We start from the raw sequence: 59,289 nt of genomic DNA, 5'->3' as shown, positions 1-59,289 counted from the left end.
TGCAGGAGCTGCCCCCCTTGTGCTGAGTTTCAGTCTTGGGGAAAGTCAAAAGCAGAACCTCTTGGTTAAAAATAGAGTAACTTTACGGGAATTCATGGGACAGTTTGTTTTCAATCTGCAAAAGCAGTTTCTGCTCTGTCCTTTATGCATAGCAGACAGGTAAGTATATAAACGTACATAAGTGTAAAGAAAACCAAATGCAGTGTTGGAGCATAACTGAACTGAGACTGTTCCCCCATGTCTACCTCAATCATAATACAAAGATGGAAAAACAGAAGTCTCTGGGCTTGGGGAAATCTCTGATAGTTTGGTAGAAGAAAGACTTGAGAAGCAAGAGAAGCCAAATACTTAGAACTAGATAAGTGGAGGTGTTTCTCCCCATTTAACAAATGACAAAAATGTCTTGACAGAACAAACAGCAGGAAATACTGCTGCAGAAGCTGGTCCAGGAGTAACCTGGCTTTGCAAGACAGAAGGATTGTAACTCTCAGGGAGCTGTGATGTACCTCTTCTCAGGAAAGCTGCAGCCTTCTGAAATTTTCAGATTCTGAGAGAGAAGCTTGTTAATGAGCCATTTATGAAAATCTGGCCATTCTGAACAGTCTACATTTCCTCAGGAGTGTTTGGCCACTGCTCTGAGTACTGAGCTCCAGAAAAATGCTCTCTTGCTCCAGAACCTGCTGCTGGGTCACACTGAGAAATTGTGCTCTGTTCATGATACAACATTTAAAAATAATGGTGCCAGAGAACAAAAATGAGGCTGCTGTGGGAAGGAGCTCCACTTCAGGTGGATTTTTTTTGCTGATTTCAGCAAAATCAAAGTAATCACATTCTGGTTATGTATTCCTAATAATTAACTTATCAAAGTATTTTTGTAAATATTTGGCTAAATGCAAATTAGCAACTTATTAAATCTAAGTGGGTTTCTTTGCTATTTTTTCTTTTGTATTCAGATCTTTCTCTTTGACTAAACAGTTTTTTACTATCCTCAATCTATTTTGTTCTGACCAAACTGGTAAATCCTTTGTAGTGCAGTTATACTGACCTGGCCATTTACAGCTGAGCTATACCTACTTATTTACAATAATAAGACATCTTGGCTGGCATAGTGGCTTGTAGAACCAACATGGTAGGCAACATTTTCTGAAGTAAACTTGATGGCAGTTTATAATACCTTGCACATTAAGTGGCATAACTTTCCAAATTTTTTTTTTTTTTTTGAAGCGGGGGGGGGGCACGGGGGATTGCTTGTTTGAGGCTTTACCTGTCTTCCTTCAAGGTATTTGCTGTAGTAATTTGGAACCTTTATTTTATTTTCTGTCTGGAACCCACTTTCCATATATATTTTTTCTTAATTTCTCTGTTAATGACCTGTTCTCTTTCTTTTTGTGTATACTTGTACCCATGTACACATATATATATATATATATGCATATACACATATGCACTTGTTTGAACTGATCTGCCTTTGCTATTTAGGTACTCTACACAAACATTCAATTCCTTTCCCTCTCTTTTCTTAGACTTCACCTTCTGTGTGAGATCTGTAGAGAGATATGAATCCAGTGCATGTTCATTACCTGCATCCACAAATAAAAGCTGTCATTAAATTCACACTAATTCAATTTGCTTACAAACCCATTGTTTTTGCAAGGCACACACACGGATCCAGTGTATGATGTGCTCAGCACCTCCTTACACAGTAACTTCTGTTCATAATCTGGAGTCTGAAGACGGGTCTCATTTTTTTCCCCAACCAGCCAGAATGGGAATACCAAACCAGAGAACACCTGGGAGGAAAAAGCAGGCCCAAAATTCCTTGCATTAGCAGTGCCCAGAAAGCAATAATCCCATATTTTTTGGAGGCACTGTCCTACATGTTGTTTGGCTTTGAAAAATCCAGGCATTACAAATCAACTCCCCAGTTTGCATTCACCTTCCCTTTCACTTAAAAGTTTTTCTCTTTACTCCAGAGACAGAACTACTCTCATTTATCAGCTCTGCCAGTCATGTTACATCTGGTTATGGTCACTACAGGCACTGCTACCACCTTCCCTACCTCCTCTGACATACCCCAACCATGACCAGTGACTCCCTTTTTCCTTTTGGCAGCCCCACCTGTGTGCTTCTGTCACACCCCTCCAGTCTCCCATGCTCCCAGGTAATTGCTGCAGCCACCAGGCTCTGCAGTTTCTGTCCCCGTCAGCTCACATTGAGTAACATGACGTTACAGAACAGCCTGTACCAGCCAGTTTCAGGTTAAGTCAAGTCCCCAGCTGTGAATTGCCAGTTATATGTTCATTAGTCAGAATGTGGGGGGTTTTTTCTAGATGTGACTTCTTAGTTTTCTTTGTTAGCTGTAGGGTAGAAACTTCTTTTTCAACGTGAAAAACTCCTTTAAAGGGTGACAAGAGCATTACTATGAGTTTATGCTTCTAAACTCTGCTAAATAGCAGCTGTTCTTTCACAGGCATGAGATGGAGAGAGTTACTACCTGTGTGGCTGTTACTGTGCCACATGAGCCATCCCCAGGTGAATCCTTTCCAAGAGGATTCACCAGCTAACCTTTCCAAGCTCTCCATCCCTCATCCCCCAGTAAATGCTCACTTGACACAAGTCTAGAATAGTTTGTAATAGTATATGATTTAATAATGGGTAGAAATTTTACTGTTACTATAAATCTAGCATGTCAGTCTGGCTGTTGATTGGCACTTATATCAAATTCAATAGCAGGCAGATGTTCATGTAGTTCATTTGATGAAGGCATTAAGGGAAAAAATCCAGTGTTGAAATACTTGCAATAAAACATAAATGGATAGTGGGGCCAGAGCTGCCTCTGGTCCAACCCTGTTTGTTTCTCAAAGCCTTTCTTCACCTTATCCTTTCCATTTGAGATCCTTGGCAAAACCTTACCTTCTGTATCATTATCCTTCGATGTAACACTGACATTTTTTTGCCACTCTTTTTAGTGAATGTTGCTGTGTTTTGCTGTGAAATCAATAGAAGAGAGCAGTTTTTGCAAAGACTTGCCACCAAAAGAATGCTTAATGTGTTATCAAAAAAAAGCTATTAATATTTAATACACTGTCGATTTGGTTGCTAAACAAACATATGACTCACTGTGCTCAATACCAGAAATTACACATACTGTGATCAACAAATATTATTGTTTTTAAACAAACTAATAAAGTCATCCTGTAAGTTTAGTAAAAATTTTAGAATAGATATAAGTCCCATAAAACTTTCACACCCTTTGTTTCCTGGTTTAAATGCATCTGAGAGACTGATAGCTTTTTTCCTGTTTTTTAAGTATATGCAGACAGGTTTGTATGCAAGACCATTCCTGATTTGTTAGGCCAGAGGTGTCCTCTACCCTGTGCTAAACAATTCCTTAAGCACAAACACTCTTTATTTTATGAGAACAAAGCTTCATAAATCAGGGTAATAGAAAATACACAGGCTCCACTATAAAAAATGGGAGTGAACATTGATTCTGACATTGAAGCATGAAGGAAACTTTTTATCAGCTCCAGGAAAAATGATGCTTTCAAGAGGCACAAGGCCCTCAGCCAGTGTGTTCCCTCCAGGGTGGAATGCCCACACTGCCCCACCAGCCAGCCCACCACCAAAACCCCTCTTGCTCGGTCCCATTGCCTCTCTGCACATCCTGCTGATTCAACAGTGCATGAAACAGGAGGGTCGGTGAGCTGGGCCTGGCTTTGGTATAAACTGGAGTGGCCAGAAATGAGGGTTAGGAAAATTTAAGCTTTGTAATTTACTACAAGATTATGAACAACTCAGGAAGAACAGAAAACCACAAATAAAGTACTATCAGTCTAGTCTGAAAAAAACTTGACTGGGTGTAACACTTGGAACAAATATACGTGCTTCAGAAATTCTAGGACATAATGTTGGCTCAGTGCTGACATGATTTCACAGGTTGGGAGAGGGTGTGCCTTTGCACCTTGTACACTCCTTCCCACAAGAGATGATCATGTTTTCTCAGTCATGCTTACACACTCCAAAATTAGACTCCAAAATCCCACAGCTAATATAAAAACACTTACTGTGCTCATTAGAAAATATGTATGTGGAGAAACCCAAAGGCATTTTACTTTGCCTCTTTCTTTAACCAATTTCTTCTCAGGCAAAATAATTCTCCTATTAGATACCTTACTTTGCGTTCAATAAAAATGAGTACATGTAGATTTTTTTGTTCTCTTAGGTATTTTGCTTTCTGGTAAATCACATATATAGTCAGTCTCATATTTGAAGATTTATGAACCAGCATTTAAGAAAGGACTAAAGAGAAAATATGCACTTTGCTGTATATTTCCAAAAAGATATTGCTGCTGTTACCCTGATGGATCTTTAGCTTTAAGAAACTTGTGCAATTTGGAGATCTGTACAAAAGAATCATGGAATGGTTTGGGTTGGAAAGGAACTTAAAGACCATCTAGTTCCAAAGAAAGAAAGAATGCCATATGTCATCGATCAGTGTTCCAGAAATAGGCTGCTTGCAACATTCGTCCATTAACTCATTTCCTTGAAAAGTAAAGGATCACAAATGAAAAAATCTAGACATTAAATTTCATGTGCTGTCTTTAAAAAGTGGGGAGGAAAATAATTTCTAGCGTATGCCAAAGCTTGAGAAATGTGCTAAGATTTGTAAAATCATGTAAAAACAGTGATAAAGACACATGCCAAAATAGAAAATGAAGAATGAACAACAAGAAAACATATTATAAAATTATTCAATTTTTCACTCTTTATTCAAGGTCAAATAACTCCTTTTTTTACATAAACAAGTTGAAGGATTTGCCGGTTTCTTTCAAATAGATGAAGCTAAAAATTGTCTGTTCTTTTTATTTTCAGACTGTGTGTGATAAGTTTCGGGGGACAATAACTCCCTTATACACACTGCAAAACAAACTTGAACTTCTACAAAAAGGCAGATGAGACATGGAGAGTATTGCACTTGACACCCAAATCTTGTAACCCAGACTCATTACCCCCACTAGTTACATTACAAAACAAAGCTGAATGCAGTCTGGACATTTATAATACCAATTAACATGCACCTTTTATAAATCAAATGAAAAATTATCCATTTAACAGACATTAGTGAAATTACTATTCTATAGGGTGTGTAAGATATACAAACACCATTAAAATTGTTAATGATTATTCTTTTATTCAGTTTAACTCTTTAGTGAATAAAAGTATTACTATTAAAAAATGTTTTGGCCACTCTCAAGGTCCAGCCTCAGGTCAAAACAGTGTTTGTGAAAACAGAAGAAAGACTTTTTCATCCCACGCACCGCACACAAACTCACTTACAGCTTGGTGGAGAAAAAAATATAAAAAAGAGAAAAATATGAACTTTGACACAAATTCTACAGATGAAAATTATATAGTTAACAGAAAAGGATGAATACCACTCTTGTTTCTAGGGTGACTGCCAAGTTAAGATCTTCAAAGTTTTTGAAATCTGGGAGTTTAGTCAAAATTTATGATCTAAATTAATGCTGTTAAAAGGATGGCTCATATGAATGAGTCAAGTTAGTTGATATCCCTCAATAATAGAAATCTTCCTCAGCAAGTCCTTCTCTTTTCTCTCTTCTGATGAATTCTTAATTTTTGAGTGATTTCCATCCTGACAACTTGGAAGGTGTGCAGAAAATTTGTAGTATAGTCACAGCAGGGAAATTGCAAATCATCCTGCCTGATTCCTGTACATCTGATAATTTGGAGAGAGATTTTTAGGAGGAGGAATGGGCTTGGAAACATACCAAACTGGATCTCTGCTGATGATCAGAAGACACAAGTGATGGGAAGAGAGCGAGGTTTGTGAAATGAGATCTCCTGTAGGAACAGGGAATGTAGAGCACCAAGTGTTTGACATGAAATGCAAATAACACTTTGTTGTTAACATTTGAAGGCTAGGATATGTTGGAATATTGAAATGGCTGACCTACAGGAGAAAGGCTTTCAAACCTAATATTGAGCAGCAAAATCAGATCTCAGAAGCAGAACTTAAAAGGTATTTAATAAACAGTATAGATTTTTATTACTTAAAAAGTAATAAAAATATTTTAATTTCTTTCAGAGAAAGTTTATAATTTGATGACTTCTACATGAGAAACAGAAGAGTAACAGATAACCTACATGGGCTAAATCCAGATTTCCCTAGTCCCTTAGACAATCCTGACCCAAGTGGAATCTGAGCAGAATCAGGGGCCAGCTTTTCATCCCATGAGTTTATCCATGTGCCAGAGAAACAGGATTTGGTCCCACATGTAACTTGCACTGACATCTGTGGGAGTCTAGTGGTTGGAAGGGCCACAGATGTGAGCCTTTATGTGTGCAGTTTCCACTATGAGATAGGCAGGAATACCAGAGCACAGATGTGAATCTGTTCCAGCTTAATCACAGCCATCATTTCCATCACACAGCTATAATTTTGTACTTAATACGTGGTTATAGCATCACCTTCTTTCTGAAGGCATCTGATACTATTTCTCTTTGCACAGAAATATGTACTATAGGGTCTAATTTACTAATAGACAGTATTAACCAGTTTGTTTAAACAAAACAATCTTTGTAAATCAAAACTAATAGTTTCACTGAAACTAGATCCACATCTGTAGCCATTGACTCCAGTAGGCTTTGGATCAGGCCCTAAAACAGGCATGGTCAGAGCTAGCTAATATACCAGTCTCAATTCCAGAAATTGTGGAGCATATGGAGACTGAAGTTGCACAGACTTGGTAAATATTTATTACAAAATGGACATCAACTTTTTCAGATCCAATACATTCAGATCAATACCTTCTCAGATCAAATTCCCTATTTACCTTAAGGAATGTCTGTGATTGTTTGTAACAGTGTCAAAGTACTTTTGATTTCTTAGTCTTCTTTTCTAAGTACCTTCATATGTACATTTTGACCATCTGTTTCAGAGTAGCAAAAAATGCAACTGGAAAGATATTAAGAAGTAAAGTTCATTATTGTTAACTTAAAATAGCCCAGTGCTGTAATTTTTCTATTGCCAGCATGTTAGCTACTTTTTGGGGCTTTCTGTGCCCAGTGCTATGCATGCAAACAGATTACAATTTAAACATTTATGGCAAGTCATTTGTAACTAGCTAAACCTGGGATTTAAAAATCCTCATTAATGGAAATGAATATGAAGTGATATCTGTAGATCTTTTTGTTGTTTAGTTTGGGGGAAAAAACCCAACCCAAACCAAACCAAACCAAATCAAACAACCCAGCCCAAAAGAGCTGAATATGTTATTCCATACGTGAATAAACAGTTTGGCTGCTGGGCATTGAAAGAGCCTCACAATTTTGGACCTATCAACAAAAGAGTACTGCCTTTGTGTGTGATAGTAAGTCTTTTGAGTGAACATTTCTGCATGTAAAGGGCTCCTGAGCCACTTTGTGTGATGCTCCAGCATGTGAGGGGTATTGCGAGCGCCCAAATAATTTACAGGACGTAAAGGGTGAAATGGAGTTCTGCTAATCCTCTGGTTTAATAGTGTGTCTACTGGGGTCTCTAATTTACAAATATTTATCTTTTTCTCTGTATCCTTTTTACTAGAGTTTAAAAGAGGGAAAAAAAAAAAAAAAAAGAGCAGTCTGTGCCTGGAGTAGAAAACAACTGCAAGTGAATAAGGCTTGATTGGACTGATGTAACTTTCCCTGAGATAATCCCAGAGACTAGGTCCTTAAAGAACATCAAACAGCAACAAGGAAAAGGAAAGAGGGAAACAGGACAAGAAAGAATAACTAGAGAAGAAATGTTCCTGTATAACTTGTATTTACAGAAGACAGGCAATACCACTACTTTTTTTCTGGTGACAAACTATTCAGTTACACAGGTGATATGAGAAAGCTCAATCCTCAGTAGTTTAAACTGCATTCATGAAAAAACAAATTGTCTTTTCTAAATTTAAACCGTCCCACCAAATAGACTGGTACAAATACATTCCTAAACACTAATTTATAGGATTGTGTGTATGAAAAAAGTAGTATAAAGCTCACTGTATATACCTAATTGAATAAAAAATAAGCTTACATGTTAATTTATAATCCTCAGTAATAAAGAAAAAATTAGAATTATTTGTAATGCCATTTTTTAAGATGGGGGCATTAAGAATAAAGGGTCATTTAAAAAAAATATTTCTACTAACCTTTACTACTAATATGTTATCTTTATTTGTCCCAACACAAGACATATATTCTCTAACAGAATGGTTATACCACTGCAACTTGCAAACAAATATCACATAATCAGCTGATAAGAAACAAGTGTTTTAGATTTCCTGCCAGTAAAACTAAGGTTGTAGTGTCCCAGGTGCTAATAGAAATCTGGAGCCATAGCCCTTTTATGTTTATCTTGGTTCTTGTAAGTCACATTTTTAAAAGTGGTTGTTGAGCCTCTGTACAGTGGATTTGTTTCCTAAAAAAACAAAAAACACAAACAAAAAAAATCAAAACCAAACAAAAACAGGTTAAATGGGTGTCACACAACGTTTGTATAGAAGTAATGTTGTATTTTTGAAGACTTTAGAATAGCTTTTGGTAGCTCATTTATGTTCCAAGCCAATGAAATTCAGACTGATCTGAATTCAGGCAGCACAAACAAGCCCGGGGTCAGGAACAGGCTTTCCTTCACATCAGCCTCCCAGATTAAGTAATGCACATCATCAAACAATACCTCATCAAATGGGTCTGATACAATTCAAATCAAATCTGGTGGTTGGACCATTATAAAAGCACAGAGAGTGTCTCAGCACTGAGGTGTGACTTGTCACGGTTCTCTTGTCACATACACTAACTTCTGTGTGCTGGGAGAAGGTGAAGTCCCACCTGAGCTTTTCAACCTGGTCTCTCATCAATCATTTCCTATCCTTTACTCTTGTGGCAGAAAAGAAAATTAAAATGCTTCTATCAACTGTATCCATCCCTTCCCTCTTACCATACATAGCTCTCCTGAAGGATCAAGAAAACATTCTCAGGTGGCCTCGCCTGTAAGTTAGTGATTTTTCCCAGCTCAAAAGCTGAAAGGCTGACAGTGCCCATTCTTGGAAAAAGTGCAATCACAGGACTTTGGAGGAGAAGGGAGCTGCATGAACACATTGCCTGTCCTCCCGACACCCACCAGAAACGCTTACTCAACATGCTTTTTTAAAAAAAAGATTCTCAGAAGTCCTAAAGCTTTTGCAAAAGGGCAAAAAATCAAGGGCAGAAAAAAAAGAAGAAAAGGGAACATGTGGTGTAAGCTTGCACTAGATGCCCAGAGCTATAGATAGAAAACAAGGCCTGGATTTCTCTGTCCTTTCACCTACATTTGGGACAATTCCATTCGCTTCTGCTCTGTGTGAGTGGGCTTTGGTCATGACAGAGGCCAGGAACAGCCTCCCTTTCCTAAACAGCTCTGTTTCTGGGTAAAGGGGTACACCTCTGATAATCATAGAGGCAGACAACATCTTCGTTAGGATTAATCAAAGACAGGGTACTAATTAAAAGCAACTAATAAAAAAAAGTTATTTACACATTTTCTTACATGTGGAAGAAATTATGCCAGGAGATAAAACACTAGATAATTTTGATCCATAGAAGTATCATAATTTTACTTTATAGAATACTAAATGTGGTGAAAATCTGCTAGCAAAATCTATCCATTTAAAAGAACAAAATCAAGACTGAGAATTTTAAAGGCAGTTGTGCATCATGTAACCAAATTAAAAAAACCTCATATAAAATCAATACATTTCACATACCGTTTGCCATTTAACTTTTGATTTTTCTGCTTCAAACTTGGCCACCTCTTTTCGGTCTTGAACTGACACCAGTAATTTCCATATACAAAGTAAAACAATGCCAATGAGAAGGATAGCAAGGGTGACACCCACCACTATCATTGGGATATTTGGAAGCTGCGCACAATCTGTGGAAACAAAACCAGTTATGACGGCGGATAACCAATCAATAAATTTTAGGCAATCAAAAACAGCCTAGAGGTGTGCTGAGATTCTCATTTGCCATGAGCTGACCATGCCTTTTTCTTCAAGTTCATGTTATTTTTCTCCTGCTAGCTTGCTAAAGGGTTTGTGAAACCAGCTGAAAAATATTGCACTAAAATGTTTAAAAAATGAATTGCTAACTTATTCCACTGCTCTTTTACCACAAGAATTATCAGCTGCTGGATACAGACACAGGTTCTGAAGAGAAAAGTCAGAAAGTTGATTTCAGATCTGTGTCAATATAATTATAAAAAACAGGGCTGAGTTGACAAAATTACAAATTTTACAATGTTATGGCTGGAGCTCTGGTTCAATTAACTGATATTCAGTGTGTTGCAGAAGAAAAGATTCTAATGAGATCTATATCAGGGTAAAGTCATCAATGATATTGATAAAATAGAGGAAACTACGCTTCTGTCATGAAAACAATGATGAAAAATTTCCTTCAGACTTTTTGAAAATGTTGGACTGGGCAATTGCAAGGAATTTTGCATTTCAAGTTCTGCAATAAATTTTATGATAAAATATTTCAGAGATTCAAAATTAAAACTGAAGTTTTTGCTTCACCAAAGCCCAAAGAATTTTGATTCTTTTAATATTAGAAAGCATTCTCTATGAAAGTTGGTGGGCACTACTATTTTACAAAATTTTCTGCTGAACTGTGGTTTCATAACATTAAAAAATTCACTCCAGTCTGGCTTGTCTTACATGATTGCATTTCACATTCTGTTTTTGCTTGATGTCCTCTGCTAACTAATTCTGAGGGGGTCTGGTTTGAGCAGTGGGGTGGTGTTCTGGCTACTGGTGCCATATTGACTTCAGTTCCATAAATGAAGTCATATTTCTAGAGAATTTCTTGAAGTCCCATCCCAGTTCACATTTTGAGGCCCAGGAGCAGAACAGCAGATGACAGTGAAATTGGTTATTGTAGTGTTGTGGGAGGGCCATTACATAGAGGTCAGTGAACTCTCCCTTCCATAAGACTTTTTTTTTTTTTTTTGGTCAAATCTACTTAAAGTGCATAATAAAGTATTTAATAAAGATAAAATCCTACATTTAAATTCTTGAATCTTAGGGATGTAGGGGTGTAGTTTAAGAGATGTGCTTCTTTAGTACTACCTTTATTACAAGCACCTTTTCTGTACTAGTAACCTATACAAAACCAGACTAATGTTCTAATGGCAGGAGCTGGTTTTTTTTGTGCAGTGAAATCAATTTAATTCTCACATGTTTGCTAGAGAAGGGTTACACAAAGGCTTAACGAAATAAACCCTATTTGTGAAAACAGAAGGAAGTTACAAACTGCATGGCTTTGCCTAAAACATGACTAACATTTGGTATGAAGACATCTTTATTCCCTAGAAGAGAAACTATTTGGCTGCAGAAAAGTGGTGTCTGTGTTCTCTCCTGTCCTACCTGATTGGGAGATTTAATGAAAAATCAGTAATGAAACAGCTGTAAATGAAGAACTAATGTTAAATGGAAGGACATAAAGAGATCTGTTCTATATCTGTTAGTTTTGCAAAATATGCAAAACTTAATGAGGGTTGGAACAACTCTCCCATGACGGTGGGCTGAGTGAGTTGGGGTTGTTCACCTGGAGAAAAGAAGGCTGTAGGGAGACCTTGGGGCACCTTCTAGTACCTAAACAGGTTACAAGAGAGCTGGAGAGAGACTTTTTGCAAGGGCATGTAGTGACAAGGGGCAATGGCTTTAAGCTGAAAGAGGGTAGGTTTGGATCCTTTACTGTGGGGATGCTGACTGGAACAGGTTGCCCAGAGAAGCTGTGAATGCCTCAACCCTGGCAATGTTCAAGGCCAGGTTGGATGGGGCTCTGAGAGTGGCATCCCTGCCCGTGCCAGAGGGCTTGGAGCCAGATGAACTTTAATGTCCCTTCCAACCCAAACCATTCTATGATTCTATGATACTGCAACATTAAACAGATTTATAAATATATTTTAGAATTCCATCAGGTGCACCCAATTAGACAGTCTTTTGAATATTTGTCCATCTATGAAGCATGTATCATTTCAAAGTGAATTATAGTTTTATCATATAATGCAAATGATGTTTGGTATCATCTTCTTAGAACTGCACAAGGCTTTGAAAAAATTAACTTATTCTTACAGCCTAAGGATTATTCTGCCCATTTTTCATGAAAGGCAAAGTATTTATGTTACCACTGCATTAAATAAGTACTTGAGGAGCTTCTCTTTGGCTGGGCAGAGAAGAGCAACAAACACAAGGAGGTGCTGTGCTGCTTCAAAGAGCTCTGCTTCGAGATCGCTAACCTTGTCCGGTTTTAAATCAGATTTCACCCAGAAAAAGCAATATTCACTGCATACCTTTCCGTTCTATGCTGTGAATGACTGTCCTTCCCTGTTCATCCACAGCCAGTAGAAATGTGGTTATACATTCATTTTCCCCCTGCAAAGAGCAGGAAATGGATTTATCCTCTAAGTAATCTGCAGAGGGAAGGAAAAAAGTAATTCATCAGATCAAATTAAATTTAACCTTTAATAACTAGAGAGACTGCTGGCATTGTGTTTGTCACAGGCTCGTCTGCAGATGCTAAAGAGTGAAAGACAAAAGCAGAAATACTCTCAGAATTTTTACTAAATTTAATGGCTCTTTTTCCAATCCCAATTTTGTTTAGTTTCTGATTTTTCACTTTTATTTCTGAAGAAATTATCCAGGTATTGTCAATCTGCACTGACCATCTAGTGCACTTTGCTACTTTAGTGAACTGTGAATTTCAATGAATTGGAAGTGCTCCAAGGGTCTGGCAGCTGTCTAGGAAATGTAATGCCCCAAATTATGGGACAAAGTAAACAGTAGAACAAACTATGTTCCTTTGGTTTGCAGATACTCCAGCCACCTCTAGATCATGTTTCAGAAGTAGATATACATACATCAAGCAGCTGTGGATGCTGTTAAAAGGGCTGCCTTTCATTTCTTCCACAGTAGCCCCTCAAAGGTCACTGCCTGTCCAGTACTGTCACAAGAGTAAATAAAGATTAATAACAGAAAACTGCGATTCTGGGATTTTTGTAATGGGATTCCAGATGAAGCAAAGAGAGTGACCTGAGATGACAGTCTGACCCCATTTATTTGTCCCTCCACTTACTGTTGATTGCACAAAAATATAATCCATTTTGTTTCCTCCCAGGTTATTCCTAATCTGAGGAGTCAAGAAAAATTCATTCAAAGGGAACAGAGAGACAGAAGGAAGCTGAATTTGAGGGAGAATATAAAGCAAATAAGGCAATCAAAATTGAGAGTACAAGTCCAGAGCCAGAAATGTCATAATTTGGAGTGTAACTATAATATAATATTTTACAGAGAAAAAATACTTTATACCTGTGTGCAGTAATACCTCTGGGGCTGAATGCTTATGTTTCCATATAGGCCATGATTTGAGCAGCACTGGAAATCTAGGTATGCTTTTCAATATATTTTAGTCAAACTTCTTAGGATTTCTCTTTTAGAAAAAAGAAAAACAGTAGGCTTCTCAAACATTTCTTTAAAAATAATTGTCACTCACCATTATTTCTTACCCATTCAAAACTCTTACTGAAATTTCATAAGCAATTGTGCTAAAAATCTTGAAGCCCTCAGACTTTAATATGAAGAGTAATTGAATAGGAATCAGACAAGAATATGTATTTTAAAAAAATCCTACACTACATTAATAAAAAAGGTGCTTGCTCTATTTTTTCTTCCCTGTATAGCTTTTTATCACAAGATTTGGTCTTATAGAAAATACTATTAAACACCATAGGAAATATGAAAGTATTGACTACCCTCCAGTCCTTTTCTCTGCTTGTTATGAAAAGAGAACCCTAGCTGGCTGGATTTTAATGGAAACCTGTTCTTGATTTGAGCCTTGTATTTAACCTGTTGGCAGTCCTTTGTGGCAGAGCAATGTTTTATCCACCAAGGGGACAGGCAGCCTAGACTTGCTGATTTAACAAGATTTGGCTTTGTTAGAAGGGCCACGAACTGCAGACTCATGGCTCTCGTTGACACGTCACAGTTCCAGTAACACTGTCAAAAGTTTTGCAATATTTGTACTTTCCCAACTCTTTTAAGCAAGCAGATTCAAAATATTAATTTGCTTACAAAGAGGAAAAAAAAAGGAAAAGGATAGTTGCTAGCTATCCTGAAAATGGAGAAAAACTTGCAAGCATATATCAAATATCATCCAGAAGGCAGTAACTGCACATAGATTAGCTATTTTTACATTGTAATTTTTAATTTAATGTCATAATTTGAAACCAAGAGGAGCAGAATTCTGATTATGTGCAATGATGTAGAAATGAAAGCAAAAATGCCAGTTCAGGCTATTCAGAATCCAGCTTATGGTTAGTATTTTTATTTCTCTGATGTTATTTTTAGAATGAGGGATCACTAAAGAGAGACCATTGCATATGTTATTTGCAGTTCATCAGCACAAAAATTTGCTTAGGTAGGTAAATTCCTGTAATTTACATCTGTGTAATTTTCTGCATTCTGCAGTGAATCATCACACTCTTCTGCAGCCTAATTCTGGTAATTTGAATTATATTTGAAATAACTGAAGTCACACTGGAGAAGGATCCAGGTAAGCGTGGCAAGCAGGAGACTCAAAGCATGAAAGCCTGTTTCCTAACACACATTTATAAAAGATTCAACAACAAAAAAGATGACTTTAAATTTAAATGTCATTATGCCTTTTCTTGTTTGCCTTTTGCTCAACAAAATGCTTTTTTTGAGCAGACTTTACCTGACTTTGACTCGTAACAGAGCAGCGCTGATAATAGGCGTTTATTCAGGCTCCAGTGCCCACTTTGCTGCTGCACTGGGAATTTGTGAGGTGTCAGTGCTATGGGGCAGGAAAAACTCCGTTTCTCCAAGGAAGTATAACTGTCCCTGTGGGGCTTGTGGCAGGAGCAGCCTGATGCACTGTGGCTGGGGTGGTGGGAGGAGATACCTTTCAGGAATTTTGTTTCCTCTTTCATGGTGAGTAGAGCAACTAGAGCTCCTCTTACACCCATGTGGCAAAGGGGGGACTAGCCTAATTTAAATGTTCAAGTATTAAAAGTGAATGAAAAGGAAAGTTCAAAAGGGATGCCTGTTGTGGAGATAAGCCCAGTAAATGTGAAGCCATCAGCACCTGCAGAGCTGCTGGACACCCCATGCCCTGGTGGATCCCCGGGGGGAGCAGCTGACCTGACCCACTGATGGGGAGCAGGAGGAGAAACCCCCAGCAAACCCAGAACCAAAGCAGGGGAGGGGAAAGCCACGACTCAGAGCCTAAAATGGGCACTCCCAGGAAACAGGAAAATGTAAAGCCTACGCTTTTTTTGTTGCTCCACCCTTCCAGTCACTGTATTGCAACATTCACGTGTGAAAGAGAAACAAAATTTTTGAAGTGCTAATGTTTTATTTAACCTAGAGCTTTTACTTTTTTTTCCCCAAAAGCCTTGAAGCACTAAAGAAATTAAAATATAAACCAGAAAGAAGTATACAACCCCATGAAGTTGTTCAATTATCTGTCTTAAATATTATGTGGTATGCTAGTTATACCAATTTCAGATTGGTGAGTTTTGTTCAGGTAATAGTTTTTATTCTATGATTATTTTTTAGCTACTATTTTAAAGGTTAATTTTTTCTTTCAGGACTTCTTAATGAGGCTACACAAGCATTTAAGATGAAACAGTTTGCAACAGCTGCTTCTTTTTTTTTTCTTTTTTTTTTGAGGCATCTGGATGGGAACATGAAGGTTGCAGTAACTGCTGTAAATAAATTTTAAATATAAAGAAATAGTTGACAGTCCCAATCAGGGAAGCACAGGACATGAAAAAAAGGAAATATGCAGGAATAGGAGATGATAATGTCATGTTCATATTCCTGTGACCTCTGTGTATTTGAGCAGAACCATATAAAAGGCTGTTTCTGCTCTTGATTAGGATTCATTCTATTTGAAAGTATAATGTTTTATATATTCCTAGCTACAAATATCTGCCACCTTACAAAAGCAATCTGTAAATTTTACTAACTAAAGAGATACAGCAAAAGTGCTTATATGTTTTTTAAGCCTGTAAAGATATTTTTATATTTATAAACAAATACTGAAAGGCAAAGCATGATAGCATATCTAGAGAGGAAAAGCATGATAATAATTTTACTAAAAATACGAAATTTGAATTAATTGTTCTTACAAGGGCAGTATTTGCAACATTTGATCTCTGTATTATGGAGTATTGCCATCAAAACCAAAAGGTGTAACTTTGCTGGAAGGATGTACACCAGTGACAATTCTGCACACACAGAGCTCTGGATAGGCTTCCAACAGCTTGCAGGTACAAGCCTTAGGCCTGTACACAGGATTCTGCATTGCCATCCTCATTCTTACCTTCATCTTGTTTAATGCTCACGGTACATCTGTGATGTGGATATTATCAACCTATGTCCTGCCTTACTTAACAATTTCTTGTGCCATAGGATTGGGACTAGAATTGCCACTAGGATAAATACAGGCACCTTCCTTTACAGAAAAAAAGCGCACTTTTTTGATTTAAAGGTTTGGTTTTGGTTTTTTGATTGTGGTGGGTTTTGTTGGATTTTTGTCTGATAGTACTATTTTACTCAAGATTAATTCGTTTTCCAGAAATTTCCATTGATGCAGGGCAGTTTTGCATTAAAGCAAACAACTGAAAGATGTGCTTTGTTGGGGTTCCTCCCCCCTGCCATGGGGTCCTGGGAGAGGGGACCCTGGGGTAGAGGCATGGCCTAGGCATGGGGTCTCCCTGCTCCCTGGTCACACGTACCCTAATCCTGTTCCCCATTGGTGATTTTGTGTTCCCCTGCCTGGGGAGGACCCTGGTTGTCTGGTGATTCCGGAGTCTTTGAGCAGTCCCCTGGCCATGTGGCTGGGAAATAAAGATCTCTGAAACTTCTATCAAGAATCACTCCCTATTTCTTTCCACAGACCTTGCTGTCTATGGATGTTGCAGGAGACCCCACTGCAACAGTGCTTAGCCTTTTAGAAGACAAGAACTGTCTTTGCCACTGGTTAAAGGGCTGTGTTTAGTCACCAGCTGTAATCAAGAATCTGCCTAAGGATTTAGAGTTAATACAAACCTGGAGTCAGGTTTGTATTTGTATGGCCGAAGAAGCCCCACTGAAACTCATGGTACAGGCATACCTTAAACTCAGGAACTTTCATCTATCACTGATTTTCAGGGGCTGGTATCTACTAAATTTCTAGAGTTTCCTGCATAAACTACTTAGAAAACAGGCATGATCCAATGAGTTCATTAACCTGGAAGGGTAATACCAGCCCTGGTCTGCATTTCCTACTTGCCTCAGAAGAACCATAGACAGACTCATAATTCCCTTATGACCTAGAATATAATTCCACAGCAGAAAAACAAGGCTACTTTCAAATATAAATTACTGAAAGTGGAACCTCCTGCTAACCACAAACACACACAAGAAAGGAAGACTGGGTATACCAACCCTTTTCCATGCTGACAGTTGCATCAACCAATTTGCATTTTTCACTGCAATCTCCCAGTGACTTGTCATCGGAAGCCAAGTGACATTCCACACAGCTCCTGTGGAAAATAATTCAGCAGCTCATCAATCTCTGCCTGTCACAAAGCAACAATACAAAAGCCAGTAGGTGTGCAACTGCATTTTAAAAAGCAGCTAAATAAAAGGTCGTCTGCTATGGATACAGCAGTTCTCAGGAATATGATAGGTACTGCCACCAAAAAAAAATCCTAACAAAACGAAACAAAAAAACCCCCACCTGAATAAAGGTATTGTGGATAAGCTCCATCTTGTCCTCTATTCTCTCCCAGTTTATTAGCTACCAGACAGAACCCCAGGCAACATTATTCATGTAGGTCTATCAAAGACATGTGGTTACTCACATGTAACTTTCATCTTCAAAAAATTAAAAAAATAAATATTCTGAACACTAAATATTCTCACACTAAATACCAGCTGAAGGAATTCCTATCAGATGAACAATATCTGAAATTGACTTCAAAGAGATCAAGCTGAGGCACCTACTATGAGCCTGCCTTCGTTGCAAGTCTATTGAATAATGCATTAAACCACTTTTCAGGTGTCTCAACAGTTGTCTCTTGAATATGATTACTTGTCTCAGGAATTACTTAGGTCCTAATTATAGTAATGAAACTTACAGGAAAATTATTTTTTATTCAGTGGTGGAATTATTGAAATATTATTTAAAAACACAGAGTCTAGACCAACTCCTTTAGAAACCTCTGAAAATCTTCCCATAAATTCAATGAGGATTTTAATAAATCCAGGGTTGATTAATGGAAAATAAAACAATAAACAATTAATATATGAACACTTCTGATGAAAAATGTGTTTGCTGATTCTTCACAAATAGCTTCAGCCAAATGGAGGGGCTGAGACTCTGAGAAGCAGTGGGAAGGGAAGGGAAGGGAAGGGAAGGGAAGGGAAGGGAAGGGAAGGGAAGGGAAGGGAAGGGAAGGGAAGGGAAGGGAAGGGAAGGGAAGGGAAGGGAAGGGAAGGGAAGGGAAGGGAAAAGGGGAGGGGAAGGGAAGGGAAAAGGGGAGGGGAAGGGAAGGGAAAAGGGGAGGGGAAGGGGAAGGAAGGAAAAAGGGGAGGGGAGGGAAGGAAAAAGGGGAGGGAAGGAAAAAGGGGAGGGAAGGAAAAAGGGGAGGGAAGGAAAAAGGGGAGGGAAGGAAAAAGGGGAGGGAAGGGAAGGAAAAAGGGGAGGGGAGGGAAGGGAAGGAAAAAGGGGAGGGGAGGAAAAAGGGGAGGGGAGGAAAAAGGGGAGGGGAGGGGAGGGGAGGGGAGGGGAGGAAAAAGGAAAGAAAGGAAAAGGAAAAAGGAAAAAGGGAAAAGGAAAAAGGAAAACTGCAACAAAACATCCCAAAAAACCCTGGCTATCTCCTGTTGCACTGAGCTACTACATATATCCATGGGAATATGCTGAGGCTGCTGAGTTTATCTTCAGGAGATGGAGGTGACCTTATCACTTGCTCTGGAAATGGTGAATAGTAAAAGCAAGTGGGTAATGGGATAGCCTCTATCTCATGGAGATAAATTCAGTGTTGGTGGTGGTTTTGTCATATTAACCATGTTTCTCATGCTACACTCTCTTTCTCAGCTGCCTTGCCATTGATCTCCATCCCCTCTGACCTGGTCTTTCAGCTCTTTCAGTTACCCTACCCAGGTATTCCCAGTGTTCTCTCTCTTTTGGCTTTTTGTGCCCTGCATTTCAGCAAGGGAAGACACTGAAACAGAAAGAAAAGATCCAACATTGCATAAAATATACATGTTTAAACTCGTTAATGCAATGCCTATCATGTAACTTTATATTTCTTATTCTTCGCCAAATTGGGCAGAGCAAAGCAGCAGCATTGTCCTTTTTGTTTAGAGCAGCTGATTGCAGAAATTCTCTTTGAACATACTGAGAGGCTCGGTTTTCTTAGGTCAAATTTATCACTAACAGAAAGAGATCGATGAATTAATCACGACAGAGTAGCTTTTCACTCAGGTACACTGTAGACTGCAATGACAGGTATGAAAATACAGTGTTGGAGAGAAATGGGTCTTAACTCTGAACAAGGAGACAGGACATCGTCATGAACCATGCAACCTAAACTGCTCAGCACTCAGAAAGCAAAGCCAGGGTCATTAATAACGTGTGTTCTGTGAAGCCTAACTCAACTTCTAGCTTAAATTTCTACTGAAGACTGCTCCATTTGGACTGTAGCCCTACAAGAGGTCATGTAATACAAGCATGAGCAATGGTGTGCTTAGGGTGGTCATCTTCACAACCTGCATATTTTTGGTTGCTTTTTCTGTCATGCACCATGGCAGACACCTTGCATCACAGCAGGAAAGCTCCATAAATTGAGTATGCTCAGTGGACAGAAGACATTTCACCATTTACAATCAATTTATCATCAACTTATTCACGACATACAGCTACCCATTTATTCATTCCCAGACTATTATCTAGTTTATTATACTTGCACCTCTTTAATTCAGCCAAGCTTAACTGAGTTTCGACTATGAATTTGCACATGTGTGAAGCTTGAGTGGACAGAATGACCTTACTTATTCATATGCATGAGAATGGTAATACAAATACCGAATTTTCCTGTGAGGCCATGTAAGTGTCAGATAAGGCCACCATTCTGATTAGTTGTACAGACAGGGACAGCAGTGGAAGTGTAAAGTTTTGCCTGTGCTGCTTGAAGTTGGCTTAATTGTTTCACATAAAGTCCTTTTGTACAAGAGTAATGCTCATGAATGGTTAATATATGAGTTGTGGCTACCCATCTCAAAGGACAAAGAAGCTCTTTGGTTCTGGTCTGTAAACCCAATTTACAGACATGGCAATAAACACACTGCTGAGGCAGTATAGGAAATAGATACCTGGATGATATAAACATCAGAGGTTTAAAGCCAGCACATTACCGTCTGGAACTGCAAGGGTCACCACAGAGAGGGCATTTTTCACACGTTTGGCCCGAAGCCCCTGGATGGGTGCAAGCACACGTCCCACAGATGCATTCGCCTCTCCCACTGCACAGTGTCCCATCCTCAGCAATGCAGGTGCTGGTATCAGTTGTGCAATTACAGTATTCACCAGTCCATCCACTGTGGCACCTGCATTCCCCACAGTCACAGTCACCATTACCTGAAAAAAGATTTATCATACTTCAAATCAGTCACTGATAATTAAAAAAGAATGATCAGTGATCATCTGAAGGATGATCTTTAAAATAATTCTCTTTAACAGAAAATATTTTGCTCTCTCCAACTCTTCTTCCAAACATCTTTCTTTCTCTCCCAGAATCTTCAGTTTTAAGTCAGAGGATCAGGTTTTTGCTTAGACTGGCTGTAAGCCAGCGCAGCTCCATTCTCTTTACTGGAGTCCTCCATGCAGATTGTCTCCTGGCAGTGCACAACCTAATGCGTAAATATTTCCAGTTTATAATGGTATAGCCAAAACTATTTAAAGTCTAAAGACCATTCCTAAACAGTAATTCTTTATACAGAATGGATTGCAGCTGGGTGCATGATGAAAATACAAATCCGCGAGCTCCCAGCTAAGGATGAGCCCGTAAAGCCCTGAGTGCAGACACTGCAAGCAGCACTGAGGCACCGTACCTGCGCACTGCAGCCCTCTGTGCCTGACACAGGAGAAGTCGTCGCACTCGCAGCGGGGCCCGTACACCTTTCCGTAGGGGGACGGGTGGCACAGGCACTGCCCGCAGTAGCAGTCGCCTCTGCCGCTGCAGGAGCGGTGCTCGGCCGGGCCCCGGCAGGAGCTGGCACCCAGGGAGCTCTCGTCGCACTCGCAGCGCGGCCCCACGTACCCGGGGCTGCACACGCACACCCCGCACTCCAGAGAGCCTTTCCCCTGGCTGCACTTTGGGCTCTTCATCTCGGCCTTTGCCTGACAGTTACAGCTGCAGAGGGGATGAATTTCCATTTCCAGCACGTCACTGAGACCAACAGGTTTTATCTTGATATGCCTTCTGGTTTTTTCACAAGAAGAGAGATTTACAGTCACATTGAAAGAGACCTGGAAGAGACAATGGCAGCTGCTGGGAGCTGGAGCACAGGGAACTCTGCAGGGTGCTCGGGAAGTGCATGCAGAGGACACAGCAAGACGGCCATAGATACTGCCTGTGTTTTGGTAAGTTGTTTGGAGGAAGATTGTTTAATAAAGAGCAAGCTCTACCTTGGTGTCCTAAATTATATGAACTTCATGTCTTTGGAGAATATGTTCTTCACTTACTGTATCTCCCACTTTCACACGAGAGCATTTCCTCTGATGTGGAAAAAAGGTCCCATTGTTACAGATGGCTGTGAAGGAGAGATTGAGCCCTTCCGTCTCTCCCAGGATCTCCAATTCAACCTCAGACCTCAGCTCCTTCAAGGAAAAAAGTGTGAGATGAATGGAGTGATAACATTGGCACATGCTGCCACTGCTCCATGTCCGTGTAATGTGGACTGTAATTTATCCTGACTTACACAGGAGCACACTCGTGCTTTGGCACTTTGTTTACAGAACTCTCCATTGCAAGAAAAATGCGGAACGAGCAAAATGATGCAAATGCCGACAGACCCAGCTTTCAGTGGAAAGCAATGGTGGCATCACTTTAATATCCGCTCACAGGGCTTATTTCCTGCCCTTCCAGGAGAACAAATTCAATGTTTTATTAAATCACCTTTCATCACTCTGCTGACTGATGCAAGTTTTCTTCTAGGTCTGGACTTACTGAGGAGTGGATTTGCTTCCCTGATTGCATTGCTAGTCCATTGCTTTTCCTGATTAGCCAAATTCTGTCAATATTGCTCCCTCCCTTCCTTTCTTCTCACAATGGAAATTCCTGCTTCATGAGCTGTTTGTGCTATTTTAACCTGTATTCAACAACTTCCCCATTATTTAAATCAATTTGTTCTATCAAACTTTCATTTTGAAAGTCACAAACTGTCTTCCTGAACTCACTCATACTAGGTATTTATATTTCAAGTCTTTAAAATGTTTTATAGCAACTTTGCTTACACAACCTTAATCCGAAGCCTATCACAGGCCACGGGGAAATTCCCTATGACTTCATGGGCCTGTGGATCCAGTAAATGGAAATTTTTCAAAAGTACCTCGGCAACTGCTAAGAAAACATCTCACTGACTTGACTTTGTGCTCATGGAAGTTTAATTGCTTGCAAAATACCCCCTGCCCTTCAATCAGAGCACAAGGAACTTGCTGACCTTACTTCAGTGAGTCATTCTACTAAAGGTAGCAGGATGACTCACTGGAGTAAAGGTCTGGTGGGGTAAATCAAAGTAAAAATAGAGTAGGTATAAACCTGCATAGACAACTCCCTGTCCTTTGTACATGTTCTGGATTCCTTGGAAATTTGTCTTATTATTGTAAAACTGTGCCCTGGGCATCAGGTTTATAATGTTGGTAGCTTTGGGTATGTCCAGATTTCCATTTACATTTGATTTGGAGGTAGGTGCTTGTGTTGCTATTGAAACAATGCAGAGTCATAGATAATAATTTGTTTGCAATAGCTGGGCTCTCCCAAAAGGACCCAATACAGGAAATCTCTAGGTAAGGCTGTGATTGTGGGCATGTGCTTACGTTACTGGAGGTATCACCAGTAGGCCCTTTTCCACCAGCTGCAAAACTGTAAGGTACAAACAAAGTGCAACTGTGAGAGAAAATTAAATGCTGCTGAGCACCAGATTGTAATACTTTGAATTCTGGAGTCTGTATTGGGTCATTTGAATGTGCCTTGCTGTTGTGAGAGATCAAATTATTCATCTTACACCACTGAAAATGAACACAAACTGTGATAAATTCAAGGGTTTTAAATCCTAATATCTGTGAGCACTTCTAATGATGTTTTAAAAACTACTAAGCTCTCTGGCCATAGTTTGAGGACAAATAGCAGCTTAGTGAGCTTTAAGCCGTTCAGACAGAAACATTTGTGGTTCAAAATACTTTCTGAATGGAACAACAGACAAAGCAGTGCTACATACTTGTGCCCTTGTGTTACCTGTCCTTTCTAATACATAATTTCTTTGATCTGATTTTTGTGTAAGTGCAAGGATCAAAAACGGGGGAAAAAAAAAAGTGGAATTTTTATGAAATTTTAAATTCTTGGAATGTCTTTAATCAAGCGGCCTGCTATCTGTCACAATGCACTTTAGCCTGCAGCTCTGCAACACAAACTTGTGCAGAATTCAATGCTAAACAAAGCAGGCAGAAATATGCTTACAAGAGAAAATGAACCATACTTGGAAGGAACATGAGAACTCCTTGCAACAAATATTTTGACAGCTCAGACTTTCTTAACTTACTTACTTCCTCTCTGAGGCTTCTAGATGGCAACACATGGTGAATGGCATTAGCAAACCTTGTGTTTGCACAGCAAGTAAACACTCAAAAACACTTCAAAAGTGTTAAAAGATTTAGCCTAACTCTACTCCCAGGGGGCAAAAAGTTATTTATTCCTTTTCTAGTGAGTAAAGAAGCAGAGACACAGGACATTGAATTGAATATCATGAAAAGTTTCTAACAAAAGTAGCATTAGATCTGTTTTGCATGTGATTTTCAGCTGTAGGTCTCCTGTCATTTCCTTCTTCACAGTCAAAAAAAATTCAGATACTTTTACTCCTGTCAAATAAAGTGGGTTTTAGTGCTTCCTGCTTGGAAGATTTTCAATCACGAAACAATAAAATTGTTAACCTTTAAGGTTAAGTGTAATAAAATGGACTTTGCGAAATTTTGAGTGTGACATGTAGATGCTTGTACACTTTTTACATCTTGAAAGAAATGCGGGATTTTAAGAACCTACGTGCAGCTCTGGTGCATGGTCCAGACATGCTGTGCCTGGATGAGGCGGTGACGAGTATGGCCCAAAGGCAGGACCACCCTTCCTGCAGTCACCTCCCTGCCACTCCTGCAGTGCAGCAAGCACAGAGCTCAGAGCTCCCTCCAAACCATGCCCGTGAACAGATGAAAACAGGATCAGATGAAACAGCTCAGGAGCTGCATCGTGGTCACCACTGCCAGCTCTGGGAGCTGCTCTGCTCAAAGCATGCAGCAGCTCAAAAGCAGGTAAAAAGCCAACAGAGCCAGGAGGCTGAGGACAAGAGACAGGACATCATTTCACCTTTGTATAAACCTCAGTGTGTCCTGTACTGTGTATTGCAAGCTCCTATGGGCTCCTCATCTCAGGAGGCACTCATGAGAGTCAGGGAGGGTAAAGAGATGGTCAGATAAGTTACCAAGGGAATGGAGCAGCCAAGGAGAGACTTAAAAGACTGGGACTGTCTTATTTGGAGAGAAGATTGGGGGTGTGGAAGGTGTCTCAGTGACACAATATTATGAAATCATGAAGACCCGAAGATAAGGTGAATGCAGAGCTGTTATTCACCAAACCCTACAACACAGGAATGGAGGTGCACTCAGTGAAACTTTAAAACATAAGAAGTAAGATAGGAATAAGAAAAATGTACCTTGACACAGTGCAACTGAACTCCTTCTCGTCATAGAAGTCAACAGAGGCCAAAAATATCAGGAGGTTCAAAAAGAAGAATAGGAAAAAATCATAGGCCATAGGAATATAAGCAGATGTTAAGGAGAAGAGGCAAGGATTCAGTTCATTCTTCACATTTTCAATATTCCAGTGGAGCATCATTCCTCACTTATGTTACGGCAAAGGCACCAGGACACAGCCCTGGGACAATTTTTGTGTGTTTTTCCATTACTTACTGACAGCAAAATGATATTTTAGCTGTTAAATGTAGGAACTTGTGTCTATACATTAGACTGCCATCTTGAAGAAATGTTGATAGGAACCAGATGTGACTAGCAGCAGGTTGGAATCCAGAAGTGAAATCCTGTTGCCACTCAAAAGTTTAGCAATAGCTTTGTTCATGAGAAGATTTCCTCGTCCGTATTTATTACAATTTGTACACTCCCGAGATTAACCCCGAAGTTCTCTCCTTATATAATTTTCCATAAAATGAAGAATCTTCTGGTATTTTCCATTTCATTTAAAAAAAAATCATAGTTCAGCAATTGTATTGCTTTCATTGCTTTTATAAGAGTTAGAAGAATTTGGTTTCCTTCTATCACCAAGACCAAAGTAATTTTGGGACAGTGATGATTGTCTTATTCAGGCGATAGAAGGAAGCGCAGAAAAAAAAGTAAGAGAAGAAACAGAAGTTATTTGCAAAATTATTTGTCATTGTAGACAACTGGTAGAGCAGGTTTTTCATAAATATGGGCTGAGACAGAAGAGAGAAATCTATGGTATATCAGCGTGTATGTAAATTAAGGTATCTGTGCAAAGACCTGTGCAGCTGCCTAAGAACATTCCTCTGACAGAGGAGGCGCCCAGCATGCGTTTTACAAACAAACCTCTGGAGAGCAGCGCTGTGTTTATGTTCCTGACATCCTTACAGTGTTTCTTTGTATCACCTAAACAAACCCATTCAGGTCCTGGCATTACCTAAACAAACCCGTGCTGGCTCCTGTGTTCCTCTTTTCAAAAACCTCAAAACAGCCTCACAGGGGCAGCACCAAATTGCTAAAGGAGAGAAGAGCACTGAGCACAGACTAGTGTTTTTTCCCCACAGATATTCTTGCAAAGCAATTGTTTGTCTGCTCTGGTTGTGGCTACCAACGCAGAGAGAGCTGAGTCTCTCTTGAACTGTGGAACTTAATATAAAGAAGGCTGAAGAGTAGGTGTAAAATACAGGAATATGAAGAAAGCAATGCAGATGAGACACTGACTTAAATTCAGCATTCCAGGTGAACTAAGGACTGAGAGAAGGTTGTAGGAATTTTGTTTCTGTGCTTACTTAATCCTCAGAGTGAACACTTTTCCTGTTAAGGTCAGCACCTAACATAAAAAATTATGTAACCAGTCCATAAAAGGAATCAAAGACACTTCTTTTTACCAAACTGCAAATCAATGTTGAACATGTAAACATGAGGGAAGAAACTGCATTGTAACCATCTTACCTCATATGCAGCAATGATCAGCTGGAGGATATTTCCAGAATCCTTCTGTAGTCGTCCAACAGTAGCTCCAGGAATAAGCTTTGCATAATTCTGGAAATATAAAAAATTAATTTAAAGCACAATGAAAGTCTAGGTGACAAGGAGCTACCATCTAAAAAAACCCCAAAGCTGAACAAAAAAGTAAAAACCAACCTCAAAACAAAAATGAAAGAGCCCACAACAAAACCAAGTACATTGAAGCCAACTGAAATAAATGACAGCAACATTTTCAAGAATTCTTGCAGTCTCCATTGCACATGTCTTAATGAAAAAGTCAGATGAAGAAGAGCTGGTTTCATTTAAAATTCTTTGAACATATATTGCTAAACCACCTCTATGTCTTTGGAAGTTTGATACTATTGTATTCTTCAAGCTCTAATTTTTCAAATTTAGAAGGAAGATACATTTTATCAACAGTTGTGTTTTTCTCTAATAAAAATATCCAGAAACAGATTCAGCTGCTCTACTGTTGCTGCACTGCTCAAGAGTCTTGGACCTTGACTGCACCTGCAGTCACTTTTTTGTCTTTGCACATGTATCTCAGTGCTCTGTGGTTATGATGGATTGTATGTTGAATTTCTGTTAATAATACAGTGCCAATTTAGCAATTTATTTCCATGATAAGCTTTCTTTTCTTTTTGCATCAAATTGCATTGTGACACTAATATGACATCTGACAGCTAGATTTTAAATATGGTGAATTAAAATTTGTCTTGCCTGATTGTTAACTACATGAAATTCCCTTGCTTTTACCCATGCCTTTGGTAAACAATGTGTTTATCAGTCAAAAAAACACATTGTAGCACTAGTTTTCTTTTACACATTATCATATCAATACTGTTTTTTTAAATAAAAGTATCCAGAGAACTATTAATAAACATGGGTAATTTGATACCCTTATATCCTTATTATACTTCATATCTCCCAAAGCCCTGTGATTACTTTATTATTATGTATGGAATAGTCATCATTCATTAGATTTCTCATGCTATTGTAAATCAGTGGGATTAACTGCATTTTAGGTTACAGCTGGCATCTTTGCATTCCTGACTCCTCCTGTGATTAGTGCAGTCTCAAGGATTCTTGGAATATTGAAACTCTGTGTTTCGTACATGTGGACCTTTTGTGAGAAAAGATGATAAACCTGGAATTTAAAATATAGTCCCCTTTAATCTGTGGTATGCAAAACAAACAGCAGGGATATGCTGCTCTGAACACTTCAGTTGATCTCGCCTCTTTGAACAAAAATTTTCTGCGTGGTGATACAAGGATGGTGTTTCAAGCCCAGGCTGAGTGTGTGTCTCTAGTCCCTTGGTTAAACCTCACCTCTTAGCAAATATTTCTGTTCAAGCACTGCCAAGGTGAGGTAGACAGATGCTTTTGGGGTGCTACCATTGCAAAACATCCAAAGGATATCACAGAATTTAGTCCTTTGGCAAATATTCATTAAAAGGTGAACTGCCATTTTATAGGGATACTCTGATTCAAGTAAAGGAAATTTGACAATTATATGTTTGAGCCCAGTGGGGTTATGTCTATATTTTAGCAGTGTAAATGATAGAAGAATTTTCATCATAAATAGTGTGCTACACCAAATACATAATTTGAGATTCTGTATGAGTGTGGAGACTAGAGTATTTTTAGTTCCATTTTCAGCAGTGCAATGCAGTTTGAAACCCTAATTTTCAAGCTATTTCTCCTATGATATAAAGAGAAATAATTCATCAAAAAGAGTAATTTTTGTTTCAAAAGAAATGCTGCTTATTCAGGACTAAAGATGGAGTCTTTCCCTTATCTAAGTTTGAATATGTTTTTAAAGAATTTCGCTGGAAAAGAAATAATATCAGCAATAGCAGCAACTACTTCATGAAAGCTTAAGGACTGGTGTTTTCTTTTATTCCAAAATATGATTTTTTAAACCATAATTATTATTGTCATATTCACAGATGCTTTTTGAGTGAATAGCTTTTATGGAATGAAAACATCCCCTGCTGTTTTGGCAGGACTCAGCTGAGACTAATGATGCTAAAAGTTAGACATACATTAATATATTATAAAAGACCTTTTTTTAAAAAAAAAAAAAAAACATTCCTTTTAAAAAATAATCTCAAATAATCACGGCTCAGTGTAAAGAACTTTCTCTCCTCTCATGCATTTACTTTTGAGTGGCTGTATAAATGTTTCCACATGACTGCTTCTGAAGTTCTTGTGGTCAGGGAGAGCATCAGATCTAAATGATCTTTTGAGGTTACTGTGCAGCAGCTTTTTAGCTGCGTGGAAGGTTCAAAAGCAACACCAGCTCTGTTACAAGCATAGGTGTTCTGTGCTTGTGCCACCCCTAACATTTGTGTGTTAGATAATAACACACATGTAAGTGGATAAACTGAAAATTCAGTTGAAAAGGATCAAGAATATTACATGTCTGAATTATTTTGGGCTAAATTGTTGGGGATTATACAGGACTAGAAATACAAAATGTATATTTGACAGTCTGAACACTGCACTTAAGACTAATGGAATCTATCAAGTCTATTTAAAGAGGTGCTTTCTAAGTCCTCACAGTAATTTTAACGTAAGTTTGTCCCTGAGAACTCAGTTATAAATAGCAATAGTCAGTATTGGTATCTGGTATAATTAGATGCTGAGTTCAAGTAGATTTGAGATGAGATATTTGGGGAGAGTCTTTCTACCTCAAAGGATAAATTGAAGGGTTTTCTGAGGGACACTACAGAATCTCACTTGCTGAAGCTTTACAAGAGAACTGAAACACCAGAACTTTTAAGGGTTTAGGGTCCTCTGCCATCACTTCCAGGCTCCCTGAGCAGAGGCCATACCACGAGAACAATTCTCATTGTCTTGCTTTGTTCTTTTTACATTCTTAAGCATACTGGTTATTTACATTTATATTACAGATTTGCATCACAGAGATGAAAACATGGCACTATGTCCCTGTTTGCACATCCTACATAGACCCTTGAAAGTATATTTTACTCTGGCAAAACTGCACTGTGACACTTGTATATGACTTTTGTACTTGCTTTGACTGATTTTTTACATCACCTACAGGACAAAAAGCAGACCATAACAACTACAGCTATCTAAATAAAGGAAAGAAAGCAGTATTAAAAGACAAAATCAGAAGATAAATCATATTCAGTGGGATTACTACACACCTTAGAAGATTGTTGTACTTTCTCTTTTCTAACAGAGAAAGTAACAAGAGCAAACCATTCCCTAGCTGGGTTCACCATGATTTGTATTTTTTGTTAGCTATGAGCCCTTGTTTAGTGTTCCCCACAAACAAAGGGGAACTTGGAAACTGATACTGACATAAGACACTGAATGGATACTGAAATAGAAACACCTTGATAAGAATGCTGGTGGCCAACTCTGAGGGTGACCACAAGTGATTTCCAAGGTAAAATACAGTGCCATCAGCAAGAGAAATGTTTCTTTGGACAAAGAAAGGTTCTGTAAATCAAAGAGGTATTTCCAAACTACTTTCCTAGAACAACCATTATTCATGAAGCACCTATTAAAAAAAGCACCTATAAGGAAAAATATTTCACCTGTCATTAATTGGATCTCTATTAAGAAATTGTTGAAGCCACTGCATTTGTAAGTGATCAACTTCTGCTGCTATCGATCTAAATTTTCATGATCCAGCTCAGTATTCAATACAGTCTTCAAAAAAGCCAGGCAGTCAGTGCTTCAAGACTCAGAGTGTTCCTTCCCTTGTCAAGGCTGTAACCTGAGAATCAGTTTATGAAATTTGTGACTCTTTGTCACTTTTGTCAAACAGCTGGAGCATCAGTCTTACCAAAAACAACTCCAACCCTGGAATCAGTTGCAGAAGTACTGGGGGGGTCTTCCCTGGGTTACACAGAGGACAGAAATAGAAAACCATCCTACTGGTGACTACCTCAAGGACTCAGCTGTTCTCTCTTTTTCCCTACTCTTTCTTTCCTATTTGCCATGTGGTAATCACAGCAGAGAAGAATTCTGCTCATTACTGTACTTCTGGTTTTAATACAGAATGATTTACAAAGGCTTCTCCTTCAGAAAGCCAGTCTTATTGTATCAGCAGGACCATCGTTATTGGCTACCTCTCAACCAACCTGAATAAATTTGGAGGAACATTTTCTCTCTGCTTGTCCCTTTTCACACAGCAGGATGTAGCCAGGCAGCCAAGCTCAGGCTGCAAAACCCCTTATTACCCACAATGAACTCCTCTCTAGAATTTCTTTTAGCATGTGAAGATCTTTTCCCAGGAGCAGGACTGGACAGAAAATGAAATAGGAATTTCCAATATCCATCTTATTTTATCTTAGAGGGCTTTTGCTCACTTTCACTGTAAGAAGAGGGAAGCAGCTGTTGGCAGCTTCACCTCAGCTCACAGCTGGAATATCACAGAAGACTGATGGAGCTGCAGGTATGAATGATATTCCAGTTGTTAAAAATACAGATTTTGGATCTCCATATCCACTGCTCCTCTGCTTTCCCCTCTCTCCTGGCTTCCATTTCCCATGATGACTTCGCACAGCAGGAAATCACTTCACTGAATAGGATCCTGCCAGTCCTAATGCCCAAAATTCCTGTAATGAAGTGTTTTCCTTCAGTAGTGATGAGGAACAATACATGAGGAAAGAGGACTTTGTCCATCATCATCTTTACTTTTCATCTTGGCACTGGTGTCCTATCAGTTTCATTCAAATGAGTCACAGAAATAAAGAAAAATGAAAAAAAAAACAACAAACCAAGATCTCAGAGCTGAGCATGAAGATAACGGCATGTTTCAGGTATATTCTTGTTTTATAAAAGTAAGAAAAGGTTCAACTCTCCTCTAGCCTTATAAAATACAAAAGGCTAATCACAATAATTACACGGAATAGTTTAGCAATGCATAGCTTGTCCATCCTTGATTTAAAGGACTAGTGTGATTCAACTTGAAATCCAGTTTAATAGTTACCTTAGAACACCAAAATCAATACATGAGGAAGCACTTAAGCAGAAGAGTTTTCCTCCAGTACACAATTTCCTAGTTATTTTTATCACATGAATATCTTGTAGAATTCAGTCCTGAGTACTAGAATTACTCTATCAGCTGTGCAAAAAGGTGAAATTTAAAACAAATACTGACAAACTGAACATTTTAGTTTACTCACCTCATATATGTGAACTTGCTCATTTGTTACAGCAAAAATTAATAGAACGTTGTTTTGCATGAGTTTGTCAGTTAATTGTCCAATTGTGGGATACTCCTGCAAACAAACAAAAGAGAGGCACATCAGTCTGTTTCTCACGTGCTTCCAGTTACTGTCTCCCATGAAACACACATTCAAGTGATCATAATGAACACTTTGTTCTCTGTGTGGTATAAACTCTAATTAGGAATACGTGTATACAAAATAAAAGATAGCGCATCTAATTTCCTCATGTTATTTTTAAGGAAACCCCTCTGTGAAAAATACAGAGCCAGATTCCATAGAGGGAGCTTGGCTCAGTAGCATCTGTGTTATATATTTATATTTAATCCAAAGAACAACACTGCACCAGAGCAACTAAGTATTTGTCCTACAATGAACAGCACAGTGTATATATTCAGTATTTCTGAACTCTGAATCTTAAGGTAAGTTCTTCTACAGGAACAGTGTCCCGCAAATTCCTGAACTGGCCCTGAATTCACACTCTTTCAGGGAACATAGTTAATGCAAATCTTGCCTTCCCTGCAGAAGGAAATAGTATTTAGTCCAAATCCATGGGCTTTCCTATTGCAGAAATCAGATTTGTTCTTTTTTTTTTTAGTTATAATCTATCCTAATTCCATACAAACATGCTGTTCTCTCTTGACTGAAATGAACAGTTACAAGTAAAATAGATTATGTGAAATATCTGGATTCCCCAGCTTTTACACATTTCAGTGCTATAATTCACTAATTTTCTAAGTTGTTTGTGTTAGTCTTTAAATTTCCAGGATGTGAGAGTGTACAAAATTCATAGTTAATTACCAGAACAGTTGACATGGAATATTCATTATTATGGTCCAAATGACAGTTCCCATCATTAGGAATAACAATCCCTGCCAGTTTGCTGTCCATCCCAAAATGGGAATCAGCGTCACTCACAAACACCAGCAAATGTAGAGAATCATTCCTCCATCCAATTTTTTCCTGTCATTTAAAACACATCAGTTTAGCAGGCTATACTGCATCACAACATAGAAAAACAGCAAAAATATTTGGAGAACAGTGTCTCAAAATAAATGAAGAGCATCATTCTCAAGGAGGTATCAAAAACAACACAACATCTCTTAAGAGATTATGTTCATTCCATTGTCTTTGGCTAACATTTTGTTTCCCCATCCCTGTGTTTAATAACATGGGTTGGCCATGTTCATGTCAATCTGCTTACTACCCTAAACATAATTAATAAAAAATATTTAAAGAGAAAGACAGACCCAGTAATTATACAGGTATTCGGGCTTATTTGTCTCTGGCAATGAAAAGGAAATTTAGACTAAAATATTGCAATATGCAGGTTTTACTTGTACAGCCAAAAGTATTTTCACACAAATTTCATGAGGCTCTTGGTTTCTGTTAAAATGTTTTGAAAAATAATCTGTAACTTTGAAATACCAACATGTAATACTAGAAGATGTAATATATGGAATAATATTATACTTAGAAGTTTCAATTACCTTGCAAACAGCTGCCTGCATAATTGCATCGAATCCTCCCTCTGGAGTGTCTATATTAGCAGAAATTCGCTGTCCTTTCACAATTTCATTAAATTTTTCAGCATCATTTGTTAGGGGCAAAACATGTTTATATCCAAAGGTGGGTAAGCACTCATATGGTACACTTCTGCAAGAAAAGTGAGACAGCTTATGGATAATACAGAGTGTAAAATCACTACAGTGGCTACTTCAGAGGCCTGCCTGGGTTGGTTTTGGTCTTACATGTCTCATCTGTGCCTAGGAAGATTTAGTGAAAAGCATAAGATAATTAAAGAGCATCCAGTGACTTGAGCAATGTAAAAAATCTACATAAAGGCTGGGAAATGCCTCCTGGAGCTGCCAGTTACCAACATGCCATGCCCCCTGCTGTGCCTTGATTTCATATTTGGAAGCATATTGGGATCTGCAGTTCCTTAATGGCATTCAGAGAGAACCACCAAGGTGCTGCAGTCCTGCTCCAGGTTGCAGAGCACAGGTTCTCCCCTACACAGGTTAGCTAAGGGCTAGGGCAGCCTGGGGCTGGGGAGACTGCTAGACCTTAAGGGGAAAAAAAAGCAGGAAAACAGCATTGATGGCTGAAACTGGTATTCTGTGATGGGTTTGAGTTTGCAACTCCTTAGTATAGTGTCATAAAATTCTTTTATATATATATATACACATACAAGTATGCTGCATACCTTTTTTTTTGACATATTAAGCACATTTGTAACTAGCAGCAAAAGCTAAAAATCAGAATCACTCCCAGATTCCTCTATCCAAATAATGTAAGATGCAACAGAACAATGATCAGAGGGGTGAAACTAGAAGAACCAAATCTTTTTTCACACACTGACTGATTTACATCTGGAAGAGGGCAGTTTGCAGTGAAGCTGCTGAAATTAATTTTAGCTAAAGTTGTGAGTAAGTGTTGGCATGCAAACAGATATTGGGACTTTCCCTGCCTACCTGCAAGGGTTGTTTATTTCTGCAGCTGTAGTTTTGATAAATGGTGAAACTGGTTTTTCAACAAAAGATCCAAACCCCAGTCTGAAGTTGCTTGTCAGTTTTGACATCTCTTTGGAAAGAGTTGAACCCAGTTCTTTGATTGTATTCAGATCATCATCCATGGAAGCTGAAAGATCCATGAGGTAGTAGAGATCAATTGGATAATCTTCAGTCTGGCGAACCTTAATCTGTATTGTTTCTTCATGTCCTATTAAGGTCAGGGAAAGTGGGATACAGATCAGCACTTCTGTGCAGAAAGCACGAGCAATGCCAATTTCTTCATAAACTTCTATATGGTGACAATTATCTGGTATTTTAAATCACCAGTAGCATTAACTAAAAAACTTCAAAAATTGTCTGTCAACAAAAAAAAAATCTCAAATAAGGGTCTGAAAAATTAAAAGTAGTTCTAATGTTTGGGGTTTTTTTCTGAACAGTTCTTCAGTAATGCCATAAGCACAGAATTAAAACTGATTGCTGTAATTTGAAAAAATATGAGAACATCCCTTCAGCAGTATGAGGCTTTAGAAAATTTAGATATAGAACTAATTAAAACCGGAGGCAGAACTTTGGGGTCCTATCATATCCTTTAAAAATTTAAAGAAAGTCAAAACGTACACGGAGATTTTATTCTCAGTTCCAACACTATGACCTGACCTAGCTGAATGTCTCTTACCTTTTGTCATTCCAAATTTTCTTCAGGAAAAATTCACATCTGAAGGACCCCCAGGTAGGTCTGGAATGCTACCATAAATGTCACTGGTACCTTTTAAATCCTCAAAGCAAGATTTTATGTTGCCTCTGAGACAGTCTGTTTGCCAGACCAGCAGGGGAGAGGTGCAGGAGCTTGGCTGGGGAGGAGCCAGGGGCTTTCATTCTCTCCCTGCCACCTCACTGGCAAGAGAAGAGGGGAACTAAAAATATATATCCTTATTTTTGTGATGTACCCAGCACTTCTGAAAGTATTCTGAATTCAGTTGAACCTAGTTTTCATGCAATGAGTCAACAGATAATTTTGGACTCAACACAGATTTTCATCTTTAGTCTGTCAAGATATTTTTTAGACTGTTCAATCCAAAAAGCTTCAGTTTATCACACTGTCTGAAACAAAATATCCCACACCTATAAGCTGTGACTTACCTGGTCGCAGCCTCAAAGTTAATTTTTGGGGAGAAATCTGTGTGACGTCAGAATTGTTCTTCTGAGATGATGCAGTTAGAGGATCATTTCTGTGAATTTCTACTTCTGAAATGGGAAACTCAATCAAATTCAACTGGCATCCTTTGGACAAAAGATTTTCCAGGGTATCACACCTCCCATGAATTCCAGATGAGTCCGTGTAATTCTAATGCAAACAGGTGAAGGAAGGGATGAGTTAAATATTTTTACTGACTAGCCGCCAGCACCTGCTGGACAAAAGGTCAGTCCAATGCAGGGAATGGAAACAAAGGTGCAAGTTTGTGCAAACTAGTGCAGAACTAGATCTAGGTGGCACAGAAACCCAAATTTGCCCTTCATGGCTCATGTCACACAGGTGTATAATCAATGTAACTTACACTGTCTTGTTATCCTGGGAGAAACTGCTCTATTGTTGGGGAATGGGAATTGTGCCACTCACTGCATTTGGCTTCTCACAGTACTGGGAATGATAACACAAAGCCCCTCTGAGCCACTGGTTTTTCTATCACAGGATTATGCTGCAAATGCATCAGTCTTTCCTAGACAGTTTTGAACTGCTGATGGAAGGACATCATTTAATAACAGAAGAGGTCTTGCTGATAATAAACTCCTGGACATTTTGTGACAAACTGATTGTGGGCTACCCAGTCTTTACTGGTTCTTTTTTTCTGACCTACTCTTTCTCCTCAGCTCTCATTTAACCCGTTCACTGAAGCAGGCATCAAGTCCTTGTTCCTCTGCCTGGTGCCCAGCAATGACCACAGCCTGACTCCACGGTTCCCCAGCACCAGCTGTGCTCTCGGCATCCACACATCTAAATTTGGCCCAGCATCCTCCTTGACCTTCTCCCATCCAGAGGAAATCACAAGCCTTTTGATATCTCACAGTTTATTTTTATTACTCAGCATTGATATGCATTCCTTTCCACAGCACTGCTACAGGGTGAGTATTAACCTCGCACAGGGTTGAAGTCAATGGTTACTTTCACAAAGAGTAAAAGTAACCATTCTGTGCCTTATTAACATTTCCCAGAGCTATGCCTAGAGTTAAGATCCTCAAAATCAGTCAGCTGTCTCCTGGAAACTGCTCTGGCCTGCAAGATGTTTTGACCAAAAACCTGGGCAATGCCTGGCAGGACCAGCTCTGAAGCATTCAATTCCTGGCAGATGGTCGTGGGCCCATACCATGGGGCTGCTGCTCTCTCCTAGGTTGGGGCAAGCGACCCATGGATCAGCCATTGAGCCACAAATATTCTCTGAATTCAGGCACTGAAAAACTTCCCATGCAAGACAAAACAAATTTACTTTTAACCTATTAAAACCAGAACTATGACCCTTCTTTCCACCAAAACATCACCCTTCATGCCTGAAAATTGTCAGGGAACCTATATATTTTGGTGGAAACAATGTTGAGGCACCTGCTGGGAGCAGTGGTTTATTATTCTCCAGACTGAACCTGATGCCTTTGCTCAGGCAAAACTCTCACCCCCTGCATCTTGAATACAGTGCACATAAAATACACCATTCTAGCATTACAAACCTTTCACAGGGAGATCTGTATCATTGCCTTTAGTTACACACTTTGTAACTTTTCAAAATGTGTGAAGAAACAACCTCATATTTCAAATACAAAGCGTGTTCTTATCCTACAGAAAACAGTGGTTTTTTGGAGGTGCTTTTGTTTGCTCCGACACTAAAGCTCCTATGTCTTTTGCAATTTTGGTGTGCTTTTCTCTAGCAAAGAAATGAACGAGAAGAAAAATCACGTTTACTGCACTGAAGTTTTCAATGGTTCCACAGTTTTGCTTGTTTTGGTCTTGGGATTTTTTAAATAATTAAATTATGTTTGGCTCTTTTTTTTCCCCTGAAAATACGTGGCAGTAGTCAAAATTACGTGATCCAACCTCAATAAAATCCTCTTTTATAGTAAAAATATAAAAACTACTGCAAACACACAAATGTGGGGTTTTTTGACCTCCATGGTAACATATTTTGCAAATGGCAAAAGGTGTCTTTTTAGATTTTTTTTTAAAATATGCAGTTTTGTCTTTGTTAGCTATTTCATAAAGCAGTATGTTAGTCCCATGCTAAGTGTCATTTTGCTATACACAAAAACAATAAAAACTTTTAGCAGCAAAGGTGCAATCCAGAAACTAAAATGAAAAGGACTTATTTTATTTCTCTAGTATTTCTGTCAAGTTTTTAGTTCCTGTAGCTGACTATCTTGTTAATGCTAATGAACTAAGAGCTAGAATATTTACTGTGAAGTGGGGAGATATTATTTAGCACCATTTATAGGAGAAAGTTTTAAAAGCAGAGATGTGAAGTCACTTGCCCAGGGTTGCACTGAAAATCAGAAACAAAGGTATAGGAAAAAAATCCAGATATATTTTTTAAGTCCAATGTTTTACCAAAACACATCTATATCATACTAATTATAAAGCCGACATTATCATCATACTTAAAATCAACCCCAGATTAATAATTTCCATATGCAAGTTTTACATGTGGAAACTTACACACTGTTTCTACCTGCAAACCTTCTGTTTACACTGTCTGGCTTGGCACGTAACCTGTACGATACAGATTGGCCTCTGGCTTTGTATCTGGTGCTTCATTATCAATGCTGGGAGTGAGCCAGCCCTCAGGCTGATGATCTGAGACCCTCTAATAACACTTCTATTTCTGCCTTAGATTTGGAAGGTTGATGTTGTTGTGGTTTTTTCAAACAAACAAACGAACAAACAAGCAAACAAATGCCCAAACAACCACACTCTGAATAGCAGACCATCTAGAGTAGATTAAATTCCACTTCTGATCCCCAGGAAGGCTTCACTAAGCACTGCATGCATTACAAAACCATGGGCTGACCCTATTAAGTCAATACTTCATCACTCGGAGTGACTACAAAGTCTTACTTTGAAATTTTTTTTATCACTCTACCTCTTGCAAACACCAAGCGCAGTGTGGTCCGGAAAGCAAACAATCTTCACAAGTCACTGTGCTTTCCTGAGAACAGGTCCCTGAATTTAAATCCAAGAAGATAAAAGACTATTAATAATACGCTTAATCATTCCATTTATGAAGAAACTTGTCATTTAGAGAATGTGTGTGGTGGAAAATGCACACATTTAACCATATTTAGGATTACTGATAAAATTCCTTCTTAACGACAGTTCTATTGGTAAAAGATTAACTCTCTAATAAAGATTAAAACCTCAGAATTGCTGGCAATTAACATACCTCCTTTTGCATGCTTTACGGGTGGCATTCACGTAGAACATGTTAACTTGTTTCCTCCAGTGCACCTGAGAGAGTGTTACATGTGTTTCTGGTGTGGTGTAGGTAAGTAATTTCTGAAGTAACCAGAGATGTTAAAAGAACAAATTTAGCTCACATTGTAAGCTTAAAATTGCTTCACTCAGCTCTAGATACTGGATATGATTTTTATCCATTGTGTAAGTACCAGAGAAACACTCATTCATATGTATCATATGAAAGTTTCTTAGCAGATCAATCTGTGATTAGTGTAAACAAAATTGCTCAAACGTCTGTCTCTTTCAAACCTGTTGTGCTATGTAACGACCACCAAATAGTAGATGAATTGGCAATGCAGCCCTACAGCAGTCTGTCAAAAAAAAAATCATTAAATAGAAAGGAAAGATTAAATACAGAGGACAGAAAGCTATTTCGTGTCAACTTCAAGCAAGAAACAATGCAGAATGGTTTTGAAATGGATCTCCCTGCCCGAGCCTTACCTTGCACATAGTTATTTCTTTGCAGAAATAGGAAACAGAGGCAAAGCAATTCAATCCCCATTCGTTTTCAGTGCTGGCTGCGTGACAAAAAAATATTAGCTTGTTAATTATCGTCTGCGTAAAGGTAGAATGTCGTAAAAACCATGCATTCCTGGAGGGTAAGTTTTCAGATGTCACGTACAGCAGATTGCAAGGAAACTTCAACCCCAGCGGGACGGATCATGAACAAAAGTGAAAACAAGGGCTACCTGGGCAGGTAAAGAGGACAAGCTGTGCACACAGTAACGTGAACATGGTTATCACTTCCTTGTTTCCCTGGACTCCTTATAAGGCATACGGGGAAAATTCATTCAGGTGAAGATTTCTGTTAATCCCAGTCACTCTGGGTCCTAGAGCAACCCAGCCAAGAGACCGTGTTTGTCCATGTACAACAACCCTTTAAAGGCTCCTTCAAATAACGCCTTTAATTGTTCCCTGAGGGAGTGCATTGAGAGATGGATCATTAAGATTGCCAAGTGAGTATACCTGGAGAGAAGTAAAAATCCCATTTTTTCAGATTTCCTGATGTGGAGGGAAACTCATAAAGGCAATTGTGAGAGAAAAAAAACCCAAAAAGCAAAAACAAAAAAGCAATCACAGATTAAAGGTGAGGACTTGGCTTCAGTACTTCAAGATACCAAGTATATTGATTTTATAACATTCCAAACTGAAAGGAAAATACTGCAGTTGTGGATTTATTTTAATATATAGAAGGAGGAATAATTTCATTCGTAGTACAGCAACTGACTTGAAAAAAAGGATCATGTCAGCTTTTACTCTGTCTAATAAGTGGCTGAATATTCTACAGCACAGATACAACTGCATAACAAGTTACTGCTATCTCTCCTCCACCTTCCCAACCTGAAATAAATGCAAAATATGTCTTTCTTACCACCATATTAAAAGGAAATAAAATACGTTATTTCCAGATTTCATCTCTTCCCATCTTTTATGGCCTGCTATTGTCTGTTTTAAAAATCATTTGTTCAAGACAAATCCTGTCTTTTCACAAGGATTTGCAATAGTGAAAGTAGGGATGGGTCTGTATTAGTTAAATTCAACATGCCTGAAACATTCCTGGGCATTGAGGCCAACTGGCACAGAAAGACCTGAGTTTGTGATTGCAAAGTGCCTATTGGGACTATTCTAGCAACCAAATTGTGCCCAGAAATTTTTTGCAGTGAGTGTTAATTGGAAGAGGTCAAATTCATGCCAGGGAGAATTTTAACAGTCTAATAGCATAGACAATCTCATTCTAGTGCCTGGAAATATTCCCAGGCACATCCAATTTTACTAGTATTTACACAGACTATGGGTAGGTTCAACAGCAACTCAAACTGGATTACATCAGGACTACCTTTGCTCTGCCCTTGTGTTCCCACCCCTTTGCTCTTACTAGTCAGTGTTCATGTCCAAACACGCTGCCTTTCAAACTGAGCCAACTAAAATCCAGTCACCTTCTGGGGGAAGATGGAGGGCTGTTTTTCATCTGGGTGTGTCCCTTGAACCCTGTGGCTGCCCAGTCCAGAGTGCAAGGCACAATTGGCAGGAAAGGTGAGAATATGTTAGGCCAAATTTAGCCCAGTTTAGGCTGTTGTGGAACCATATCTTAACATTTCTATTTACAACAACATTCCTAAGTCTCCTTCAGCTGCTCTCTATGCCTCAGAGTGCCCTTTGTAAGGCACTTGTTCAGCTACAGCAATTTCATGTGGCATGAAAAAAGCATTGATTAGATTATGTTCGCTCAGTTTGTGAAGACAAAACTCTGTGAGAACACTGCCTATGTAACTACATAAGGTCAAAAAGAAGTGGAATCTACTGAAAGTGTTTGTTCTCGCTAAGAAAAACATCCTCCTGTAAGAAGCCATTCAAACATCTTATCTCCCTGGGTTTGACTGACATTTGTGTATGTGTCCTTTAATATTGTTACTATGTCTACAGCCTTGCAGAGCTCCAAAATCCAGTGCTTTCCCTGTAGAAGGGTCACCTTGTAGCTCTCACTGGCCCCTGGTAACATAACAACACTCCAAACGAGGTACTCACAGGGCTCGGTGGCAGTCCTTCAGCCACCACAACATACCAGCCACCAGCAGTGTCTCAAATTAAGGACCAGCCAGCTGAACAGCTGGCAATTAGCAAATACTTAGATTCAAGATATCAAACTCTGAAGTGTAGAGAGAATTAATAATACAGCCTACATAAAATTTACAAATTCTATTTGATATTATCAGTTTCCCATTTGCTTGTGAGCTAATATTTTATATAGGTCTTGGCAAGAATAGCATGGCTGGAGGCTAAGTGCCTGCCTCGGAGTGGGGTGGCTGCCAAAGACTATCTGAATAAGTCTTTACTGAATAAAATAGCTAATTTTCTGCAAATTATTCAGAATAGACCTCTCTGGATTGCCTGGAGAGAGCAGAGAAGGAAAAGGAAGTAGCAGAATAAATAACAACAAAAACACACAGGAAAAAAAAAGACAGCAGGGGCCTAAGAGAGGTCCTGAAAAAGAGAGCATGCACCAAGAGTAAACCTTGGGCAAGGTAAGAATACCTAGACAGGAAGCTGACAAACGATTCTTGTTTTGAAACATCACCTGTGATAACTAAAGGTAAGTTGGCCAGGAAATTCCTCTACTAGATCAGTGTTTTATTGGCTTTAATTATCACTAAAAGAGTACAATCTCAATCTAGAGTGGCCATGCTGGTGTGGGAAGGGTGTGTAAAATCCTTTGGGGTCGTGGCATTGCTTGATTAGACAGCAGGGTTCCCCTTCTTCATAAGGTTTTTAGTACATTCTGCTTCACCCACCCAAATTAAAGGCATTGATTCAATGAGATACACAGAGAAGTAGTTTGTAGTGCAGAGAGAACACAATTATTATTGTCTCCCATCAGCCACTGTATCTTCATTTTGGAGTAAATTCTGGTCTCTATTAAATCAGAGTTACAGTTTTTTAATGACACATCAGAACAGAAAACAGCTCTTTATCATTCTGTGTAGGCAATGCTGAACAATGCAAGTCTTCCCCCATTCCTGGCATGAATATAGCCCTGATCTCTCAGCTTCACACACAGCCCAGTTTTTAATTCCCAGTGATCTACACGCTCACACCCTGAAAGCCTGGAAAAATATGGAACAATTTAAAATCTGAATGTCCCCTGGCTGAGATGATTCTCAGAATATTTACAAAGGTGCAGGGAGGCACCCCTTGCACTTGAGAAAACATTTCTCTGTTTTTGAGATGGAGTCTGCCTCCTCTCCACCATGTTTAGCTCCTCAATGCATCTTAGGTCAGAAGCAGATTGCTTTGTGCTTGAAACATCTGGTGACTTTATTCTCTCTCTGGTTTATTTTCCCAATCAAATCCTGAAAGCTCCTGACAATCTCTAGTGGGGAATCAAAGCAGACTTTAAAATTTCAGTCAAATTTTTTAACCTGAAAGGTAGTAAGTAAAGATTATACGCAAGTTTACGGGTTAAAACACTTGTCTCCCAAAGAAGACCTATGTTCTATAGCTGTATAGATGAGTGCTTCCATACTCTTGGGCCAGCAGAAATGGAAAGCATTTTCTTTGGAAAGTGTGGACAGATATATATCCCCCAGCAGCCTGATAGACCCAGTTCCAAAGAACAGCAATGGCAGATGTTTCAGAGGATGCCTGTCAGTTCGCTAAGCAATGAAGGCTGAAAAAAGTTTCCAAGCTTGAAACTTTGGTTCATCTCTACAGAGCTAGAGATGATTTGAGTATCCACACAGCAGTGCGAGAGTTCTGCAAACAGGCCAGCCCAGCATAGAGAGAAACCACACATAAGTACTGCAGTGACACTGTGAGGACTATCCTGTCTCTGCCTTTGCTGCAGTACAGATCTGGCAGTGCTTTAGGGACAGCTGGCAAAACCATTTCAAGAGGAAGTGACAATCCCTAACAAACCGTTGTATTTAATGGCGAAATTCACAGTGAAGGTGAATGTAACAAATCAGCAACTTTTACTTCTTTTTTTTTGTTGTTGATACATCTGCTCCCTCCTTCTTTATTAATCATCATGGTGGGAGATGGGTATTTCTCCAATAGAAAATGACATCCATCCAGAGAAACTGCTGGAAGCATTTGGGTCCTGTATGAGTGACCTGGAGCCTGCTGTAAGCAAAGATCTGAACATACAGTGGTAGAGCTGCTTCATTTAAGCTCCTGTGTTTTTTGGGTGTACCAATATCATATCCCATGAGGGGCCTAGGACCAAAACACTGCCACAGAGCCCACTGAGATGTGGTGTCTCCTACTCTCCTCTCCAAGTGCTGTTTGCAAGCATGGCTACACACAATGGAGAGCAGTTTTGGAAGCAGAGGAGGAGTGTCTGTAGCCAGTTCTGGAGGGTCACAGGAGATGGAGAATCACATAGAGGAAAGGAATTTTCCCCTCCAGCTCTGAGCAAAACAAGGTGTTGGGAATTGGTGACTCAAGTTGTGATTCATGCTTTGGTCTCCTCTTGTTCCTGGAGCAGCATGCTGCTGTTAGATGAGGGCAGGGAGTGAAGTCAACAACCTGCTTCTGAACAAACAGAGGGGAAGAGGAGGAAGGAGGAGGAATTGCTCACCAACTGAACAGTGAGCAGCAGGCAGGAAACTCAGGGTGTTTTCTACTTGTATTCCCCTTGCCCACAGCTCTGACCTGGCTGGTTCCAGCCGAGGGCGTGAGCAAACCTTTGTTCTCAGTTTTCTTGGCATGGGTGAGCAACGCGAAAGATTTGTTTGCTTTTTGGATTTTACTACATTGTCACACTCAAAGAGAAATAATCAAACCTCTGAACTGCAGAAGGGCTCAGGGGGAACTGGTAGGAAAATCAGCTGGCATCAGACTGTCAACAAGCCCACAACACTCAAATTGTGCCAGGGACTTCCACACAGCCCATCAAATCTCACCTTGTTTTCTGTTTGCTTTTCTTGGTTACGTGGTACCCCTTGCTTTCCCTACACTATAAAAATGTGGGGCAGAGGCAGCAGAGCAAGCACTTCTCAGTGCTGGTGGCTGATCATGCTGGGGGTGGGAACTACACTGAGGGCTGACTCCACAGCTCCTCAGACCCCTGCACTTTAGGTGAAGAACTTTTCATAACTTCCTTTGTTTAGATTACCACTAAATTCAAACCAGACCTGCACTCCCCATCACAGACAGGCCAAGGTGATGGCCTTGCTATTGCAGCAGCACCAAGGGAAACAGAACCCTTTATCACAGCCCTGCACCAGGCTGGGCTTGCTTGTGGAAGACTGTAAGGCTGGGTAAACACAATGTCGTCAGGCCTGACCACCCATATGTAAATTCTAAACTATGGAGCTGGGATTAAATCACTTGTAAAAAGTGATTCTGCTCTGGTTTTGCACACAGAAAATAATTTTATAGCTGATCTTACTGTACTTAGACCTACAGAGGTACATTGCTTCACTGAAACACAGGGTTTGAATAAGGTTATTCTAGAATAACCAAAACAGATAAGAATGCTTAACTTAGCACCCAAGCAGCTACTAAATACTGAGGAAAATGGGCTCAGGTACTGCATGAAAGCAACTCCATTTCTGAAGTTTCCCAGCAGCTGGACTCGGCCAGTTCGATTTCCATTTACAGACACTCAGGCCACTCGTTCTCGCCAGTGGCTGCCGTCTCTTCTCGAGAAAAGAGCAGAATTTGTGGTTTCAGGAGCCTTTTGTGCAGAGTGCTGCCATCTTATGGCTACTCTGCTTCTCTGGAGTAAAAAAATGAGTATTCTCAAACTCACGTAGGAAAAAGGTGATACTAAGAGTCCTGTTAACTTTTAGCAATATTTTGCTTTGTGACTTATATAAAAACCTTTGGAGATGTTCACATCTTTGTTAAACAATTTATTCACTTATTATATTAGAATTATAATTTTGTTGGCATCCTTTTCTCAAATCCCATCTCACATTAAATAGAACATTACTTCCATTTTCTTTGCTATAAGCTTGGTTAAAAGCTTCTGAAATGTCAGAAACTGTGCAATATCTTTGTCAGTGTAGATTATTACTGTATTTTATAAATCTTGCGTTATTCTTGTGTGTTTCTTCTGAAAGCAGGAAGGAAATTTAAACCAACAGTGTCTGCTCACATGGAAACAGGGATATTGGAAAAACAATATTGTACAAAATGATTAGTACTTCTACAATTCAAAGTACTTGTCAGAACTGTAGATATTATATATATCTAATAAACCCATGCAAAACAAGGAATATGTAAATAGGGCCACCTCTAAGTAAAAATAAAATCAAACTAAATCAATTCCAAGTATTTTGCTGAGCAATACCAAAAGGAAAAAGCAGAGCAGGTTTCTCTAACAATGTTTTCCAAGAGTTCAAAATGATTAATCATGTAAATACTGTCAATAATATTAGATCCACTTATGCTTCTTATCTCATATGTTTGTTGTGCTTTAGTCTGACACTTGGCACAGAGATCTGTCAAAATTTTAAACCAATCTTTAAAAAAAGTTAGTTCTTAACATTTTGTAGCATGTTGATATGACACAGGCCATAGAGTCGTGCTTTATATCTGGACCAATAAATTAACAGAAATTTCAAAAAATACTATTGCCATAGTTATAAAAAGCAGAGGGCACAACGCTGCAAAGGATCTTATAGATGCTGAAGATGTGTCCTTTCACCTTACACAGCTCTCTTAATAAACTTATGGAAATCCATCATAAGTCTTGTCAGACTGCTTCACTCTGGCAGAGAGGCAAAGAGAAAGTGGCTCTACTCACCGTTATGCAAGAGCTACGGGAATTCGTATTATCCAGTTTGCAAGCAAATAACTTCCATTTTACTGTGATACACACACCTACTGTGGTTTGTCCCTGTCACTCTCACTAGAAGGCTTTTTCAGAGACTTCACTCTTCTCATGGCTGGAAACCACCTCAGCTCCAGCCTGGATGGACTAACTCTCAATATATATCCATTTATTTTAATGACAACATTGTCTGGCAACTTAAATAGCTTCTTTCCTCCCTAGTATTTGCCCTGCCCTTCTTTCCCCTCCCCTTGATGTATTTATAGAGAGCAATTGTATATCCCTCATTCTTTGTTTTGTCCAGTACTAATTTTCTGCATTTCTTTCAATGCCATTTCCTAATTATGGCTGACAGACTGTTCTCAGTACCCAGAGGAGCTTTGACCAGAGGAGCCTCCTACAATGGTGTTTGTACTCATGTATCCCTTCTTTAAGTCTCCTACATGATCTCTAAGGAGGATCAATTTTGCCTTTCCCATGGTTCCACCCCAGTTCTCTTGGGATCCTTCTGCGACTGACCAAGACATTATGGTCTTCCCCTTACCCAACCAACTTGCCACAATTTACAACAGAAATCATTTCTACCTCAGTCTGGGTGTGATCCAGCACTTGTACTATTAAGTTCTACCCCACACCTCCAGCTCTCTGTTCCTCCATAATGGAACCGATATTTTTCTCCTCTGACTAGACCACTTTTAGCAACAATGGAAGTGTTAACACTTTGAAGGACTAGATGAAACAGTGATGCTTGAAAAGCTCTACTCAACCTTAAGGTAGCCCAGTAATTCCCTTTCTAGAGCAGCTGGCACCATGCAAACATTTCCCCAGCCCTAATACATTGTATTAAACATTTATTGTTTATTTTCTCTATTTTATCTTCACTCTATTGTTCATTGCTTCTTGCAAAATGTATACAAAATTTCCAGATTACTAAGGTTAATTAATGAAGCTGTAGGCGTGAGTTCACTACTTCTCTCTCCTTTGTTTTGGGATATCTTTAAAGGAAAACTTGATACTGTACCTGAAATTTAATTTTTCTTCTTTGAGCAATTTAGGTTGGATAACAAACACCACTTCACTGTGGGCCCACTACACCTTGTTTACAAATTTTCAAGTGTGTAAATGTTAGCTTTAATTTCTACAGATTCTCCCATTTTTCTCCATGATCTGTACCATCATCTTTACAGAAAAGAAGAAAGAGAATTTGCTTGGTTTCTACACAGTCTTTAATCTCTACCAGAGAGAGTACTTGCCACGTACCAGATTCCCTTTTATTTGTGTGGTAGAAGAAACTTTCATTCTTTCAAATATTGTTACAGATGGTAAGTCTGTAAACATGACAGATCTGACTGCACCCTCTTCTTCCAGGTTCCCAAAATTCCATTTTCACTGATGACCTGGTATGCTGCGGACTTTCACTCTCTTTGCTAACTTCTAATATTTTTATTTCTTTTCTAAGGATTTGTAACTCTTCATTCTCTCCTTACAGTAAAAATTACAGATTTTTAAATTATTATTTAAATTAAAGAAATTTTAATAGGTTTGGAGCCTTCATCCAATTAACATCACTAACTAATTTCTTTAGGTACAATACTTCACAAGGACAAATTTTGAGAAATGAACAGGACTATTCTTGTTCATTCTTTCATTTATTTTCAATTTAATCAAGTTGAGATAACTTTAGCTAGGTTATTTTCTACAACCAGCTGCTCTATGTCATCACTACCTAACAAAGATCCCCTAGAATAGCATCATGGTAGTCCAGTGACTGCTTGCTGATGAAATCTGCCAGCTATTATACCCTGGAATAACTGGCTCTACTGTTATCAGCAACATTTGCTTTATACTCTGTTTCTGATGAGTTAAAATCTCCCACAATGAGGCAACACTTGGGAGCTTCTCTTTCATGCTCATCATCTGAGTTAGACCTATCTGTCACATGTTGCCCCTTAGTGGCCCTTCAGAAGACCTTTAGTTTGGCAAATTCCTTTCTGCCCCTGCCACCTCTCTCTGCCTCTGTAGGCAACTTCACTGCTACTGAGTGATGTCTCTGTGCCACTGGTTTTATTTCCAGTTTTCTTAAAAGACTACACATTAGTTTAAGTTCATTTCAGTCATAGGTGACCCATCCACCATCCTTCACTATTCTTGGAAGATTTGGGGTCATCTTGGATGCTGCAGCTCTAGCTTGTGTGTGCAGTTTTTGTACACAAACATCTTGGCTCAATTTCTGTGACAGTGTGAAGGTTTTTTTCAAGTATCACATCCCTTTTATTCCTAACACCCAGGGCACACACACCACATTCGCACCTGTGTCAGTGCTGATTTTGCCTGTCCATTTTTCTCCCATCTGATATTTCTTTCTCCCTAAATTATTCATCACATTCTGCTTTTCAGAACCAGGCATCAAAATACTTACAAGTGTCCCCCCGACATCCTCTCCCATTTCTTAGAATTCTTGTACTGATTATACTTATGTATAAATATATATATGTTGTTATCATCTATTATTTTGTAACATGCTACATGACCTAACCCTTATACTATATTGATACCAATTATAGAAATCTTGGTTCCAGAAAATCAATGTCAAGTTTGCTCCAACAGAGTTCATCTAGTTTGTGTGAAAAATCCTCCTTCTTCTCAAAAGCTAAATTCCTCACAACACTCCTCATAACACTAATTCTTAAGACATCTGCTGCTCTTTATTATCTTGCATGCTTTAACACACCCTCTTCAGGAATGAAACCCTGGAGTGGGAGCTTTTCCTTCAGGACAAACCTACTCACACAGATTTCCTCTGGTTTTCATTCTTTCCTTCAGTCTTTTATCCTACAATGTGAACTGCTACAGTTATATTTCATCCCAGAAATGATTGCACTGCCAGCAGCACTAAAATGGCTTCTGTTTTATAAATGGAATAAATAATAAACTGCATGCACATACTGTGTGTGTATTTGCCTGGAATACAATAATTTTAGCTTAAAACTATGCTATAATAGTACTGCTGAACTTACGTTTGTGAGGCAGTTTTAAAATAGTTTTTGTTAAAATAAGTGTATCTTTGCATGAAAGAGCTAAAATGAAAGCTTGCATATACTTTTGAACTTGAGTAGCTTTGTGAAATGTCTCATCAGTTCTCCTGGAGATATTTTAGTCATTGGGAGTTAATCATTACCTGAAATTATGGGAAAAACCTATTCAAAACCAGTCTACCATGTAGTGTTGTGTTAGGGAAGAAATGCAGACACTGACTCATAGCTGTCAGTTATTTATTCAGTCTGTTATGATGTGATTCTTTCCAACATTATTTTTATTTTGAAATACAGTAAGATGCTGATCTGGGGGATGAGAGTAAGACCCTGCCCACCCTAATCAGTGGAGACATTTGAGTGTCAAACGACCAGAGGAACACCACAAAATTTTAAAACTGCATGAGAAACATACATAAAGGTAAAGAGATTAATGAGTTATGTTAATCTGGAAGAGGCATCTGAATGCTCTCTTAAATCAGAAAAATTGTGCTCGGCAATGTCTGAGAGCAACAGGGTAAACCAAATAAAAATTCAAACAGGTCAAACACTGGTGTTATGGTTGCTCCCAGGACTGTGCCAAGGCATGGATATGGCAATAGTCAAACCTCCAGGGAACAGCAGACACAGGGCTTGGGCTGACACACAGGAGGTGCCTCACTCTGCTCTTTCCATAGACGCAGTCAAGAGCAAACTGGCTCTTAACTTGGGCATATAAGATGTAAAGAGTACACCTTTCTTTCTGTACTACAAAGCCAGGCGAGTTCCTCTCAAGCTCTGTAGTGCATCAACTTTCTTGCATGTAGGGAAAACAGAAACAACTTCTTCTGCCTGTGTCATGTTAACATGAAGATTAGACAGGATGGGTACATTGACATAATAGCCAAAAATAATGGTAAAAATTTGAATTTAGATTATCTAAATAGTAGTGTCAGCACTTGTGGAAAGTGTGTACTTGTCATGTTCTCATGATGTCATAATTTTCTGTCTAATTTTGTGAAATTTGATCAATATTCAGTTTTAAGCATACAGAGAAGTAAACAAAACCATTGCAGTAATTTATTCAGACTGAGCTGACACACAGCTATTCACGATGCCTGTGCATCATATTACTGATAAAAACATTCATTTTTACTAGGTCTCCTTCATCATCAGTTTGCTCAAGGGGAGTAATAAAGCCTATTTTTCCTTCATCCTGTACTGATGTTTATGTTCTCATGTGCTACCATCTGATTTGTCGTGACCACTTCAAAAGGAGTATTTTTCTTTTTTCCCCTGCTGCTTCAAAACCCCCTCTTAAGTTTATTTGCTGTGCTTGTGGGTTGGGCTATGACAGTTTGATTTAACTCATCCTTCTGAACTTGCATATTAATGAATCGTTCAAGACTTGGCCTTTCACGTATATTCTTCTAAGGTCATGGTTTTTATGGTGTATCATTTTCTTCACAAATCTGGTATTGTGCTTCTTCTGTTGTTATAGTGAAGCTTGAGGAAGATTGTTCCTCAGAAATAATTTCTCCCCTCTTACAACCAGAACCAGTCCAGGCTCAGAGTCAGACCAAGCATCACAATCTCCAGCCTGGGCAGCCTTCCTGGCTGAGGAAAGTCCTCAGTGCAGCTCTTGTGGCAGAAATCTGACAATCTCTATCTGTTTACAATGTTTATTAATACTCTGGGTAACAGCACCGGCACCACAGAGGCCTTGATTCTATTCCACAAGGATGGCAGGTAAATATTGCCAGAAGAATAACAGTCCACTCTCAGAAGCAGGGGATTTCCAAATTTGAGGCTGAAAGCCTGAGGAGGACAGCCAAGCACAAGAGATGTGGAAGCCAGGAAAGGGTCAGAGAGGAAGCAAAGCTTGCTGAAGCTGATTTTAAACAACCATTTGAGGTATTGGCTGAGGTTTTAATATCCTCTGCTGTTGGATGAGATTAATTGCTGCTAGCATGGTTCTCAAGGAGGGAAGAAGCATCTTCTAGGGATGCTAAGGGTCATCATTCCAAGTAGGTTTTCTGCTCTGGGGAGAAACGGCAACATTTGCATTTTCTACCCCCAGACAGTTCCGCTAAGGGAAGAAAAGCACTCTCTCCATGACCCTCATAACACACCTCTGCACAGCCAGAAGGCTTTATCATACAAGTGCCATTCCTAACTAGTCTGGCAGAGCCTCATTTCAGGGGCAGCTAGTGCTAAATGAAACCTCATTTGGACCAGGCTCTACCTCCCACACAAGCGGCCTGCAGAAGGCTGAGGATTGCCTTACCAGCCTTCAGGCTGTCTGGGTGCCAGCAATGGGAGACAAACCCTAAGGAGAAGCCTATCTCCAGGTTCACAACTCTGTACCCCAGGAAAAGGATGAGATCCACTGCCAGAGCACTACTACTCCAGTTCTGCTCTGCTGAACTCACCCCACCTGCTTTGGGTGCTACTGGAAAAAAGTACTGAGTTCAGAAAATCAGATGGATTTGTGTTTTCTTAGGTTTAGGATACCAGAGAGCAAGACAGATCAGAGTTTTAATACCAGTGAGATGCTGACGAGGTCACAGACATCTGATTTAAGAGGCATATTCCTAGCTTCCTAAACTTTCAAAAAGAAATATTGTTAATGACAGGACTGACATCTCATGCATTTCCCCAAGCTCCTTCATTCCTACCTGATAGCATGAATGTTTAATTAAAGCTTTGGCAGAGAAGTAGATCAGGACTACTGTATCATTTTCCCTTCAAGACATGCTTCAGCAAGCTGATGCAGATTGCTTGCTTGATGAGATATATCAATATTATAAGGCACCATGTGTCAGGCCAAACACACTAAAGGCTGTGTTAAATTTTAACATAGGTCATGAATCACTTCAACTAATTCAGCCAACCAGAATTAATATGAAAAGTATGAGTAACAAGGGGCTGTTTTTTGTTTTGGTTTTATATAAGCAGGAGGATGAAGCATCTGAGCAAAGGTTCATATGTGACAACCACTGTAACTCGGCTCATGTAGGAATGGTTCAGGCATTTGGACCACAATGCAGAAAGATCTACATTTGCATTTTGTTGAAAACCTCATTATAGCTTTCTGAGAATTAAAATTTTGACAACTTGATTTGGGGGAGACTTTTAAGACCATCAACTCTGATATAAAATAATAAACGGTGTATATGAAACACAACCTTTTTAAAATAAGTTTTCCCTGACATCTCTTGAAGAGAGAACAGGAAATGGTCAAAGTGAATGCTGACTTAGTTTTTCTTTTTTTCACCATTTATTGGCATTGTTAGCTAAATTTCCTTACAAAGTGTTCAACTGTAAAGTTATTTTGAGTTAAGTCACAAACATAAACTAAAATCACAAACTAAAGTGCATTGAATGGTCTTAGACTTTACTTGCACTGATAATGATTGTATGCCCTACACAGCATGATAAGTATTTACATGATCTTACATACTTTGAGCAATATGTCATCATGATTCATTATTCTTTATCTCTCTTTATTTTTGCTGACTTTGCTTCTTTTATAATTCACCTCTGTCTAGACCAACATACAATTCCTTATAAACACAAGCTTAACCATACCTAGACATTCAAGCTCAGCTGGGCAAAGAGGTGATGTTTTCATAAGTTTAACAGTTTGCCTTTCTATTCCAGTAGCATGGAAATACTTTGTTCTCTAAAAAAAAAGTTCTTTTTTTTCTCCTTGTTTTAGGATGTGCACTGATGATGCATCTGACAGTGATGTTCACTCAGGACTATAATTAAAAGCACTTGCTGCAATAAGGTTACTCATTCACTTTCTGCACATTTTTGGTAAGCGTATGGTATCTCAGAACCTGTGCCTGTCACTGGGGACACTGAGCTCCACAGCTCTGCCAGAAGGAAAGGGACCGGTTTTGGCATCGGGAATAGCAGCAGCTCCAGAGTGAAAGCCCATTGTTCGGAAGTGGCACAATCATCAGAGATGGTGGCACAGCAAAAGAAGCGCTGAGAGCATTGCAGCCAGAGACGCGAGTAACAGGTCTATTCATAGCCCTGCTTTTCCCCAGGGGATGGCGTCTTGCAAGCGACTTCATTAACTGCTGACAGCAGACAGACTGCGCCGCGCTGGGAGCGAAAGGGAAACACTCATCAGATGGCCCCAGCCACAACTGAGGAATCGCACAGAAGAGATAACTGGCAAGCATGGTGCTTTCCTTGCCATTCAGAAGAAGTTAGTCACATCCCTGAATGCAATGCTTGTTTCTTTTCTTTCGGCAGGGCTATCTTCTTGTGTGCAGAGTTGCTCTGCACAAAGGGTGCTGCTGTCGATTCAACGCACCCTTGGAATCTGCCCAGGCTGTGGGAGATGGCATCTGAATTCCAGATCAGTTGCTAATTGTAAGAAAACCCCCCAAATATCTTGGCATTTGTTGATTTTAATAGTCGGGAGAAGACACCCACCAAGCCTTGTTACCTGTCATTCACATCCTTGCTGTGTTTGACCTCTTGCACTGTGTGCAGTAGAACTTCCTTCACTCCATGGCCAGCAGGATGTGTGTTCACTTTGGTGTCTCCAAGGCATTTACTCACAAAACAGGGTCACACAGCCCAAATTACCTGTATCCTTAAAACCAGGGGACTTCATCCACATCCATCCTTACTGAACCATCTCTGAGGTTGTTTGCCTGACAGTGCTCTCCACAGTCAAAAGGTCTTACTAACAGCTAAAGACTGAAACACAAGGCTTTCTACACACAGGTACTTCCTCCTTTGCTACAAAAATTTACAGAAAAACGTGTTGCCTTACCTGCTGCTCCCCAGGGCACTTGCGCATTTCTCGTGTGCAGAGCAGACTCTCCGGCACTGCAGACATCCTTGCACCACAGCCCAGCTTTCTGCAGGATCACAGAGAGATTCTCTTTCTCCGCATGGCAGCTGCCTTGCTTCTTACCAGCCCTGAAGCCAAGCCTCTGTTTTAAAAGCACACCACCATCCTGCTCCTTCGAACTTCAGTTTTCTATGGGGATTCTCCAAGAGCCTGTGTTTCAAACATTAATACTTTGATTATTGGCTTTCTTTAGCAGATTTTCTACTCTCCAAACCCTATCTCCTATAGAAAGTCTGACAAAAGCTGGCCTAAAATTCCATTAGTCAAAGTCCTGTTCTCCCAGAGGAAACACTGCTGGTCCTTCATAACCAGGCAGGCTATTTATAGGAATGGTGACAGCGTGTCTAACCCCACAGTACAATGAGAATGAGGCAGTCCAGAGAAGACAGGATGATAGAGGCTGTTCATAAAATCAAAACTGGAATTCATGTTCTGTACGTCAATAGGGATTTAAGCAACCACTTGCTTTCCCCATTCCAGAGGGAAGAAATAAAGGCCCTCTTAGCACAGGGACACACAACACATTGTCACTGGAATAATTAATCCATTATTTTAAAGAGTAATGTTGAAGTTTTGTATCTGTTATAATCCTAATCTCCCCTCTTTCTGCAATGCAGTGCTTCCACCTCACATGCATCTGCTACTTTCACACTTCCCAAAGGAGCCTCCTCCTCATAAACTGCATTGCATGTTCGTCTTAATAGACATAAAACCAGGTTCTTTGATCTGAGCAGCAAAGTACAATTAGTTTGGGAGAGAGAACAGAGGAATCTGAGACAAGCTCCAGACAAAAGCAGAAATGGCAGAGAGGCAGAATTACCTTAGGGAATGCACAAGGAAGCATCAGTGCCAGCTGGGTTGCAAATCAGAGCAGCAAACAGCTGTAACACTCTCTTTTAAGGTACTAGGTGGGAAGCCAGGCATAAAGAGCAGGGGCATCCCAGTGTACATATCATTTCCCTGGGCAGTAGTTAAGGAGCTGTAAGAAAAGAGAGAAGACATAAAAAACAGGCAGAGATGAGATGAGGGTCTAATGCTGGCTTAGGAATGCACCAAAGTGAGAATTAGAAAAACCTGTGAAGAGGCAGGGAAATGACATTACTTGGAGTGGGGCTGGAAGCTACAGTGGCACAGTGGGCTCAGCAGCCCACCAGCCCCTTTCCCATGTCCAGGCTGCCCCGATACAGGGGCAGACCTCACGGGCCCAGCTGAGGACCCCCTCACCACCAGTACTGCCATATTTCCCTCTACCTACACTAATAAATAAAGCCCCCACCTCATCTCTGCAAGACCCAGGTAGGAAGATAACCAGCTCATGTTCCACCCTGTCTCATCACGCCTGGGGCACAGCCCTTTGGGCTCAGGCACATAGGTGGGGAAGGGAAATGGCAGCCTGTGCTGACTCTCCCCATGTTGAAGACTTGTGGGATGTGCTGCCATGGAATTGACACCCTGTACTGTCCTCCCCCTGCTCCTGCCTACAAAGAAATTAAGCCCTTTAGCAAACTTTACCCCCTTTGTTCCTGTAGGTGACTCCCACCAGCGAGCTGTACTGCTTCTGAGGCAGCTGGGGTGTCCCTCAGAGTCTGGGTGATGTCAGGAGCTGCAGGGCACCCTCACAAAGCTCTGACACACTCCAGCTCTGCTCAGCCTGTCCCTGTCCTGAGCTGCCCTCAGGTGGGGCCTGGTGAGCTGCAGTGTAGCACTCAGGGAGGACCACATCTGGAGAACAGAGCCCAGGGAGGGAAGTCGTGGGGACTGATGGAGGTTGCTTCTTTAATGTCAGTGTCACCCATGACTGCGTTTGCTTTCTGCCAGAAAGTTGCTTTGGGCCAGAGATGGCTCCGTGTTCAGTCCAGCCTGTGCTGGGGTGTGAAAAGACAGGGGTGGAAGGCAAGTTCCTGCAAGAGCATCCGAGCTGCAAAGGTGATTCAGAGGGGAGGGAAAAGGGGGACAAACAACAGTCAAAAGAGCTTCAGGGAGCTGGGCATGGACCTAGAGTGGAATTAATAAGCAAAGAAGTAAGGTGAGAGTAGGAGAAGTAGGTTATACTGTAAGAGAAGGGTCCCTTAGAATTGGATGGAAAAACTCACAGAGCACAAAGCTTGCTCTGAAGGAGCAGTGACACTTGTGGCCCCCATGTAAACCCACATCATGGCTTTTCACTGATAAGTCCCTGGAAGCTAATTAGGACCTAAAGTTGTAAGTTGGCAGTTGATTATGAGGCCAGAAGTGTCTGGAGAACATGGGCACAGCAAGAAAGCCCAACACACTCCTCCAGCCAGAACCCATGTGGCATAGGCAGCACCTCCCTGCCCTCCCCATTGTTGGCTCCCTGTCAGGTACAGTGAGACATAAATTGCCTTGGCAAGCTGAGTCTGGTGCACAGGGTCACTGAGCAGCATGTCAGTGATGTGCTGAAAGCTGCTCATGGCAGCTGGGGAGCACAAGGGGAGGGGAGGCTGAGGGTGGTGAGGGGGGCTGAGCTGTCCTGACAGCAGCAGGTGAGACCCAGCACGTCAGCAGCACCAGAGCTCTCCCTGCCCTCTCACAAACCCAGCAGCCCAGCCCATGTGCCAGGTGCTGACATGCATTTATAGATATGCACATGATACCAGTCAGAAATAACATCTTCCTGAGCTTTTAACATTAATGTGGCACTAGGTCTGGGACAGACTAGGGAATTCTATTACATACCTTTAAAAATGGGATTTAAATAGCTACAGAATGACTGGCTAATAGTAAATGGCAATAAAACTTCTCTACCAAATTTGAAAAATCACATGAAAAGAGAAAGACGAAACTCTTCCCCATTGTGCTTGCCTACCACACACACCTTCCAAAAGACATGGCTGGATTTTGGCCTGGATACCTGGAGGAATATATTGTTAATAACTAGAAGTGAATTTGTACTTAGATATGTACTCCAGGGAAAAATATTACCCAGGTTGTCTGCAGTGGTAGCAACTCATTACCATAATTCTTTTTTTCTTCATAGAGGCACAGAATTAAAAGATCTCTTTCCTTCTTAAATAAAGATCCGAGGCTGGATTCATCCCACACATAATTCTGTAATTTCAGATCCTCTTGATTGATTATTTCTTCAGTAATCCCTAAGGATCAAGAACGGAAAATTTGAAGGGAAAGAGGATGTATGTTAAACACAACTATGAGTGCCTTAATGCACAAACAATAAGTAAGACCAGAAAATATTTTTCCTGTAATAAAATGCAGACTCCCATAATCCCCAGAAATTCACTGTTTTTCTTCAGAGCAAACATTTATTGGTAATACACACTTCCCTGAACTAGGTAAAACTCACAGCTGCAAGAACAGTGGTGGTAAACCAGAGGACCAGACATGAAATGAACAAAATTACATGTAAAATTATTTTTGAAAGGCTCAGTGAAATCAAATGCTGTCATCGCTTAAGACAATCCACCTCACTGACTGTACTAAATTTGCCTAGATACACCCGAGAGAAAAAAAATGCAGCTGCCTGGCATAAAACATGGAGATACAGAAACCAAACAAATTCCCATGTGAGAACTTTATCAAAGCAGGGAGAATAAACTCCTATTTACCCGTTATGCAAAATTAGGTAATAGAAATACATGAATATTTTATGGGACAGATTCTTCTGAGACATATTTATTCAAGGTGGCCAAAACCCTCGGGCCTACGTTCTTGAAGATATTTACTTAATCTGTGGTTAAACCTTTTGGTCAAACAAGTGTTTAGTTTTATCACTTTACATCCTGAAGGACATATACTGCCTTTGCTTGATTTGTAGATATAAAAGATGCTGGGGGTAGTGATGGAAGCAGCTTATGTTTTTACTTCTATTACAGTGCTGCTTCAATCAGAAACAGAACTTTGTGGCAGAAATTGCACAAATAGCATACGTATAGGTACAATTTATACCCAGAAATTCAACACAGGTGAATTAATTCCACAGCAGCAGAGGTAAATTTTACACAGAAGTTGCTAGAGAGGAGGCATGACAGTGGGGGTGGAGTCAGAGCATACTGCAATCTGTAAGTAAAGAGCACCTGAAGAGTGTATGGGTTGAGGAGGCACTTCATGAGGCTACAGGAGAGGATGAGCTTTGCCTCTGCTCTCGGGTAAGGGGACTGCTGAGCACTGTGCTGAGGAGAAATGCAGGCACCACTCAGGGTCTGCCCCAGACCGAGCACAGTGCCAGAAATCACTATCCAGAACAGAACTGAGTAGTAAATACATGATTTTTATTCTATCAGTCACAAGCCTGAGTGGAATGAAATGTAATGTAGTGCTAACAATCTCAAAGCATTAATAAGGAAAATTTAGATCAGAATATGATTTTCATAATTAATAAAACAGGTAACTATTGTACAATGCAATACATGCATTGTACATGCAATAAATGGTTACAGGTGTCGTGTAGGACTGAATTACACCACAGATCATTTCATTACAATGCTACAATTGCTTTTTTTTATAACATTCTTAATGCAGTAAAATATCTGAATAAGCCAGAATGAGCATGATTATAATTATAATTATTATTATTAATTAGGCTGCATAAATGAACACTAGTGTTTAAAAAAAAATCAAAGATATTAAAGTCATGAACAGTAGCAACACTGACTAAACAGCTAAACTTCAAACACACTCTTTTCATAGCCAAATCAATTTCTGAAAAACTTTACAAGGTAAAGGATATACCACTAAACCTTTCATGTTATTTACACAAATTATGAAAATAAAGGAAAATACAAATTTATCTGTATTTCATGATGAATTATATTCTCTTTTGCAGCCAGCATCGTATTTTATCAAGAAAGTTGTTGGAAACACAGGGAAATTGTTTAAAAATATTTTTTTAATTCATCAGTTGAACATACTTTTTAATATTATTAACTGCAAATTAGAGTGGTAATAGGAATATGTGCTCTGAAGCCTCTAATGATGTGTTGCACTACTTACCATTCAGGACAGACCTTTCAATTCAGAAAGTGCTGAATGCATTACCAGGACCATTGTCCAGAACCTCTGCCAGACATATCATTTGTCTCTATTGTGGTAATAAAGAGATTCCTGGCATTCTGGTATTAAGAAACCAGAAGTAATATATTAGTTTTACTTTACCTCTGCTACTTAATAACGAGCACATACAATAGAGCACACAGTTTAGAAGACTATGAAGATAGTATCCTATTGAATGACAGACTGTCTGGTTGATTTACATGAAATACCAAGTGCTCGTATGAGAAAAGGTTAAAATTAGATTGA

General features: G+C 39.5%; 1 protein-coding gene across 2 annotated transcripts; it reads right to left on the bottom strand.

The window, feature by feature from the left end:
- Positions 1–4,826: 4,826 nt before the first annotated feature.
- On the bottom strand, positions 4,827–54,072 carry ITGB6 (integrin subunit beta 6). Of its 2 annotated transcripts, XM_082285316.1 has the most exons (16): positions 53,935–54,072; positions 39,288–39,364; positions 38,473–38,552; positions 35,492–35,696; positions 34,313–34,559; positions 33,329–33,494; positions 32,640–32,801; positions 31,797–31,892; positions 26,593–26,682; positions 21,844–21,978; positions 21,210–21,627; positions 20,514–20,736; positions 17,538–17,635; positions 12,380–12,499; positions 9,792–9,958; positions 4,827–8,467 (listed from the first exon to the last, which is right to left on the bottom strand). In XM_082285316.1, exons 2-16 carry the CDS (start codon positions 39,346–39,348, stop codon positions 8,366–8,368), a joined length of 2,370 nt encoding a protein of 789 aa, XP_082141442.1. In that variant the 5' UTR covers positions 39,349–39,364; positions 53,935–54,072; the 3' UTR covers positions 4,827–8,365. The 2 variants fall into 2 exon arrangements, with proteins under 2 accessions (XP_082141442.1, XP_082141443.1); XM_082285317.1 differs by lacking the exons at positions 39,288–39,364; positions 53,935–54,072 and adding an exon at positions 38,773–39,150.
- Positions 54,073–59,289: the final 5,217 nt, after the last annotated feature.

This window comes from Coloeus monedula, assembly GCF_965178545.1.
Source record: "Coloeus monedula genome assembly, chromosome: 7".
NCBI classification, from domain to species: domain Eukaryota; kingdom Metazoa; phylum Chordata; class Aves; order Passeriformes; family Corvidae; genus Coloeus; species Coloeus monedula.
This window is presented reverse-complemented; position numbering and strand designations above follow the sequence as displayed.

What these genes read in the sequence shown, in the direction of transcription:
- ITGB6 (XM_082285316.1), bottom strand. Translation starts at nt 39,348, where the DNA reads ATGGGGATTGAATTGCTTTGCCTCTGTTTCCTATTTCTGCAAAGAAAT. An exon ending in TGATCATTGCTGCATATGAG is followed by an intron (nt 21,979 to 26,592) that starts GTAAGATGGTTA and finishes TTTTCCTTGAAG; the next exon opens with GAGCTGAGGTCTGAGGTTGA. An exon ending in GTGTGAAAGTGGGAGATACA is followed by an intron (nt 21,628 to 21,843) that starts GTAAGTGAAGAA and finishes TGTCTCTTCCAG; the next exon opens with GTCTCTTTCAATGTGACTGT.